The following is a 60,382-nucleotide window of genomic DNA, read 5'->3' on the forward strand; positions in this document are numbered from 1 at the left end:
AGAACTACTGGGCCAATTTCATTTTAACCAAACTTGGCATAGAGTAACCTTGGGATAGGATTCAAGTTTTTTTCCAGTTCCAAATGAATGGCCACAGCCTCTTCCAAGGGGAGATAATTCCAAATTAGAAAAATTAATGGCATCTTCTACTGTAAATCACTTTTTATTCGCGAGAACTTTATTTTCGCGTAATTACGCGAGACAGTGTGCTCGCGAATATTTAATTCTCGCGTAAAATAGTATTCCTTAAGATTATATTGAGCATTAACCACAATTCGCGAAAATTTTGTCTCGCTAATCAAGAGTCAATGGCTATCTCGCGAAAATAAAGTGTCGCGAAAATTAGGGATCTACAGTATTTAAAATCTTCTTCTTAAGAACCACTGGGCCAATTTTTGAAAAGTAGGTCAAACTTTAATGTTACGGGGTCAAAAGTCATAGCGTATTTAGAAATGTGTTTTCACATGTAATACACATGTGTAATATGAAAGCCCTTTCTCTTCTTCATTTAAAGATAAGACCAAGTTACAGTTTTTGAGACAGACCGACAGACATACAGAATGGCAGATGAATGAATTTAACGTCCCCTCGCTTTCGCGAAAGTTGCAAACACACGTGGGTTTCGTGTCCAGTGCAACTTTTCTACTCCATTATGAATGCACATACCAGAAGATCTACAATGTCAGCTTTTTTCTTTCTTTTTTCCTATAGTATGTCCTCGTAATCGAAGATTCTAGGGTACATAGTTTTCGCCCTGTCTGTCGCCTGTCTGTCTGTCTTTCTATTTGTCGGTTTGTCCGTAAAAACTTTTATCTTGTCCAAAACTTTTGAATGGGTAAAGCCATGGCTTTCATATTTCACAGGTGTATTTCTTGTGACAAGACCTTTCTTTTGGTACCACCAAAATTGACCTCTTGACCTTGATCTTTGAGATTGACCCAATTTTACCTAAAAATTCCGAACTTTAACCATAACCTTAACTTTTGAACAGTTGGTTATGGGGCATTATACTTCAAATGTTTATTCATGTGATAAGACTTTCCATTGGGTATGAAAATATTTGAGATTTTGACCTTGAACCTTAGAGTTTGGCCCACTTTTTAAAAACTTGAACCTTGGCCATAACTTTTGAACTGTGAGTATAAGGGCTTTCATTTTAAAGGTGTATCCCATGTAACAAGACAGTCCTTTGCATGTTCCAATTTTGACCTAGTGACTTTGACCTTAGAGTTTGACTCACTTACAAAAAAAAAAACTGAATGTACTTCATCCTATGATGTTTATTTCCTCGAAATAAATAAAAAAAATAAAATTTTACGGACCAGACACTGTTAGACATCTCAATTTTGTAAGCTTCTTGCAATATGTGAGATGCTTGGAGATTATTTTGAAAAAAAAGCATAGAATAGGAAGCGATTAGTTCCAAAGGCTTTGACCCAGTCAGTTTTGTAAGAAAAATTAATCCTAACTCTGTCCTAACTAATACTCATTTTATTTTGACGCTTGAAAATTCCCTGCATCACTACATATCTTGAAATAGAACGATTTGTAGGTGAGATTTCAAATATCGCGTTTTAAATCTGTCACAGAGTCGTGGAATAAATGTTTTAATTTCCGGAAGGTTATCTCCACTTCTAAGTTTGATGCCTCATGTTTTAAAGAGTTTAGAAAAATCCGGATATTTTTTTCTTTCAATTTTTCCCAATCAATGGGACTTCTCAAGTTCTAATGGCAATTTAAATGAATGTTTTTGTAAAATGAGAATAATTCAATAAGTAAACAATTTGCGTTTTGTATGATTGTGCGATTCACATGCTTTCCTCCGAGACCAGTGACAGCTCCAAAACTAATTGCAGCTATGCACAACATTGGAATTCCATTCCATTTATGGCAATGACGATTATTAAGTATTGACTCATGATTAGTAAGTACCTCAAACAAATTGTTCACAAAAGTGGGAATTGTCCACAAGGAAATCTTTGAAACAGCACAGTAAAAGTTTTTTTTTTTTGCCTTGAAAGAAGCTTCAAATGCCAAATCATTTACAAGCTAAGTTATGCAATGCGTATCTAATCATTTTTTTTTTATTTAGGGTCGAATTTTTTTAAACAAGTAATGTTTAGAAATCAAACAAAACCACGTTGCCATCATATAACTAAATCATTTATAACTACGGGGAACACCCCCAAGGAATAGGGGCATCCATCCAAACTTTCATGCCTCACTTTTTTCTAATTCATAAAGCTACAGGAAGTTATAACTGAATCGACTCACTAGTGATCGATGTCTGGACTCTGGGCAAATTAAAGCTCACCTGATGCATTTAGAACAATAGTGTTCTGGTGGGTCGTCAATACATCATCAACAGAGAAATTTACATAGCGTGGCGGCACTTGTCCCGACTGACGCCTTGGTACGTTACCTAAATCACGAGGGATTACGACTGAGAACTAGACATCCCGAATTGAATACAGGCAATCGGAGTTTTCCAAACATGTGGAATATCGCTGCTCTTTTGTTTTTCAATGGAGTTCTGGGATTGAGTACCAAGGCTAACGAAAGTACCAAAGTTGGTGAGTACAATTAAAAGTCAGGATTTTTGCTTGCACGAAAAAAAAATATTTGAAAAATTATATCAATATTCATTCTTTCTACTTTTCAACGGAGTCAAAATATTTTTCAAGTCGATGTTGATAAGACCCCGATTCATTCAATTTTTGTGTACAAATCTACGTCTAATTTCAACAGGTTGTCTTCAGATTTTAGAATATATTTATATCAATTTAGAGTGTAATCTTTTAGATTTATCTTAATACTTTGTGCAGTAAATGTGTAGACTTATCTTAAAACTGGCGTTGCTGCACACCACTTCAACAAATTACATCATAATACACGATTACGGTGTACTTCTGAAATTCTTAACAACATGAAAGAAACGCGCGATTACCCTTGATATCTGTATGGTGAGTAGGTTTCAGTAGGTCACGTTATAATCTCGGCGGGGATTCGGGGCGGGATTATGGGGATTGGATTTTGGAAAAGTGGGCAAAATAATGACTTCCTCATGGAAAGAAACTGCAAATATCTGGAGCTTATATCATTAATAACATATAATTAATTTGAGTATAGACTGCTGGGCAGGGAAAATTAGAAAAAGTGAATACCTTTGATGCTTTAATGAGGAGATGTACCTAATTTACCTGCTGATTATTTTATGTAAGACTTTTGAACTCTGTGGACAGAATGTTGCCTAAGACGTTGAATTCCAAGCAAACATATTCTGGATGAAAAATTTATGAATTGTAAATGTAAAAATAAGCATTAAGCATCGGGAAAGAATGCAAACTATAATAGATCGTTTATTGTGATTTAGAATTAATATTTACAAGCAATAAAAGTACTTATATAATATAAATAAAATATAAAGTCAGCATGTTTTATATTTCGATGGATAAAGCATTTTATAATTCCTCCACTCGTGTTCTATTCAAAGAGAGCATGTAAGTTGAAAGTCTAGAATCAGAAGAAATATGCATAATATAATAATAAGGAATGGCATATCGGTCTAGCATCTCGTGTGGTAGTTCCTTGATACACCGAACCATGGACTATAGACTCTTGATTCTTTACAGAATATTAATGTAATATAGAAGACACAAAAATTTACAGTATGATCCATTGTTTTACTCAGAAATCATGACAGACTACTATTAAAACCCCAGACGGAGATGGGGAAACAAAAGAAAATTATTAGAGGATATTAATTGATATTATTAATTTTTTTTTTTGACAGCATATTCTGTTTTCTCTATTTTGACATTGCATGTCCAAACTTTAGAGTGTGTTTTAATATGATAATAATCTAAATTTTAGCTATGTTCATTATTATTTTCATATTTCATAACCATGATTTCACAAAGAGAAGTTGAATGATCGCCATCACCTCTCCTGCAAAATCTATTTTATGTTTACGCGTCACTATTTATTCCCCGGGGTATCAGTTTGTTATTTTCATTTTTTTTTCGTTTTTTTTATGCTTCAGAACCACGTCATGATTGTTTGTACTTCATGGGACAATGCCTTTACAATAAAGTAAACAGTGTATGAAACACTCAATCTAGGCACCATTGTCACTGGATATTGTGTATTTTATTGAACTAGACCGTGGAATTTAAACTAAAGATGATAGTGAGAGGTTTGTCTACCACGAAATCGTCTTTTCCACTTACTATATAACTAATATGATTTTAAAAACAACACAAACAAATCAAACAAACAAACCAATACCAAAAACATCCCACCCCCATCCCAAGAAAAAAAACCCCAGACATTGGTCAACTAAAGAGAAGAGAAAATTATTTCTATTCAAAGATACATGTTCATCACAAATTCGATAGGGAAATAGAATCATGCGTGTTTTTCAGTAAACGATAAAACTTCTAAGTTATTAACAAAAATATTGGAGCAGATTCGTTTTTTTCCAGGAAGTTGTCTGAGATAAGACTCCTTACAAACAAACTTTAAATTTACATTTTTGAAAATTAAACGGTTACATACGAGTACTAGATGTTTTGTATGTGCGTCCTAAACGAAAAGTTACAAAAAAGAAAAAAAAAATATGTATATATTTCTGGGATGCTTGCTTCGTTTTGAAATTCGTGATAAAAGGATGCTCACTGCAGTTGCAATTGGTTCGAAGGTTTCGTCGACAGTGGATAGCGTAAGCACATGCTTTGTAATGCCATATCGCACAGCGAGATTAGCGTGTGGAGATACATACTAATTATTGATACTGCTAAATGTCTGCTTAATCTGAAATGACAATCTATAGAATACTTGATACCAGGATTTCCCTTGGTGTGTTAATCTGAATTCAAAGAGAATTTCTAATAAGTATATGTAGATTTACGTCCAATAACCACAATCTTGGAAATATGACACAGAATTTTTAGATTGGTATTATAAAAGATGGTGAAGAGTTTATATACATTACTCTCTTTCAACTTTTGTCTTTGACTTTAATTCTTAAGCAGCATTTAGCGATTTTTCATACATAAGAAATGGTATGATATTGTTATCAACTGAACAATTAAGCTGAATTTGTTTCTGTGTAATTTGTTGTTCAATTAAAAGTACAGATTTCCCAAAAATAAAGCTACGTTTTGTGTGCGCATATGTCCTCTTATTTAGTGAGAAAAAAAAGCCATGAAAAGCATCTGTTGTCGGATACATGGCCATGTTAGGATTTAAATGGATGTGTCAAGTTATATATCACGTTAAATGCATTCCCTGTAGCATCGTTCCACATGGTTATTATCCTCCTTGCGTCAGAAATACCAATCTTTTCCCAGTGGAGTAATTTTCATACCCACCGAAATGTGAAGAATCATTGCGAAATACAACCCCACTATTAAAACTCATGTAATCCAGCATTTTAGCCTATCAGACTAAAAATGAAAGAAGACTTAAATACAACGCAGCCCCAGGAACTTGAATTATTTAAAAGAAATTTGACAAACCTTCCAACATTATGATTTTTAGTATGTAATAAAAACTTGATATTGTAGCAATAAAATATAAAAGTATTCAATTCGGTGGAATATGAGATAGCAATACTAGTATTCCTTTGAATTGTATATTTAATGTTGTAAAATTTTTTACTTCAGTTTTATTGAGCTTTAGAATATCTTTTTCGAAAGAAAATTTGGAGAAACATACCGAAAAGTACATATTTATACTCTGGGAGAAAATCTATTATGGTATCAAGTTTCAGATTTTATTTTTTCAGATTGTATGAATTCCGTTTCCGTTCCAAAAAAAGAAAGACTTTCAAGCTTCCAAACGGTACTCAGTGGTTTTCCAATGTTACCGTTTCAAAAACTTTGTCTGCGAACAGCCATGTTTGTGGTTGTACTAATATATGACATTAAGGAAAAATACGTCTTCCTGGAATTCTACACACCTGTCGTGTTATATATTTATTTTATTTTCTAGATTTATAAATCACATTGACAGTTGATCAAATCATTGTTAAGAGATGTTCTTTGCAGGCCTATTTTCCAGTACGTACTTTCATATGAACCCACCGTCAATTGGTTGTCAGTTGGCGAAAGTTTTGAGATTCCAAAACTAAAGAGGTTACATGTATTCGGAACCACTGAAAAGAAACTGAATTTACACATTTGTAAATACTGAAAAGAAAACTGAATTTACAAATTTGTAGCCATCGAAAATAAATGAAGTTACCAAATAAGCTGTATTTTTTTTTTTTTTTTGATAAACGGATTCTTGCTTTACCCGGAGGAATTCATATACTGAAATGCTGGAAAATTGCTACCAAAACGTGTCGTTGCATATTGGAGGTTTAAAATATGTTTTACATCCCTTGTCTTTCAAACTTTTCCTTTCTACATAGCTTACCCATGATTTATTTATTTTGGAGAAAAGCTATCCATGCAGCTCTTTTTCTTTTTTACTAGCGGTTATACCAGAATTGTGGCAGTATCTACCAAAAGTTTTCTCAAGACTTCAGGAGAATTCCATACAGTTTACAAATCTAACAACGGATTCATCTGAAACACAGTACGACGCAATCGATAGAGGTAAAACACGCGGGTCCCATTATAGGGCGCTATTTGTTTAGCTCAATATTGTTGATAGACCCATATAGCAATAAATATGAAAAGTTAATTCAGAAAAGATTCCTTTTTAAAATATAAATGAGCTCTAATTACACTTTGTGTATGTTTGCAAACGAATATAACGTCCTTTTGTAGAAAAAAGTGATTTTTTTTAACCTTTTTAGTGCAAACTTACTTAAATGAAAGCCAGACGGACGTTATCATTGGGCCATGCAGCAAAACAGTCAAAATTGCAGCGGAGGAATTGGATATTCCATATTTGTGCACAACCTCTGATCCAGCACCGGAAGTTCGTACCTTCGAAATACTTCCGGTTCTTACTGATTTCATAGAGGCAATGCATAAACTTGTATACAGCCGATTACGGAAGGAAACTAATGAATTAAAAGCTATTATCTATGATGGAAACCAAGGTATGTCGGATCGACATGAAAAGGGAAGTCGAAAATTTAGCATTCTGAACATAAATTAAGACTGTAAACAGAAAAATCTTTAACAGAATTAAAATGTATTGTCAGTATTTTATTCCGAGAGAATTTAAATTTTTCATGTATATATAGAAGTATCAATTAATTAAGCAAGCAAAATTGATTTTTGTACGACCAACTTTGTAATTTTTATCAACTTTTGGATAAATGACTGATTACCTATGTTTAAAATGAAGTCGATCAACATAATTTTCATTTTTATTTTGCAACTATAGGTTATAAAATTAAACAAAAGCATTTTGCATTAAGTATGTAGCTAGAGACAAGAAATATTTTGGCTGGACCGGGAATTGAACCCATGACCCCTGCATCACAAAGACAGGAACTCTATCACCAATAAAACTATAACCGACATTATTGCCCAAAACTGTTGCAAATGTACAGGGGGTCCTTATAAAGGTTACCTTTTTCAGAAGGCCGAATGAATGGCAATAAATATACGCTACCTTCATTAACCATTCTTTACCCTCTCCCGGAAAGACTGAAAACGAATCCCATTAGAAATAAATAATTCATCATTGTCATTGGCCTATTCTTTATATTGCAGGTTTCCATTTTGATGACAATTTGCTAAACGACCGCTTGACCTCTAGAGTTTGGGTTATGGAAGACGGAAACATAGACAGAAAAAGAAAGGTCATGACACATTCCTTGATGCTCATGCGCAAACAACTTATCCGGGAAATCCTCGTTCTTTGTGATCCGGAAACTGTGAAACTACTGTTAGAAACGGTAACGGTCTTTCATTACCAGCCCATGGCAATTTGATAAATTTGTAACTGAGGATCAGTATCAAAGTATTCAAAATATATATTCATGCATATATTTTATCCTTTCAGGCTTGGGAACTAGCTATGATGAGTCTGCCATTTAAATGGTATTTTTACGATCCTGTAAGTTTTCACTAGTAAAGATATATCTAATATACACCCAAAGTTGATGTTATACCGAAATAAAAACTGAAGGGAAACTTCTGACCTTATTAGGACAATCTAAGGTTAAGTTATCCACGTTTTTATAATAAAGTATACAGTGTATAGACATTCCCCTTCCTTCAAGGAACCTGGGATCTGTTTTGAAAGGAAATACATTTAAAGGATTGCATGATTTAAGAGCCATCAAATATAATATACATGTATGTACCTTGTATATCAGTGTTGTTTATGCATTAGTACAAGTAGAGCTTTTTCAAAAAGCTTACCGTCTTTAGCAACAACCTTAAACAGTAAACTGATCTACACCTATAGCTATCAGGCCGTATAATTCTTTTGAATTTCTTGAGATTTTGTATTGCTCCATTAGCTTTTTACTGGCATTAGCCCAACCACGATTGTTGCTCGGTCATCTCCGTAAACTTTGACCGAGAGCTTTTGGCAAACCTCGGCTGATTCTGTTACCCAATCTCTCACCAGACGGCGTTTTACGCTCATCGCTCCAACACCTCTGTTATCGTCTAAATTACAAGAATCTTGTAAAACGAAAATAAATTATGGATTCCCACCAAGTTGGTAATTTTTTTAAATGAAATTAGAAATATCAATCTGTAGCACTTCTTTTGTTTTTTTTTCAAAATTTGGATATATATTAAAATAATTTCAATATATACGGAACTATTTTGTTTGGAATTTTTACACACATTTTCATTTTGAAACCAAAGAGACAGAGTTAGAAAATATTTACCACCAGAGAGCTTAAAACACGTAAAATCATTGGCAAAACATACAAAACAATCAATGTTTATACAATTTTTGTTGACATTTACTTATATTTGGCAATCCGAACTACTTTTTAGACGACAACAGAGGTGTAAGCGGAGCGCGCCCTCTGGTGAGAGATTGTCTGTTACCTTCTTCAAACAAGAAAGGGAAAAAGAATAATAAAATATTTTAAAGCCTGCAAGGAATAAAAATCTAATCTATTTACAATGAAATTAAAAAGACCTTTTAAGTTATTGCTATAAAAAATATCATGTTATTAAGAATTTAATTACCGCTGATTTTGTTGTTCGTTTTGTCAATTTTTTTTAAGATTGAAAATCTTGCAAAATTGTTAAGTCGTACGAAAATTAGATCATCAGAGTTATCTCCCTTGCCTTGAACAGCATTTCAACCAATGAAATAATTGAAAATTTTCTCATCATGCAATTTCCACCAATCACAAAAGAGAGGAAGTGCATAGTCCGAAGACTGTAAAAAACTTCAACTATATAATACCGTCTTCCAAGGAAGACGGTAATTAACCGAAATTTGAAATTTGAACTTAAGGATAAAATATTGCATGTAGGTCTTTCAAAAGCTAGGACTTCCATATCTGCTTTCAATTTGCTTGCTCCAAATATAAAACTTGGTCATAAGTACTGTAATGAGGTCAAGGAAAGTCGAACTCCATGTACCAGTTAGAGTTTAATCTCGTATACTGAGTCATCCTAATATATATGTAAATGTTTTAGTTTTTTGAAGTTTTGCATTCGGGTTAGATCTATATAGATTTCCAAAAAAAAAAATTTGTAATCTAAACACATTGATAGTTTCTTGTCTTTTCAGGCATTCCAGCTGCGTGAAATACTAGAAAATCTGCCTCGATCTGCAAATAGCTTTACAGTATTTACACTCATGCCAAGTTACGAACATGGACGAAATCTCGACCTTAACACTATTCTGACATATGACGCCATGTCTGTAATATCAAAGATCTCCAGTAATTCAACTTCCGGTGAAAAGAGACAGATGTTCCTCTCTGCTCTAGAAAAAGTAATCACAAAATATATGTTGTATAAAAATTAATACACGAATCTATTATTTTATGACTATGAAATTATGATATTTTTTTTTTCCTTTTTTGACGTTTGACTAGAAATCATTTCGAGGCTTGACCGGAAATATCCGTTTTGGCACAAATCATCGTCGAGTAAACTACAGCATCAATATCTTCCACTTTAACGGAACAAAACATTTCAAGGTAACATCTTTGTTTTTTGCCATATTTTTCATGCAACGTAATTTTTTAAAATATGACACGAATTTCTTAAAAGTATGTCATTTTACACGTCAGCTAGGTTCTTGGTGGGCTGGGGACTCGCCCGAATTGAGGGTCATTGAGTTGGAGAATACGTCAGAAGTGCAGCACTGGAGAAACAGAAACCAAACCTTTACATTTCCCTTGAGAGGAAGAACCATAAAAGTCGTCACCATTATTGTAAGTCCTACCTTTGCACAGTTTGGACCAAAAACATGTAAAATGCATAAAATGCAACAAGAGACTCACATGAATCACATATTGGTACTGGTATATTAAAAAAAAACAACCTTATTGTATAATAGTGTTTTTTCACATTAAATATCGGTATTTGTCTCTTGCAGGAAGAACCCTTTGTAATGTTCAAGAAAGGACACGAGAATAGGACTGGGAATGATAGATTTGAGGGTTACTGTGTGGACTTGTTATATTTTCAGAAATTTGGAACGAAATTTTAAAATGTTATTCTGATAACTTGTTTAACTGGTGATTCAGATATCCGGATGCTTCACATATCCGGACAAATTGACTGGGAACCAAAGCGTCCGGATAAATGAGGGTCCACTGAATCGGTATTTGTCTCTTGCAGGAAGAACCCTTTGTAATGTTCAAGAAAGGACACGAGAATAGGACTGGGAATGAAATATTACAAAGGGTTACTGTGTAAAGTTTTATATAAGCTTTTAGAAATTCTAAAAAGGATTTTAATTTTGAGCTTTTTTATAATCTGAAAGTCCATGATAACAATGTAAATTTCATCATATTTAACCTCACCGGGACTCAAAATCAGTTCGCTATATGTAAATGTTATGGGAGAGGTTATCGTAAAATTTGGCAAAGAATTGGTAAGAATTATCCATCTTATTTTTTTATTACTACTTGGTCAACAGTTACTATTTTAAGGAATCAACCGCTCTTAATGTTTATTTTGCTATTTGATTTATTGGTATTAATTTGAAGTACAATACATATACTGGATTCCAAAAAACTCCATAAAATCCTTACTAACACAGATACATGTACATAGCAGGATCCAGTTAATGTTCTACCAAGCCACTTTCTTTACTCCTCACTCAAATATTAACACTAGTGAAAAGGAGAAACTTCGGGATTTAAAGTATTGATTTAAATCAGACGTGGATACTTAAAAACCTGGAGGAACTTTAAGAATATTTTATAAATCACAAGATTTCACCAAAATCAACAGCTTTAAACATACGACTTTTCAACTTTATACACAATCATTCCCCACGATTAATTAGAGTCCAGGCTTTTTGATATCACTGACAGCTTTTTTCCAATAAAAAAGGAACTCGTAAATTTACTTACATGTACATATACCTTGTCATTGGTCATTTGCAAAATTATTTTGTTAAAAGACATTCTGATTGTACACACAAGTACTCTAAAGTTGACAACAAAAAGATGCTTGAGTTCTGATTGACAATATCTATGTGGTCTTTGGAGACCAGGTATTCCAACAATCTATTAAAATTCCCATGGGTACCAGTTGCACTCCGTTATTAGCAGACCTATTTTTGTATTCATATGAAGCAGAATTTGTGCAACATCTTATGCGTGAAAAGAAGAAAACACTTCATGTGGCCTTCAACTCGACGTTTAGATACATCGACGACGTATTGTCAATTAACAATGGCAATTTCCATTCTTGTGTCGATACGATATATCCTGGTGAGCTTGGGATAAAAGATACCACAGAGTCTGACACATCTGTTTCATATTTAAATATTTTACTTGAAAAAGACGTTAATGGTAATCTAACAATCAAGCTCTATGATAAACCTGATGACTTTAACTTTCTAACGTCAACTTCCCTTACTTATGCAGCAGTATACCTTCATCACCTGCATACGGAGTTTATATAAATTATCTCAGTTGATTCGATATACAAGAGCATGCTCTACGTATGAACAATTTCTAAAACGAGGTAAATTATTTACAAACAAGTTGATGAAACAAGAATATCAACAGTCTCGTTTAAAGTCATCATTTCGTAAGTTCTATGGTCGATACAATAGCCTTGTCAGCAAATACAATTTATCTCGGAATGATATGCTGACTGACGTTTTTTATGCGAATTGTTAGTCCATTATTTACACTGAATTGACGACGGATTTTCCCCGTTATTTTCCAATCACGACTGGTCAGCACTGGATGTTCGCTCCTCCATGGCACGTGCTCCCACCTCCGATTTTTTTTTTTGAGGTCGTGTTTGTTTTGCTCCTGTTTTGTATTGTTTTATGGGCTTTTGATCTTGAATACTGTTCGTTATCTTCATATGTGTCATATTAATTTTTTTACCAGAATAAAAGAAAAACTTTCAAACTTTTGACTTCTCGTCATTTTATACATTCCCCCCAAGAAATGAATTCCAGACTGGTCATTCATCAAAACTCTGTTCCAAAATCTATTGTTTAAAAAAAATATGATTGTACACAAAAGTACTCTCGAGTGGATTTTAGAAAGATACTTCATTTTTTTGATTGTCAATATTTAAGTAGTTTTTAGAGATCAAGTCTTCCGACAATGTATTGGAATAGGTACCAATTGCACTTTGTTATAAGCAGACCGATTTTTTTCATATGAAGCAATATATATTTAAAATCTTCTACATGAGAAGAGAAAAACACTTGCTGTGTCATTCAACTCAATAATTCGATATATCAACGACGTATTATTATTTGAATTAAGTATCATAGTTACTTCCATTCATATGTCGTTTCGATATACATCAGAATCTAACACATCTGTTTCATATTTGAATACACATGTATTTTACTAGAAAAACAACATAACAACAAAGCTTTCGTGATGACTTCAACTATTCCCTTAGTACTTGTATAGCAATATACGCGTATCACCTGCAGAAGGGGTTAATGTCTCTCAGCTGATTTGATACACAAGAGCATGCATTCCCAATTTCTAAAATGAGGCAAGCAACTGACAAACGAAGTGATGAAACAAATATATCAATAGTCTTGATTGAAGTCATCATTTCGCAAGTTTTGTGGTCGATACAATGACCTTGTCAACAAATATTACCTTTCATCAAGTCAAAGGCTGACTGAGTTTTTCACACTGTCAGGCCATTATTTACACACTGAATTGTCTACGGGTTTTCCATTTTGTCGATCATGACAAGGAGCACACGGCGGATGTGACTGGTCGGCAGGGGATGCTCACTCCTCCAAGACCCCTGATCCCACCTCTGATGTTTTTAGAGGTCCATGTTTACCTTGCTCCATGGCACCTGATCCCACCTCTGATGTCTTTAGAGGTCCATGTTTACCCTGCTCCCAATTTGAATTGTTTACTTTGACTTCAAGCTTTAATGAACTTCACCCATCTCCATATTTCATTACACAGAAAAATCCAAACAGTTTCTAGCTTTATGAAATTTGTTTATAAAACACATTAATTCACGACTTAAAATAGCACACACACCCTCCCCACACCCCTAAAAAAGGAAAAGGAACCAAAAGAAAGGAAGAAGGAGAAAATGAAAACGAGAAAACACACACACACCGAAATAAAAATTGTAATTATTCAGCCTACAATCGTGTTATTCGAATGACAATGACCTAAAGCTACGTTACTAATGTCAACGAAATAAAAAAAGTCTGCTGATAGAAATCTTGTAATGCTGTTCGAAATAGTGATTAATTGGTAATCGTCAAAAACATTATAAAATTACTTTTAAATTACTTAATATGTATATTAAGTTTGTATACCGAGTTTCTGACATTGCATTATTCATAAGTGCTGTGATCGTATTTTGATTTATAATACTCTGGTGTTAAATTCTCTTAATCAGATTACATCATTGTATTTATTTTATGTGTTATTAACTAAAATAAAAGTATGGGTTCAAAGAAAAGATTTTAGACGGGAACATTGTACTTCAAATTGCCTCTTAAACGCCCTATCTCTTAAACATGATATTGTAGTAAAATGTAAAATCAATTAGAGGCAGGTAAAATGACACACGCACGGTAGAGAAAATCTCATGGTTATATTCAATAAATTCAATAATTATATTAATAAAAATTATTCATTTCATGACAGTAATGAAATTTCGTTATTAATGCATCCCCACACTAATAAGTAACAAGAAATGATATGTAGGTCCCATGGTGTAATGGTTAGCACTCTGGACTTTGAATCCAGCGATCCGAGTTCAAATCTCGGTGGGACCTCATAATTTTTTATTTTTTATTTTGATAAAGGTACTGCGATCCTCAGTCAGGATTTACTAATTTTCCCTATTTTATATGATTAACTTTAAAGTTGAAGTTGGAGGAATTATCGTGGATAAAAACACATAACTCAGAGAATTCAGAGACATTTTTGTGAGCATTTTTATTTACTCAATGGTTAATTTTCCGAAAAATTTATCGGAGTACCTTAACATATGTTTATTTGGAAAAGAAGAATAGGCAAGAATCCAGTCATTTAAGTACTATATATAGGTCACTATTGAATAATCTACCTATTGACATTGAATCAATATATTATTTATTTTATCGATACTCTCTAAATATATAATAAAATCATTGTTATCAATTATCCTACCTACCACACCGTTAGATTTGTTTTACTTTGGCATTTTTACATTGTAATATTTTTTCCCTACATGTTCATGATTTTTTTTATATGAAATAAGTATTAAACTGTTTAATCAATGAATTTATAGTTTGTATGTTTATTGCAATTAAACTTCAAATTCGAATATCTAATGAAATTAAGGTGAGAATAATGCTCTTAAAAATACATATATATCTGAATCATATAAATAAACATAAGTTTTTCATGAAATTGGTGAGAGTAAAAGTGAAATATTCTTTTATAAAGTATTACAGAAGGTAGATTAATGTAGATTATAATACACTGCACGTGCAATATACATGTGCATGGTAACATCTCGCTATATTGGTTCACTAATTATCAAAAACAATTAATAGTACGTCTATACACTAGAGTGCACATTTTCTTGATAATGAAATGATAACGAGTGACAGGCAAGGTAGAGAGCGCCAGTAATAACACAAATATAAGATAATATAGTAATATAGGTTCCATGGTGTAATGGTTAGCACTCTGGACTTTGAATCCAGCGATCTGAGTTCAAATCTCGGTGGAACCTAGGATTACTTTTTTTTTTTGAATTAAATTAATGAAGCGTTATATTTCGTTAGTCAAATATTTGAGTCGAAGTTGTTTTTAAAAATCATGTGTATGTTATGTCTGAAAGCTCACTTCTTTGATACCGTTATAATATTTAAAACATGTAAATATTCTCTAAGATCTTTAAAAATGTAAAAAAAAAAATTATCCCTTTTGGTGGGTTCAAGTCCAACCTCGGGATGTGAGAGTGGCTTTTCTGTCGAAGCCGTATATAAGTATAAAGTAAACCAGTGTAAACTTCCAAGTATTTATTATATACATGTATATAAAGTTCTTTTTTCAGAAACATAAGCCGATCAATTTCAAATATAAAAAAATTAACTGAATTAATATATAAATAACATACAAAGTAACAATCATGTAAGAGAAGGAACTTTCAACTTATTTTGCTTTCCAAAATCTGCAAATTTTGAAGTTTTCACGTTTGAAAAATCAATTATTACTTCAAAAATACCATCACTACCTAGAAACTTGGCTGAAGGTTTATTTTTTATTTTCCAGAATGCTACAATGGTTGTGGCGTCATTGAGTGTGAACGCACGACGCGAGGCAGCCATAGATTTCACCAAACCTTTTATGACGAGGTACGTCACGGTGATTATGAAGATTCCAACGACACCGACAAAAATCTTTGAGTTTATATCTCCTTTATCGCAAACGATTTACCTGTGTACTCTGAGTGCGTGTATAGTTGTCGCTTGTAGTTTATATTTCTTTGAAAGAAACAGTATTTACGAAAAACGTGAAAAAGTCACTTTCAAAGAGTGTGTTTGGTATACTTTTGGAACTCTTCTTGAAGGAGGTACAGATGGTACACCGTCAACCACTTCCGGACGTATTCTTATTTATACTTGGTGTTTCTTTGTTTTGATACTTGTTGCGTCCTACACTGCAAACTGGGCGGCATTTTTGACTGTTAAGAAAATTAAAGCACCGGTTAAATCAATCTATGACCTCGCTTTACAAAAGCAGATACAATACGGAACAGTTAAGAGTAGTGCAATACTTTCCTTCTTCGAAACATCTAATGTGGAGACTTTTCGTAAAATTGGAACCGAGTTGGCTAATAACCCAGTAAACATCGTCAACACTTCGTCAGACGGGTACCAGAGAGTGCGTGCAGGAGGATATGGATTTTTCTGGGATTCCACTGTAAATTCATATAAAACTAACAAGGAGTGTCAGCTTACGACTATTGGACCCGAGTTTGCACCACGTGGCTATGGTGTAGGTGTCCCTCCGGGAGCCACTTATTTAGAGGAATTGTCTATTAACATTCTTCGATTAGGAGACAACGGTTTTCTCGACCAATTACAACAAAAGTAAGAATATGTTGCTTTTGTTGGATTTGCATGCAATATCAAAAAAATATTTTTGAAATCCAGAGCCAAAACAATTTTAGTGTTTAAAATATGACATAAATCAAGACCACGTAATGTTTGAATTTATCAATTTCTTTAAAAGTCAAAGGTTATTTAACTTTGAAATTTTAATCAAAGTTCATTTTGTGATCTTCAGACCATATTTGACCATCCACCAAAATAGACAACCTTTTTTCACTGGCAACAATAGAAATATTTTCTCATTTACAATAACAAGATAGATAAACGGACGTACAAACAAAAAGACAAACATGTACATGTATTACAAAAATTAATTCACTTCTTTCATATGACGTCATTACAGATGGTGGGGTGAGCGGAAGTGCCTCAGCGATGACGAAGAGGATGAGAATAACGCCAGGGGTCTACGATTAGAAAACGCTGCCGGACTCTTTTTCGTTCTGGGGGCCGGGGTTGTTTTGTCCGTCTTTGTGTTGTTTGCCCAGAACTTCATCAGGACTATACGACCACAAATCAAAACTGGCAAAAACGACAATGTTACGTAGCTTGTAATGTGATAAGAAAATCGACTTTCATTTCATAAGTACGTAATGGTGCTCGAAATAATTGAAGCTCTCCAAGAGAGTAGTGATGCCAGATAGAGTGATTATAAGATGGGTAAATGGATCAATATTAATTTTGACGGAAGTGCAGTAGATATCATGTAAAGCAGGCCACAGTGATGTCAAAAGTTGTATGGTACATGTATGTTGTCTAATACTGGTTTGTGGAGATGTGTGTATGTCTTTCATTTATTTGTCTGCTGCGAAATAACCATCACTTCTCATTATCCATCCATTATTTGACATTTTGTTGATGGGTCAGTATGACAATTTAATCAGTGCAGTGTTTACATTTGATAAGGATTATGTTATTAGTTTTGTGTACTAGTTATATCGTGTATAGGCAATCGTGACTTTAAATAAAATATAGTTAAAATATTTTATTCTTCATTATACCCCCCGCTTTTTTCATTTTATAAACTTGGATACCATGCTATAATTGTTGTTCAAGATACCATTTTTGCATAATTCTAGCTACATGTAAAAGAACTGTAGTGAGAAGTATTCTGACGGCAATAATAAGATATAGAAGCCCGTGAGATTCCATGATCGCCTGATGATTCAAGAAGATATTAGTAGTGGAGACTTTCCTAATCTAATTTTCATTTATCATATTCCTAGCAGTGAATACATGTAAACAGATTCTGCACTTTTCGATCCATATAACTGATGTCACGTAACTCGTATCAACGACCTGTTTGAAAACATGTATCACTTTAAGAGACAAGTGTGCAAAAATCCACATTAAACGGGGCAGTGTTTTATTTACTTATACGTGTAAAATATATCAAATGTAGTTTGAAAATATTTTAAATCCAATGTTTTGTTTACGAGATACAGTATAGTGCAAATAGTGATGTTGGTTGAATTCAAACATTTAGATAAATCGACGATGTATTATCAATAAAATGTAGTTTATTGTACTTCCAGTCGTATGTCGACTTGATACATGTATATTACACCTATGAAATTTAAATAAAATGGACTACAGAGTCTGACGCACATCTGTTGCAGATTTGGATAGTTTACTCAAAAATGACGTCAGTGGTAATATAAAAACAAAAGTTAACTAGGGCTAATTGTAACGGGAACCGTTACAGATGTTCCCCAAACGCTCCCCAACTCCCTTTTGGTGCCTTATTCCTTTAAGTTTCATTAAATAAGACAAACTCTATGCCTTTTAGACTATAACAATGTTTTCCCATAAGTATATTAAGTATATTCAAATTTATGCATTGCACGCGTGCGCATTTGAATGCATGTGTGTAATGACTATATCATCTTGTCTACACTATTTATATATTTTAATATACTAGAAATTACAGCATTTAATCCAAAAGTATTGACAAATACGTTAAATCTAGTGTATTTGTAATTTTACTCATTTCACGTGCACGCACGTGCATGCATGTGCATGATGACCATATAGGAGTCCCTTATATGTTCTAAATCCCATCCTGTTTGGTTGATAACCAAGGAACTTATAACCATTTAAAGTTTTAATTGCAATATATTTTGAAAATTATTATATCTCAAATTTAGGATATCCTAATGCATGACTATGTTTTAAATATCGAAGCATTTCGTTAAAAAGCAAAAAAAGATATTGAGATTTTTGTTTCAGCCAATCAGAGGGAAGCGCACGTGCATGCATGTGCATGATAACCATACCTTTTTGTAGGAGTCTTTTATGTCTATCTATGCTCTGAATTCCATCCTGTTTGGTTGATAACCAAGGAAGATATAGTCATTTAAAGTTTAAGCCAATCAGATTGCAGCGCACGTGCATGCGCGTGTTTTCGTGGAAAATGTTATATATCATACTGTAGTATAATGCATGACTATTTTTAAAATTTCAAAGACATCTGGCAAAAAAACAAAGAAGATATTGAGATTTTTGTTTCAGCCAATCAGAGCGCACATGCGCGTGAGTTCATGCTAATTTGAACATATCATATTATCTACACTATTAATATATCATTATATAATGAGTTTCAAAGTATTTCATCAAAAAATGTAAAAGTTATGGCTATATAAAGTATATCAGTCATTCCACTCATTTCACGCGCCCGCACGTGCATGCGTATGCGCGCAAAATGACCTTCGTTCTGCACACTACACTACACACCTATTAACCCTAAAAAGGTTTTAGCTCAGTTGGATTCGGAAAAGTACCGGAGAACAAAGAAGAAAAAAAAGAATAATAATAATAATAGTAAGAAACCGAGTAAAAACAATATGTTCCCAAACTCCGTTTGGGGAACATAATGATAAACTTGATGACTTACCATTTTCAACTGTAATTATAATTTGTAAACCTTTCTTACGTGTGTTGCAATATACCTAAATTCTATTGCATATGTGGTTTATATCTCTCAGTTGAGTTGTTACCCAAGAGGATGCCCTCAATGCGTACAAGATATTTTTAACAACACGACAAGCTCTTGAGCATCTTTATAAACAAGTATATCGGTAGTTATGTTCCCCAAACGAAGTTGGGGAACATATTGTTTTTACTCTGTTTCTTATTATGTTCCCCAAACGGAGTTTGGGAACATATTGTTTTTACTCGGTTTCTTATTATTAGTATTATTATTATTATTCTTTTTTTTCTTCTTTGTTCTCCGGTACTTTTTTTGTCCGCGAGTGTTCTCAGAAACTGTTCACCCAATAGAGCTAAAACCTTTTTAGGGTTAATAGGTGTGTAGTGTAGGTGTGCAAGACGAAGGTCACATGCACGTGCGGGCGCGTGAAATGAGTGAAATTACGGATATACTTTATATAGCCATAACTTTTACATTTTTTGATGAAATACTTTAAAACTCATTTAATAAGGATATATTTATAGTGTAGATAATGTGACACTGGAACTCACGCGCATGCACGTGCGTTTTGATTGGCTGAAACAAAAATCTATCTTTTCTGTTTTTTGTCAAAATGCTATGAAATTTAAAATATAGGCATATATGTACTACAATACGATATATAACAATTGTCATGTAAACACGCACATGCACGTGCGCTGCAATCTGATTCGCTTAAACTTTAAATGGCTATAACTCCCTTGTTTTTCAACTAAACAGTATGGAATTTAGAACATAGACAGACATAATGGACTCCCACAAGGAGGTATAGTCGTCATGCACGTGCGTGCACGTGTTCTTTGCTGTGATTGGCTGAAACAGAAATCTCAATTTCTTGTTTTAATTTTTGATGAAATGTTTAAACATTTCAAACTTAGTCATGCATTAGGATGTCCTACAATATGATATATAATAGTTGTCGTGAAAACATGTGCATACACGTGCGCTGCAATCTGATTGGCTTAAACTTTAAATGGCCATAATTTCATTGTTTTTAAAACTGGATATTAAGTTCCTACGAGAGGATATGGTACATGCACATGCATGCATGTGCGTGCACGTGAAATGGGTAAAATTACAAATACACTAGATTAAAACATATTTTTTAATACTTTTGGATAAAACGCTGTAATTTCTAGTATATAAATAGTGTAGACAAGATGATATGGTCATTACACACATGCATTCAACTGCGCATGCTTGTAATGCATAAATTTGAATATACTTAATATACTTCTGGGGAAACATTGTTATAGTCTAAAAGGCATAGCGTTCGCCTTATTTGATGAAGCTTACAGGGAATAAGGCACCAAAAGGGAGTTTGGGAGCGTTTGGGGAACATCTGTAACGGTTCCCGTTACAATTAGCCCTAGTTATTTTTCTTCTTCTTCTTCTTCTTCTTCCTGGGTACTTTTTTGTCCGGGAATGATCTTGTAAACTGTTCGTCCGATGTAGGTAAAACCTTTTTAAAAGTCATTTTGCGCGCACGTGCTTGCAAGAGCGCGCACTTGCAACACGTGAAATGACCAATATAATAGATATAACCGCAACTTTTCTATTTTTTGATGAAATGCTTTGAAACTCATAATGTGAGGATATATTAGTAGTATAGAGATGATGACATGGTCAAAATAGCAAGATCTCACGCGCATGCACGTGCGCTTCGCTCTGATTGGCTGAAACTAAAGTCTCAATATCTTTCTTGTTTTTTGACAAAATCCTTTGAAATTCTCTCAAACATTATAAAGATCTACAGCATGATATATAATAAGTATCATAAAAGCATGCGCATGCCCTTTAAATGCCTATAACTTCTTGGTTCTCAACAGAACGGGATGAAATTTAGAATATGGATAGGTATGATAGATTACTACATTATGCTATCAGAATTGAATGCAAGGACATAACACGTGCACGCGCACAAGCAAAATGACCAATTTATTTGAAAAACGGTAACATTTATATTTTTATGATTTTCTTTTTGATTCTTATGACATTAAGAAATGTTTATGGTTTAGACAACATGCCATGATCATCTTGCATTTGCATGCACTTGCGTGCGCGTGCAATGAGTTAACTAACATATAGTCAGTATCATTGTAGCTTAAATAATTTTTATATGAAATCCCTTGGTACTGATCATATTTTAAAAATGTCTTACAGGAAAATGGCACAAAAAAGGGATTTGGGGAGCGTTTGGGGAACATCTGTAACGGTCCCCGTTACAATTAAAACTAGTTTCTTTAGGAGTCATCGTTTTGCAAGTTCTATGTTCGATACAATGGTTTTATATCAGGGTAGCCATCACTCCCTCTATTTTTAATTAAGTTCAAGTAGTTATTTATAACAACCTTCATTTTCGTGTCTTTTGCATTGCCAAAGGGTTATTTATACCAACCCCAAAAATCATTAACCATAAATACGCTATTAACTTGATAAATATCATCTAGCAAGTATGAGGGAAATGAAAAAAAAAGGTTTTATATTTTACGCTAAAGTATTTGAAGCTGATATAAAATGTTGTCATGTTGGTGTTAAATGATGTCAGGTACGTTCTGCTCAACAAACGATCAAACGTTGTTAGAGTAACAATTTCAGCAATCTGAAGTTCTTATCCACCCAATTTTGCAAAAAAACTTAGCTTTATTTGTGGATATGTTTCTATATTTATCCCTCACATTTTTATTATTGTATAAATAGGTACTAGTTATAATTTCAGAGATAATAAAATTGAAGTTTAAAAAATCCTCCGGGTGGTTATTCTATTGCAACAAACATCAGGAATTATCGTAACAACATGAATTTCAGACCATTGACGACAAATTTCAGCCTTTCTCGTTAAGATCAGTGATGATGAACTTTATAACTTCGTCATCATACAAATGTTATCAGTGCAGAACGACGCCTTAGTCTAAAATTGGTTCATAAAATACTAAAACACGACACAATTCGAGATTCCTATTAATCACAGCGATATGTAGAGTTTAGCTTTCATAAGGGTGGCTTTACGGAAAAATCGTCTATTGTTAGTTGGTCCTCATTATTTGATTAAAAAGATTTGATATGGATAGAGTCCTGTTAGCTTATCATATGTCACCAGTTGACGGGTATGTGAATTCAGAACACGTAATTGAGCATGAAAATAACTGTTAAAATTTATATGATCTAGTTTACTTGCAGTGCTGTTATAATTGCAAATGAATAGGAAACAACGCTTTTCTGTCGAATATTTTTTTTTCTGTATGAAAAGCACATAAATTATCAGGTGATTAACTAACTTAACAAAAAATCTACTGCGGAATTAGGGGACAATCATCCTATGTCTTCAATAAATGTTTTTAAACTAAATTTCTGAAACAGATATACATAACGGGTTTCAGATAATGTTCTCCATTTCTTTAATTTATTTAAATAAGGAGGAACTCGGGAGTACAGTGCAACAACACATTCGAGAATTGGTATTTAAATCAGATGTAGATACCTCAAAACTAAATTTTTACGCACATGTATTATTTAGAAATTAGATTGTTTAAAATAAGAATGTTGACTTAAGTCTGACTTAAGTTGACTTAATTTATGGTCTTGAGGTCAGGTCCTCCAACAGGTCCCCTCACAGTCTTTTGGAATTTTCTTGGGTATTAATTGCGTCCAGTTATTTGCAGACTTATTGTTGTATTCATATGAAGATGAATTAATTCCAAATATTAAACATGATAAAAAGAAAACATTTACTGTGTCACTCGACAGTTAGCTACTATATAAGTATATCAACGACATATTATCACGTAATAATAATCATTTCCATTCTTGTGTCGACACGATATGCTATCAAGAAACAAAACTTATTTCCATTCTTGTGTCGACACAATATATCCCGGCGAGCTTGGAATTTTATACCACAGAAGATACCACAGAGTCTGACGTCTCTATTTCATACTTGGATATTTTACTAGAACAAGACTTAAATGGTGCAACACAACAAAGCTTTATAATAAACATTACTTTAATTTTTTTAATCATCAGCTTTTCTTACTTATGCATCAATATACCTTCTATACCTGCATAAGTAGTTGCATGTCTCTCGATTAATTGGATATGCTAAAAGCAAGCTTTACATATAAACAAATTCTAATACGAGATATACAGAGATAAAATAAAACTTAAAAGAAATTCAAGCAGAGCAATCACAGAGCTCCAAAGCATCAGAGGTGGGATTAGATGACATGGAGGAATGAACATCCCCTGCAAACCGATCACACCCGCCGTGTGCTCCTGATCATGATCATGATCATTTTGACAAATCAGTGTGTATATAATCGCCTAAGATTAGTATTAAAACGTCAGACAGCATTTTGTTATATTTATATTATATTTGCTGACAAGGTCATTGTATCAACCATAAAACTTACAAAATGATTACTTTAAACAAGACTGCTAATATTCTCGCTTCAGCAATTTGTTTGTCAATAATTACCCCCGATTTAGAAATTATTCATTTGTAGCATATGAATCAATTGAGATACTCGTATATACACTCGTTTGCGGCTTACGAAGGTAAAACTAAGGAAAGTTGTCGATTGAAAAGTTAGAGCTTGGTTGTTAGAATACCATTAACGTCTTTTTCAAGAAAAATGTCCAAATATGAAACAGATATGTCAGACTCTGTGGTATCTTTAATCTCAAGCTCACCAGGATATATCGTATCGACGTAAGAATGGAAATTACCATTGTTAATTGCCAATACATGTACGTGGTCGATATATCTAAATTTTTAGTTGAATGCCACAACAAATGTTGTTTTTTTCTTTTTACATAGTGTTAAAGATTTTGAACAAAATTTGCTTCGTATGAATACAAAAAAGGTCTACTAATAACGAGGTAAGTTACTAACAAAGAAGTTGATAAAACTAGAATATCAGCAATATGAATACAAAATTAGGTCTGCTTTAGTAACTAACAAAATGATGAAACGAAAATAGCAGTCTAGTTTAAAGTCAACATTTCCTATGATTAATGATTGATACGATAACCTTGTCAGGAAATACAATCTATCATTAAGTGAAATGCTAACTGACATTTTTAAAACTTATTGTTAGACTGTTATTTACACACTGAAGCGTTGAAGGATTTTTCCTGTTATTTCCCGATCGTGACAAGGAACACATGGTGTTTGTCACCGGTCGGCAGGGGATGCTCACTTCTCATATCACCTGATCCCATGCCTCTGATGTTTTAGAAGTTCGTGCATACTATACTCCTGATTTGAATCACTTAAATGAACTTTAAAGCTCGGGTAGAGGTTGTCTATAGGTTTCGTTCAATTCAGCCATCGGCAGCTTATTTATCTGAAATTTTCAAATTTTAGGACGTTTCTATTTATGGTCTTAAGGGCATATGATACAAACAAATAATTATATGGCTGGATTTAAATCCATATTGAACTTATTATGAAAATTATTTTCTAAATTAATATGAATGGTTTTGTCTTATGCAACCTATATATTGAGATATAAATAATATTATATACTAGTAGATAATCTGCCATAATATATTTTCTGTTACTGTATTTAATACTGGTCTGGTATGACTAAGTTTAAGGTTATGTTATCCCTATGTTTGCTTACAAAAAAAAATGAATAATTAATTTACATTAATCATAGCCGTTTCAGAATCTTGTTGTCTAATCCACGTGCACAGACTCCACATAACACGTAGTGAAAATGTCTTGCGGGAAAATACACAACTGTTTAAACAATATTCTTTCTCTGAACATTAATGTTAACTTTTCAATGGTCTCTAATTGCAGAAAGACAATGAAATAATCACAATGTTATGAATCCCAATAATGATTTATATCTTGCGAAAGTTTTGTCTATATATTACCTTGGTATTTACAGGATTTAGAATACCATTTTTGTAGTTATTTTTTTTAATTTTTATTATTTTTTGCTTTATAAAAGAGAAACGCATTTTGGCCAATTAAGATATTGATTATTTAGAGTTAATTATATAATGATTGAATGCCAGACAAGGCGATCAATTTAGAGAGATGTAAATACATTTATAATCTATTCATTGGCAATTGCATTGATAAGAGAATTGTAAGAATGAAATTAACCGAACTAATCAAAAGCAAATAATGAAGCATTTGTTAAACAAATAAATTGCAATATTTAGACATTTCTAGCTACTTTATCAAAAAATTATTTGTAATTGTAATTACAGCAATTGATAGGAGCAATTTCAATATTTGTGTAAATTTTACATTAACAATTAACTATTGACTCAGACATTTTAATGAAAGTCACATCACAATAGAAATGGATCCTAGCTTTTAACATTTTTTGAAAATCATTTGCTGCCATGGGCCATGTGAAATAAACAATACTCATACATCTTTAATACAATATTTAATATGAAAATGACAATATATTGGCTAATTTTTTTTGTTTTGTTCGTTGCTTATTATCTACACAACTACTGCTTTGAAATAAACATTGTACATGATAATTTAATGGGATTCTCTTTGTAATGTTGATCACAACAATTTTAAAAATTTGTTTCAGAGAAAACAAAGCGAGTCTTGATTAAAATATTTTACTGTTTTATTAATTAATATATTTTTTAAAAATAAATAAATAATATACATATAGACAGCTTTTAATACATTTTCCTTTGCGAGCTGGATCAGTACAGTCTAAAATCGCTGTAGTATCTTCTGAGTCTTTGATTTACAATCTATTTCACAAGAAACTCTCTCTTTCCTTAATTTCACTGTTTTTCCCATTCATATTTTTCTCCTGAAATTTTACAAATAAAAGAAATCAAATATTTATAACAGCCAGGTTTATGAATTAATGTAAGAAGTAAAATGGGAATCAGAAGTCAATGACTGATTCTTTTAATCGAAAAACAATGAATTAAAAGTATATGAATAAAATGAAAACGTTTAAAAATAATGAACATACTGTGCTAATATGAATTGCTGTGAAAGAAATTATGGAATACCATGAGTGTCTATGTGCGCATTAGAGAGACTGATGAAAAATGATTCACAGAAAATTCAATGCCTTTTCATATATATGGTACTTTAAATTTTGACATCTTTGGAAGACGTTTAATTTTTGGAGTTCTATATGCGGAACTTAATTGTCTTTTCTCGAGGGGGGGGGGGGGGGTGTTAGAGAAAAAGAGTTATTCTTAGCTGCCATGCATGAATGAGGATAACATGCAGTAAGTGACTGAAATTTAAAAATACATGTATGCAAAGGAAAAGACTTATGCAGCCAAAGAAAAGCAATTATATATCTACATGTACAATTACAATACACGTTTATAAGGGAGGTTATTTAAGAAATAAATAACAAGTTTATAAACTTCAATGGGAATTGAAGTGGGTCGGTCACGTGATCAAATCCTGTGAAGGCCGAAGGCCTTCTCAGAGATTTGACTTCAATTCTCATTGAAGTTTATAAACTTGTTATTTATTACTTATATATACATTTGAGACAGACAATTGAATATTTTCAAATTTAAATTATTGCACTAACCGTCCGCCGTAGATTTTGAAAAATGACGCAAGGTGTAAATTGGCTTGCATGGCAGTTACGCTTCGAATTCATTAGGGTAAGGAATCTATTTCGAAGGAAATATTTTGTGAAAGGCTACTTGTGATCAGTAATAGTGAACAGATTGTTGTCTGGGAATATTTCATTCGTGAAAATGATAATCGCTGCTGAAAAGACACAAGAAACACGAAGTTTGATGATAAAAAGTTGGAGGAATTTCGGTCGCTGGAAAGGGATGGATGGATCATAGTTAATTTGCAATTTGATCAAAAATATTCCACGGTTTCAGTAACTAAAGGCACACTTATCGTAAAACACTGATAAACACGGAGACACTGGCGACAGCTTTAATTGAACTACGAAAACGCCGAGGTGTTTGGCAGCTGTTCATGGCATGATTGCAAAGATATTTTCCAACAGATTTACACATTTATCGTGAGTAAAATTTAAAGATAAAATAAAAGTTTATCATGAAAATTTAACCAAAGGTCTATCCAAAAAATAAGGATGAACGTTAGAGACTGTGCAGCTGACACAAGTGAAGAAAAATGTAAACAAACGCTAGGCTCCTAGTTTTCTCTATGTACACAGGTTGAATCGATAGCCCAAAAACTGTATGAAATACTTGTTTACATTTAAAATAAAATAATTATCATTTTACTTGCTTATTTTATTCATTTTTATACACGAAAAGCAAGTAGGGCCTAGAGCAGGTCATTTTATAATTTATGTATCGGTAGATATTATTGCGCCGTGTGATTAGGTCACGTATTGACCTCTGACCTCTGACAACTTCATACAGAATTGAAGATATTTTCTCTCTGTATGTTTATATAATGGAGAGATACCACAAATGTATATATTATGGCATAACTTCTGAGATGAAGACTTTTGAACGTGTTATAAGCATTTCAAACTGGAAATTAATCAGCATTTTAATTTTCTTCCCCTCAGTATTATATATATGTAAACAAGTAATGCAATAAGGCAATTCTTATTACATGTAGATTGTTACTAATTGCACCCCGTTATTAGCAGACCTATGTTTGTATTCATATGAAGTAGAAAATCAAAAAAGACTTTAAAAGTAAATATCAACCAAGCTTTAAGAAACCATGATGACTAAGATTTTCATCGTCAACTTTCCTTACTTATATTATGCAGCAATATACCTTTATCACCCACATGCGGGATTTACATCTCTCAGTTGATTTGATACGCAAGAGAGTCTCTACGTATGAACAATTTCTAAAACGAGGTAAGTTATTGACAAACATGTTGATGAAACGAAAATATCCGAAGTCTCGTTTAAAGTCAATATTTCGTAAGTTCTATGGTTGATACGATGACCTTGTCAGCAAATACAACCTTTCATTGAGTCAAATGCTGATTAACGTTTTTCATACTAATTGTTAATCCATTATTTACACACTGAATTGTAATAGGATTTTTCCGTTATTTGCTGATCATGACAAGGAACACACGGCGGGTGTGACCGATCGGCAGAGGATGGTTACTCCTCCATGGCGCATGATCCCACCCCTGATGTTTAAGATGTCATTGTTTGCTCGGCTGTATAATTTGTATTATCTCCATATATTTCATAATAGAATATATTATTGCTAAAACTTTAAAACAAAAGACAAGATGTCATTTTGAAACACTTATCATGATGCATCATATACTAATGGTAGCTTTACGTTACCAAAAAATCTATAACTTGATAATATAATGGAATTTTTTGCGAACTAATCCAGTATAATATATTGTTACCAAATACTTTGTGACCCCTTTTGTATAAGGGGTAAAAAATAATACACCAAATCTATATGAATAATCCACTATATTACATTTTACTTTGCCAGGGAAAGATTTTTTTCTTGCTAAATTTTGCAGTTTCTTCAAAGCAAAATGAAACGTGCCAAAGTTAACAGTAAGATTCCTTGTATAATGCCGATAAGCTAGAGCAAAAACCGAAATATTTTTTGACAAACCGTAAATAATTGATAGAGAACATTTATCAAGTACACTTTGGTTTATTTTCCAATAAAGAGAAAGATGATATTTAAGCCGAAGAAGGAAAGAAGGACATGCTCTTCCATGCAGGAAACAATATTTTACCTTCTTTCTCCTGTATAAAGAAGGAAATGTTTAATTAAATCATGATTCCAGACCAAAGGAAAACAAATTGCAGGGTACAGTCACACAATGCATCATGATATCATGCAGCAGATACAAAACATAGCATGTGATCTGACGAATATTATTAAAAAGATAAGATGTGGACTTTGAGTTATTTGAGTTATTCGTTATTTCACAGCAAATACATATATATGAATTTATGAGAAAAATTAATATCAAATACAGCATTTTCAATGATTTCCCCAAAGAAATACCCAACCCTAAGTGTAGCCACGCTAGGCTTGAAGGCAAAATGTCAGGATTAATTAAATAAACAATCTATTTTTCAGGTGTCAATAAAATCCTAATTGAATAGCATTGCAAACCCACCTTGTCTTAGAATTAAACATCAGGTATAGATCGGTGTATTTTATTGTTTGTAAAACTAGCTTTATTGAAAGGAAATCTTCATCCCGTTGTCGCGAGAGAAAGTCTCTGGAGACGGAGTTTTATATTAACTATTCTGATTCATTTGACAAAGCCCGAATGCTGACGAAATCCCAGACAAACCAGAATTCCTAGCAGAGCACTAACTAATTGATTTCAAGTCACGTAGATGTATAATTTTGGAAGATTAAGTTATGGAAAAGTCCCAGCGCACAAGATAATAAAATCTCCATAAAAATAAATGTAAGTGAATAGCATATTTAGAATGTCGAAGCCAGTTTTTTTCTCATAAATATCGACATGAAAAAGTATATATATATTTATTCTTTTAAATTATATGATTTTTAGGTGTTTTTTTTTTAACGAAAAACTTAAGAGAGGGATTCAGAGTTGGGTATATAATAGTATTTCTTCCGTTTATATCGCTTAGTAAGAAACCTGCATAATTTGTAATAAGAAATACGTGAAGAAAAAAACTATGTTTATATATACTCTTTACTCTATAGTTGGTGTTTACATTTGCCAATGGCTCGACTATCAAGTGACAAAGAAGCACAAACAAGTCAGGGGGAAAATGCAGAAACATGTTACATGAATAAAATTAAATTAAACTTTTTTTCTCACAAAAGTTATGATAAACAATAGACAACGTGCTAACGTTCTAATGTGCTATGTTAAACTAGTGGTTTCTAAAGTTTCTATAGTAATTGTAAACAATTTTCTAAATCTACAGGCCGTGTTGTATTTACCACTTTATTCTGAAATTTAAAAAAATCGGTTTGTGGTTGAAATCTTATGAAAAAAATATCTGTGCATGTAAAAAAAGAAGAGAATTACATAACACCTCACTCTGCAATATATCACTCTACAAGATATTCTTAAAGTGCATGGTAAAACAAAATATAATCATGCAATGGAGTGTTTATTTAAAGAAAACACCTCTTTTTTAAAGAATAAGTTATGATACATGAAGATAAATGAATAATTTAGCTAATAGAAAAAATGATGATAGTCACTTACATGAAGAGTAGCAGATTACAGAAAGATAATCAACAAAAACATATCTACCGTTTTTGCCGCTTTCTTGACAACTTTTGCAAAGTGTTCAAATCCACAAACAATTCCCGCCAAAGCAATCCCGCCAAGGAGAATGAAGAAGACTCCCGCCACGCTGTCGATGCTGAGCTCTGACGTCTCGTCTGCTGACGGTTTGGACAGATCTGGACAGTTGCGACTCGGCGGCCACCATCTGTTGAGGAATATTTCTCATCAGTTTAATGTTTTAATGTATTCAGAATGATTTTATTGAAACTACAACATCAAAAACTGAAGCTCTTGACATAACTGCATTTGTTTGTTTGGTTTTACCGTGTATGAACTTTTTAAGAGGTGCACAATAACGTTTTTTAAGAAAAGCAGTGGGATTCTAAAAAAATTAAAATGAATTTCGATGCATACTTGTTTTCTAGTTGATGTAACATCCCTGTGTCACTCAGTCTTAAGATGGCCATGGACAAGTCCTCACGATAAATGGCTCCTGGGGGGACACCGATTCCAAAGCCCTTAGGGTCGAAATGTGGCCCTATCTCCATAAACTGGCAGTCTTCTATTGTCTTATATTTATTGACAGTTGTGTCCCAGAAAAAGGCATAATTGCCCTGTTTAACTTTTTTGAAACCTTCTTCGGTATCATCTACCATGGAAGATGGATCGACTTCGGACATCTGCGCCCACATTTTGGCAAAATGCTCAATATTTGTATTTTTAAAGAAAAACATAATTCCACTACTTTTGACTGTGCCATATTTGATTTTGGTTTGCGATGCTAAGTCAGTGACAGACTTTATGGGAGTGTTAATTTTTTTGACTGTTAAAAAAGCAGCTAAGTTAGCAGTATAAGATGAGATCAAAATGAGTGCAAAAAACCACCATGCACTTGTCAGAATCCGCCCTGGAAGGGTAGAAGGAGAGGCGTCTGTGTTTCCTTGAAGTAGGGACCCGAAAACAAACCAGAAACTCTCTCTAAATGAAATAGCAGGATATTCCTTGTTCTGGGGGATTCCAAATCTTTCCAGAAAGTACAGAATCACACTGACCATCACAAATGCACCAAACGTACAATACCAAACGTTTTGATGGAGAGGGTTAAGGAACTCAAAGTAAGATTGTTCAGACTGTGGGACTCGCATTAGTACACTGATGTAACGTGTCATGAATGGTTTGGTGAAATCAACTGCTTCCTCCCTCTGTGAATTGATGCTCAATGGAGCTACCAGCATTGTGGCATTCTACAATAACAATTTTATCAACATATTTAAAAACTGATATTGTGGTATACTTTGCTCTTAGAAAATGAGCGAAGAAGCCTCATTTTTATGTGTGTATTCCCTCTGTCATGTAAATAGTTATTAAAACTGTTAGATTGGTCAACCTACACCAGACAATAGCTCCCCAATCATTCCATTCCATTCTCCTGTCTCCATTTTTGTTCCAAATTTTCCATCATGTACCAGGTAAATTTCGAAGTTGAAATCAAGCATTTTAGCCACTTCCGTTATAAGGTCAACAGCAAAGCCCTCAAATCGGTCATTACCCAAGCGTTGTTTGTAATCCCTCTTCCGCATCGTAAAAGGTTTTTCCTACAAACATACAGATTCTGTAAGCATTTCTTGTCAAAATATAAAATGATTTGTTCAAGACTGGTATGATACATATTAATTTTGGTGATGCTGACTTGTAATTTCCTAACTTAAAGGTAAATATTACCGGGTATTTTTTTTTTATAAGTAAATAATTTTCCTGAGATGCTATCTAATATTTTTGTAATACTTACAAGTATCATGACCACAGACACTGTTCTTCCTTTTAACGGGAAGGAGTAATTCCTGTTTAACCTTTTCACTTCCTCAAACTGTATTTTTGAGGCTGAGTTGTTGAAATGAGATTTCCAAACTCCAACCTATGGTAAATCATAATGAAAGCCCTTTGGTAAAAATATTGCTTCAATCTTTTCTATCAATAAAGAACAGTTTACTATAACTCTGTCGAAATCTAAATTTTAATAATTCTCTCAACTTAAAAAAAATTATAATGATATTTGATAAAAATAAACAAAGCAAACACCAAACGATTGTATCAAAAATATTTTTATCCAAAGATAACTGCATGTTTGTAAATAAAGATCATCGAAGTTTCCATAGAAACATTTTTGTGCATAAAATATATTGTATATGATAAAAAAACGTGATCAATTTTTTAGAAGTTAGGATGGTTATAATTAACAATAATCAGGTTTTCAGAATTTAAAAATAAATTACCAAATTTCTTTCATTTATTTTTTCTGAAAGAACCTAGAAAACATTTTGATTAGTTTACATTTCACACATATAAATGCCATAGGCAAATTATATAACTAGGTCAAACTTTTGGGTATTAATGTAACTTGTTAAATCTGAATTTTATGATGTGTTTAATATCTTAAAAATCATATAATTTTAAATTTTGAATGATTTTGAAAGTCAACAAAACATCAATCGTAAGCTGTAGAGAAAAGCAATTCAAGAAGTCAGATTGTATGTAAATTCTTCCACGTGTTGTTTTTTCTCTTGTTGCATTTTTCTTGCATTTTGCTTCTTTTTTGTACTTGTTCTGTTTGTTCGAATATGTTGGGTACTTTTAGTTCCATTTGTTTCATTTAAATGACTCAATATTTAACTTTGGAGGTATATGTCAAGGAATTGGGTGATTTGTTGGTCTGACATAACTTGCCTACGTCATTTTAAAGCTTTTTGCTGCTAAGGAACACACAGTAAGCAGGGTGCTATAAAAGGAATCTAAATGTTAGTGAGAACCTGAAAGAAAACTCATGTTATTTGCAACGATTAGCAAAATTTCTTATTAAGAAATGATGACATAGTTCTTTGGTAAGGGAAATTGAACTTTATTTTCAAAAATATTCACATCTCCTTGAAAGTTATATTTTTTCAATTTTTTTTAGAAGACTGATGAAAAAAGAATTGTATTCTCTGGTGGTTGATCTGTAAACTTTATTTTTTCTGAAAGCTGAATAGTTTATTTGATCTATGTCACCATGTTCTTTGGAGGTTGTTTTGACAAGGAAAGCCACACCTTCTAGTAAGCTATCTGAGAAAGCTACGATACCCCGTCTAAAGACATACCGATGTACTGGAAAATTCGGTGCCCTGTGTTAAAAGATGCAAACAGCAATACATACTTAAATGATAAAGTCTATATTAATATATTTTCGCCATTAATCCAGAATTACAATGAAACCGGTCTACACCAAAACCTAACAATACCAATAGATCATATCCGCTTTGAAAATATTTTTAAAATATATTTTTTTCTATTTTTAAGAATTTCATTGAAAAGCGTGTAAAGCTTTTAAAAAGCACTATTACACTAAGGGATGAGAGGAAATTCTTTAAGCAAAGAAGATGGCTGTCAATATATTTGTTTAATTAGCTGTGTCATTAAAAATATTTTCTTAAATATGAACTAACAAAATATAATAATTTAGCACATAATTAATCAATTTCATTTTTTGAGATATCAAAGAATTCAAACACAAGCTTGAATGAATCAATCAGATTCATTCCTGTAGAGGTATACCAGCCTAAAACCTTAATTTTCATGCAATCTGCAACGTTTTGTATTTCTTTATCAGCTAGTGATGCATAAAGCTCAGTGCTGCAAGACTTAACGAGACATGACATTTAATACAGTATGAGGTTTAATTAAAGGCAAGCACATAAAGCGATGGTTATTTTACGTGAAGTCTCGTATCGCCCTCTACTTTGACTGCTTTTGTTTATACTGCTTACATGATACAATAAAATCCCGTTTGACCAATAGTCTTGACTTTTGCTGGAATACCTCTAGATGAAAATCATATATTTATTTGTTTTACTCAAATTGATTAGTTGCGATTGTGTCTTTATGTTTATGCAGAAGATCTTTTTATAATTAACATTTTTCCAAAGTTAACCAATATATCTCAATATTCCAATGAATAATTTGAAATAAAAAAGTACAGTGTTACCTGCAGCGAATCAAGTCCCTCTATCTCGGACAATTTGATTGTATAGTTATATCGCCTGCCATCGGGGCTAAATTCAATATCCCCTGTATAGCCGGGAATTCTTATCTATAAATAGAATATAAAGTACATTAAATTCTTCTTTTTTCAATGTATCATGAAGTAAGATTTGAACGTAATTTTTGAGCAGACTTGATGTTACAAAAGCTTTATTAGTTTATGATTGACCTTTCGGAGTTCATCTGCGATGGTCGTGGCAGTCACGTTTCGTGGAACACTGGAGACTTTCGGAATCGTTGTATTTACCAGCTTCAAAGAATCGGCCGCCAGACTGATGTTAAGGCGGCGGGAATCTTCGACTGTCGTAATCTCATTTCTACTATCAAACTCCATAAGTCCAAACACCGTGAAATTCACAAAAACGTCAGGGAAATTTTTAAAAACCGGAACCAGTTGGTCTCCCTGTATAGGTAAATCACAGAGACAATGTGGACATCAGACTGTGTTATTCATATTGAAAACAAGCTAATTCAGAGAATTTGTGTCCCCCGCTTAAGGGAAAAAGTAAACCATGGGCAGTTCGGGGGAGGGGGGGGGGGGTCGGATCCCCTTGACTGAATTTGTAGAATTATTAAATGTATACATGTACATGTATACTGAAGCAAAAAAAATATGCCAATATGGATATAACGATTTGATTGCTTTTTCTTTATTATGTGTATAGAAGATTCTTTTTATATGGAATATTAATCACACTGTAATGATGATTTTACGAGTTTGTATAAGCCAGGCCTGATACATTTTCCATTTTACACGCTGAATACTATCATTTAGTAAAAAAAAAAAGTATTTCGAAAAAAAAAAGGAAATGGATCATCCGGGATTCGATCCCGGGACCTCTCACGTATGAAGCGAGAGACATACCACTAGACCACGGCGCCGTTTCTAGTGAACGAACATTATATGCAAAGATGAAGTCACATACATGTATATATTCACGTTCGATATTGTCAAAATTATACACAATGCCTGGTGTCTAATTTAACCTTTATTAAACAGTTTTAATAGATGTAATTAGAATATAAAGTCCACCGAGAACCTGTTTTACACGTAATAACTCTCCTCATGCCCCTGTGCTAAAAATAGCGACATGTCATAAAATGAATACTAACAAGCTAATTCAGAGAATTCGTGTCCTCCGCTTAGGGAAAAAGTCGGCTCCCCCTGACTGAATTTGTAGAATTATTAAATGTATACATGTATACTGAAGGAAATAAAATACATGTATGTCAATATTCATACAAAGATTTGATTGCTTATTCTTTATTATGTGTATAGAAGATTTTTTTATATGGAATATTTATCACACTGTAATGATGATTTTATAACCTCATAAATTTTTCATTTCACATGCTCAATACTATCATTTAGTAAAGAAAAAAAAAAGGATTTACAAAAAAAAAAAAAAAAAAAAAAATGGAAGGTTCGACAGAGATTCGATCCCGGGACCTCTCACATTTGAAGCGAGAGACATAATCACTAGACCACGGAGTCGCTTTGTGCGAACAGAAGTATATGCAGAACTGAAGTCACATACACGTATATATTCATGTTTTCATGTTCGGTTTTCTCAAAATTTTACACAATCCATGGTGTTTGATTTATTTAGCCTTTATTAAACAGTTCTAATAGATGTAATAAGAACATAAAGTCCGCCGAGAACCTGTTTTATACGCAATAACTCTCCTCATGCCCCTGCGCTAAAAATAGCGCCATGTAATACTATAAATAATAATAAAACAAACGGGGCGGGACACTTTGAGAGGGGCGAGAGACGTCCTAGGGAGTTTTGGTATAAAATTACATTGCATAAGCTCAAAATCTTCTTGAAATATCGCCTGGAAATGATAGTATTACATACAGACAGAATGTATAAATTTACGACCTTGAACTTTGACCTTTTGACCTCAAAATCAATAGGGGTCTTCATTAGGCCACAGGGAGTTGTTATATAAAATTTCATTGCAATAGCTCAAATGGTTCTCGAGATATCGTGTGGAAACGAAAGTGTTTTAACAGACAGAATTTGCTTATTTATGACCTTGACCCTTGGCCTTTTGACCTCAAAATCAATAGGGGTCTTCTTTAGTCCATAGGGAGTTGCTATGCTAAATTTCATTGCAAAAGCTCAAAGGGTTCTCGAGATATCGTGTGGAAACGAAAGCGTTACAGACAGACAGAAAGACGGACGGACGGACGGACGGACGGAGAGACGGACGGACGGACGGACGGACAAACCCAAATTAATATCCCCCACTTTTCAAGCGGGGGACAAAAATCTTATGATACTTGGGTACTCAAACATGAAAATATATTATGAATTGATAGTACTAGATTTCTCTTTTCTCCTGATTCACGCGAATTTTGAAAACGCAATATAGATGCAATATTGGATAAGATTTTATATTTTTATTTAACACATAGTATAATAGAATTGAAAAATACAGGTATGACTTACGGGGTCATAGAAAAACCACTCAGAGGGCTGAGATAACATTGCCAAGCTCCTGGCCTACAAAGAAAAAATTAACATTTTTAGTACATGAATGTACCATGCTGCGAGAAGTCATCATTAAGAGAGAATAAAAAATTCTTCAATAATCGGAAAACCCTACATTTTTCATTAGCTGTAAACTATACGATTAAAACTTCATTTTTGGGATATCAGAATACAGATGTCATGATATTATATGCATTGTTCTAAGGGAGATAATATTTTAGCAAGCTCAAAATATATTGTAAAGATGAATACTCTATTTGCATAATCGATACTGAGTCACTGTTGACTATCTATAAATGAAACCATTTCTGGTACTTTGTGTACAATGTTAATTCCTACCTGATCCAGGATGATTTCCGTATGTTCTTTGGAGCAGAAAATGATGCTTTTCTGAACAAAAGCCTGCCTCATCCGGACAAGGTGGTCCCTGACTTGCTTCTCTATTACCTTTGGGTTGGGGTTAGCCTCGACGTGCCAAGACTTCACCATCAGGTCATGGTTGGTCAACAACTGTTCCATTATGTACACACCTTATGAAAGAGACAACCTTGATAAACTATTTATATTTTACTTGCCTGGACAATTTCGAGAATAAAAAAAATACGTGATATTATAATGTTGTCAATTTCCTATTATGGTACCTGATAAGATTGTTTTGCAATATTTTCAGTATCGCAATGTTTATAGGAAATACATGTATTCATGAATATTTCAATTTTGGGAAATTTTCTTGTCGTTGTCTTGTCGTTGATTAAGCATTCATGTCCTCTATCTTAAAGAAGAGACTAAGAGAGGCTCTTTTTATAGAAAATATGAGAGACAAATCTTGTTTTTCTAAGCAAAGTTGGCTTGCAATATCATTATAAGAAGACTAAAACTTCCAGAATTAGCATTTTAATATAGTCTTCAATGAAGAACAAACCTTTCTTTTAAATTTTTTTAAAAAAAAATTGAATTCGGTTTCTGGGTTTTGAAAAAAAATCATTGAAATTTGAAAATGTTTATGACGTCATAACATACTCCTTCACTTTGGGTTTTCCCTATCTATTTATCAATCAGCACGACCACCTGTCATGGCCGCTGTCAGACAACCTTGTACAAATGGTTTATCAACCTATCCCAGCATCCCATGTAAAATGTCTTATCAATCTATCCCAGGATCCTCTCTGTGTACGATGTCTACCTTCCCATCCAACAGCCAAAAGATAAATCATTAATAAACAAAAATACATATTCTGAGAATCGTTATGTAATTTTAAAAATACGAGTTTGTTATAAATTACGATACTTCAAAGAAGATAGCACATAATGTTGACTTTTCTTATGTACTGCTTTTACTCCAAATAGATATAAATCGACACATTCCCTTTCATCTTAGTACGATAAATTAATACTACATATGTTAATCTAGCAAATTCGTGTCATAAAATTGATGCTTATCTTGTTATTAAAAACATTATGAAGGGAAATAGTAAGAACATGTTTACTTAATATGATAATATTTTTTCTTCCCATCTGTTTTTACTGATGACGTTGATGAAGCTTTAGGTGATAAATTGTAATGAAGGTGGGCATTAAAGCATTTGGTTTGATTCCAATCAGTTTGTTTTTTATTTACTTTAAATTATCTCATTCTGTTGTTTGTTTTATTTATCTGGATACTGCTCATCAATCAAATTCCCAAAAATTAACCAGCTGTTTTTAGCTCTACTGGTCAGAGACCAGAAGAGCTTATGCGATAGTAATGCGTCCGGCGTCCGTCCGTCTGTCTGTAAACAATTTTTCAAAACGCTACTCCTCCTACAATTTTGTTGATTTCAATATTACTTGGCACACAAGTAGACTACACTAAAAAAAAGTGCATCGGTTTTTAATTTCGATGAACAGTGTTGCCATGGTTACTAAAAATAGAATTTTCTGTGAAATTCCTTGAAAACACTACTCCTTCTACAGTTTTGGTCTGATTTCAATATAACTTGGCACAAAAGTAGACTACACTAAGATACATAGAAGAGTGCATCGGTTTTTGATTTCAATGAACGGTGTTGCCATGGTTACTAAAAATAGAATTTTCTGTGAAATTCCTTTAAAACGCTACTTCTACAGTTTTGGTCTGATTTCAATATAACTTGGCACACAAGTAGACTGCACTAAGATAGTTACATAGAATACTGCATCGGTTTTTAATTTCGATGAACGGTGTTGCCATGGTTACTAAAAATAGAATTTTCTGTGAAATTCCTTTAAAATTTACTCCTTCTACAGTTTTGGTCTGATTTCAGTATAACTTTTTGAGATCATAGAATAGTGCATCGGTTTTTGATTTCAGTGAACGGTGTTGCCATGGTTACTAAAAATAGAATTTTCTGTGAAATTCCTTTAAAACGCTACTCCTTCTACAGTTTTGGTCTGATTTCAATATAACTTGGCACACAAGTAGACTACACTAAGATACATAGAATAGTGCATCGGTTTTTGATTTCAATGAACGGTGTTGCCATGGTTACTAAAAATAGAATTTTCTGTGAAATTCCTTTAAAACAATATTCCTTCTACAATTTTGGTCTGATTTCAATATAACTTGGCACACAAGTAGACTACACTAAGATACATAGAATAGTGCATCAGTTTTTAATTTCGATGAACGGTGTTGCCATGGTTACTAAAAATAGAATTTTCTGTGAAATTCCTTTAAAAAACATTGATTTCAGTATAACTTGGGAAAACTAAAATACATAGAATAATGCATCGGTTTTTGATTTCAATGAAAGGTGTTGCCCTGGTTTACTAAAAATGGAATTTTCTGTGAAATTCCTTTAAAACGCTACTCCCTCTACAGTTTTGGTCTGATTTCAATATAACTTTGGTACACAAGTAGACTACACTAAGATACATAGAATAGTGCATCGGTTTTTGATTTCGACAAACGGTGTTACCATGTACTAAAAATAGAATTTTCTGTGAAATTCCTTTAAAATTACTCCTTCTACAGTTTTAGTTTGATTTCAAATTAAGCTGATACACAAGTAGACTACACAAAGATACATAAAATTGCAATGAAAATACAAACCAGTAGAGCTACAGTTTTATTTTTTATGTTAAAGAACCAAATCAAATCAGTGAAACATCACTGAAAAATCTACCTTTCAAAATTTCTTTAAGGTGAGAGAATTCTAATAAAAGAAACTAAAAGAAAAAAAATTAAATTAGTGTTACCTCTTGTGTCATCGTAAAAGAGACTGACTTTGTCCCAGCCATAGCTTTTGGTCATGTCGAAGATAGCTTGACTGAAGTCCTCCAGAGGGGGGAGGATTTGGAATGTATACTTTAGGTTGCGTCTTGCAGCAGTTGTACAGATGTATGGAATCTTCAACTTGTCGGCCACAATTCCAGTGGCGTCATCATATGGACCAAGTATGACGTCAATTTGGTTATTGGTCAGGAAATCTTTCACTGTAAAGACCCACAATGTAGACAACTGAAGAAGGATATAACTTTATTTTTTTTTACCAAAGTATTTACCTGGTATACATAATTTAAAAATATGATTAATAAAAGAAATTATATTAAAAAAGTTCTCTTATATTGCACCTATCATAAGTTTCTTTCATCACGTATATGACTTACTTTTTCAAAAACTTCATTATTATGAAAAAATGATATAAAAATAGTTTTTTTGTGCTTCTAACTTTTTGGTCGTTATAATGGCATTATTAGCAATAATAACCCAATGATAACCTATACGTTGTCATATTTTGGCAGACTTGTGTCATACCAATTGTTTTCATTCTTTATTTGACTACAAAATATTCCATCTACTTAATGAATGCATAGAAATCACTGCGTGTGTGACAGGTTAACAGTATGTTTACCTCTCTAAGGCACCTAATCTCACCTGTGGAATTTCAAATTGTCTGTGTTCATGCCGTGTTAACTGATTTGTATTGTTGGAAGTTTAAATGATATTGATCACTACTCGTTATCTCTACCCCTTCTTCATCTTCATTTGGATAACATTCAAGATTTGATTTTATTATGAAATACCTTTGAGCATTTTGTCATACTGTGATTTTGGCTTTGGTATGGTAATATTGAACAGACTGCATGGCAATGAAAGTTCGTTTCTCTGAAGAAGTTCTGTGAAAATCTGCTTCCACGTGCTTACAACTCCTGCAAAATTTGATTTATAATAGCACGTGAATTCATATTGATTTGATGATAATATAACTAACATACACTACAGGCGGCGCTATTTAAAGATCTATTTTATCTTTTAAAACTTTGCTTCAGAATATTTAAAAATGTATAATTAAAAAATAGTATCAGCAACGAGCACAGCTCCTACAAAAAAAGTACTTTGTACATTATAATTAATAAGGCAATATTGATTAAACACCAACTGTTCATATTGAAATTTTCAGCAATGAATACTAGTATACACACACAACTGTTTTTCTGTAAATACAAACCAAACAAAGTTATGCTATAATTCAAATATTGTTTAATAATTGTAACAATATGCAGATTTATTTATAAAATGGACATTGTTTACATGTATATCATTACTGTGTCATGCATGTATATCCATCTTTGATTCCAATTTATTCATTTTAAACAAAATAGCATGGCTTATTAAGGATTTCGTGTATCATGTTTATCTTCTAATTCGATGAATTAAAAGTAATTTAATTTGAGAGACAGTGCTGCATGTATTTGATTTTTTTTTTAAATTTCAGAACCCAGAACGAATTTCATAATGTATTCCAATCTAAACAGAAATCATAGATTCAAATCAACTCCATATCCACCGTGATATTATGTAAGGAGCTTTCTCTCAGAGGGTAACAAGGATTTACTACAGCCAAAGGAAACACAAGATAATTAGCATAACCTGTTAATGAGAGTAGTTACATTACCCCTGCCATTCCTACTTCTTCATTTTAATTCAAATTTAAAATAATACAAGTCGAAATAATAAACAGTTATTAATTTACAATGTATATTATTATATTTGATGTCAGATAAATACATTTAATGGACATGCAAATGGATTCCAGTGTTCTTCTCTGTCATGCAACACATTTTTTTGAATAATACGAATGAAATGTTAAATACTAGTATACTACTTGTACTGTAGGTTTGCCAAAACTGGAGAATACTTACCAATCTTCAATAGGAACGGTTCCTCTGCGATGACGTCACAGAACGTGAAGGCAACGCCAATCATAAGCCAGAAGAAGCGGTGTTCCATTTCCGCTGTCCTCCTTCAGACGACACTTACAATCATACTTCATGTACCTCTACTCTCCCGGCCATCATAAGAACTTTGATCACACTTAACATTGCGATGAATTTCAGGAGAAAATTCTCTGAAAACTGAATGTGGAGAGAGTGTCGTTTGATAGGGAACTTAGATATGATCAACAAGCATCAGTGAATCGTCAAGCCACGGTAGAGTGTTCGCCACTGCTCGCTGAGATCGATAATTGTACAACCTATTGGAAAAGCGACGGGCGGCCCAGAAATCAATGTTGGGAGGTTTTCTGTCTAATGAAGTTTAGATCATTAACTACTCTTTCCAATTAACATGCTGTTAACTTGAACAGTAAAAGACAATGTAAAGATTTATTTTTGCTCCATTAGATCTGACAATTTGAACTTTCAATGTTGTATATTTGGACAAGATCCTTAACAATGAAAGAAAATGGGTATCTGATCATGCTACTACAGTAAGTAATCGGAACAATATGTTTTTCTATATACACCTCTACTGGTCAGAAGATACAGAATCTGGCACACTTAATAAACCCAACTATAAAACACATGGAGCCATATCTGACAAAAATTGGGGGATTGTCTTAGTTTTTTCCGATCATTAAGCCACAAATTAATTCTGATCGTCAGAAAGCAGATGGACTCTTATAATTATCTATAAATGATTAAATCAACATGGAATGTATGTGCTTTATTTTGTTCTCATTCCTCGCAGAATGATTTTTTTAAGGAAAACATGCCTAACCTTTGACAAAAGAATGAAGGCAGATTGCTCCTCCATTATTGAGATTAACCACGAGTTACGCATGTCGGACAAAACCAGTGATATATATGAAATGCACAACATCAGCAAGATCTAATTAAAAACAAGTCCATGATACTGAGTTTTGAAATAAAAATGTTAAATGTATGACATGAAGCAAATTTTCGACTACAGAAGCCTTTTCATTCTTAAATATGGACCTTGGTTTTGGAATTTAAATGTTATCGAAAATATCGAAACATTAAGCAGATGAAATAAAGAATTACACATTATATTCTGTAAAGATAGAAACACTTTGCGCTTCGTCCTCTAAAATCGGTTAAGAATTCCCCAACATTTTACGTTATCTCATGAATCAAATAGCTGTTATTAACTTACAAAGTAAGCCAGATATACTGTTTAGAAAAACTAAAACGATTTTGAAATGAGCCTGTTGGTTATGCACGTGAATAATTGATAAAGTCATGAATTATCAGAGGTTGTCTGACGTATATAATACATCCAATGATCAGTAGCTTTGGATATTGATTGTTGGATCTGGTGAGCCAATCCGCACTATCAAAATTGTCATATGAAATCTCTCAAAAAAGATTTTCTTCTAATATCAATTGAGACGCATTGATATTCTTCATTAATTCTTTTATGTTTAATTGATTTTAAACTTATCCTTTTGATTTTCAGAACACAGCTCTTCTTAATAAAACGTCATTGAGAACTTTCAAACAATTTCAAACTGTATCTAAGTTTAAACAAGGCAATGCTAATTAATTTCTTAATGCACTGTACCACTTCATGTAAACAGGGTTACTTCATTCACATCCCATTGAATGAAAGGTGAAAGCGATCATGATGTCAAAATACTTAGTATTACCTTGTTAACCATATGTTTCTACTTACCTTTTAATAATTACCAGCACCTCTTGTGTTCAGGTCAGATTCCAATGTCAGTTCAACCGAACCAAACACTTCCAATGTTTACGAGAAAGTACTATATACAAATTAACAATATCATAACACACTATAATTTTAATTCAGAGCTTCTTTACAAGTGTCCCGTAATGTAAATATTCACAGGTTTTTATAATTAAATGATGCTGGAATGAGTAGCAGAGTATTCTTTCATCATGGTATGGCATCAAAATCTTATCAACGGCAAAACGTTTTCTATGAAAAATGTTAAATGTACACTTTACATGTTTTGCAGCTAAGAACTTCGACAAAGCTCTGAAATTTTCTTAAACCTGTAGTATTTTAACATAGGATACTGAATATTACTTTTGATTATATCTTAAATTATATGTACACTGGAGCTTATGTGTATGATGGCATGGTTACACAAAGCTATCCTTATGGTAGAAATTACCACAATTAGATGTCGACTTATCAATTTTAAAGTTGAAAAAATATGAACTTTTAAAGTTGAAATTTCCAAAATTTAAAATTGGAAAAGCCAATTCTTATGAAAGAAATTTGGTCGATCAAAAAGTACAAACAAAATAAACATCCGTGAACAGGGTATAAACGCGGAATTGGATTAGGTGTCTAGGAGGATTAAGCATTCCCTGCTGACCGGTCCCACCTGTTGCAAGCCCTTTTGATAGATCAGGTAAACGGATACTCCGTAGTCAATTTAATTCAAAAACAAAAGTCTTACAAATTGATTTGAAATATGTTAATTAAAATACGACCCAATGATAGATAACACAAGCTTAAAAGGACATTAAACAAACAATAATTCACGAAATGCTGACTTTCTATGAAGAGGGGGTTGTTGAAATCCAATACTATTGGTAGCCGTTTGCATTTGACAGCTGAATACTAACACATAAAAAAGAAAACAAGGTGACATCTTCTCCTTTTTCATACAATTCACTTCCTTCAGCTCTTATTGTCTATATAGTCACACTGGGGTTACAAAAAATTCCAGCCTATAGATAATATACAGAAAAGCTATTGTATTTTAACAGAGGGGTTTATGGGGACACTGGATGGATTCCAAGTCAGTATAGACATTGGATAAGTGTAATCAGATATTGGAATAGAGTTTTATCCTTTGGCAATTGTCAAGAATTGTTTTTAATTTCAATAAGTGTAAAAATAATTGGTGCAATATATATACACCAACTAGGGTTGGATGACTATTTCGAGGCAAAGCTTATAAAAATAAAAAGTTAAAAATACACAATTATTGTTTAATATATAAAACTATGTTAATTTTAAAACAACGTTTGGTAGAGAAAATTATTTTTGATATGCCCAAATATTTACGTTCAATTTTAGCACAATTTAGAAGTGGCATTTTACTTTTACGAATAGAAACAGCGAGAATTTGTACACTTTGCATTAGAAACAATGTAGAAGACGAAATTCATTTTTTTGCACTGTCCTTTATACTCTGAATATCGATCAAAACTTTTTAAATTTTGATGTATATTTTATGTATAAATTCAGGTAGCAAAGTATTTGTATTTTTCATTTATGCGAAGACAGTCCTTTATGTATAGAAAATAAAAAAAATTATCATTTACCAATAAAATAAAAGCATTTAAAAATATTTAAACATATCACAATTATGTTTCACTTTTTTGTTATTTTGTGCTCTTTATTTTCTTTGTATATTGTATTTCTATTTTGTGTTTAAAGTGGCATATGCACGGGTGTTTATTGTTATTTTATACAGTCTGTTGACAAAAGAATGTAATTGTATAATAAATTACTTACTTACTTACTTACTTATAGTCAGTACTCTATACTCTATCCAAACATGAAACAGATGTAGCAGGCTCTGTGGTGTCTTTTCAATTAATTTCATTGGAATATATCGAGCCGACATAAAAATAAAAGTTATAACTGTTTAATTTATAAAAGTTAGAATAACCCAGTGTTGTTTTTTTTTTTTTAAAGGTTGGATTTTTGAAAATAAAAGCATTTAAAAAGTTCATTAAAGTTTCTGAGAATTCACGTGATTTGCACCACTTCTGGTTGTCAGAGCCTGAAGTTTTGCTTTGAAGTTAGAAAAAAAAAAATTAAGGTCATCATTCATGAAATTCTAAGAAAAAAAGTCTTTCTATCTAGTTTTTAATATTGAAACTTATATATTTAATATCTCAGATTTATGAGAATATCTAGCAAAATTAGCACTTTATTTCAATCTGATAATTCTTACACTGCATTTCATTCATTAAAAGAACCCCTAATAATACTAGGACAACTACAACGACGATGTAACAAGCACATATAATTTAAATAAAATTCAAATCTTAAATCAAAGTACATTTAGCTCCATTTGAAAATAGAAAATATGTTAACATGTTTAAAATAGCATTTTCCTGCTCTTTTTAGGAAAGAAAAGGACAACTTGAATAAAACCTTTGAGAATGAACTCTGATATTGAAGTAGAAAGAAAAACAACTCGTGTTTTACCAACCGACAGTTTCGCTAACCTATAATTTTTCCCAATGTAAGCAAGATTAAATTCAAGAAAATATCCCAGAATAAATACATTGTAAGAAAAAAATGAGATTGTTTTTCATGAGTAGAACATCTATTTACAAACATATCATATGTTTACAAAAAGTTATAAATTGTTGAAAATCTTGTTGTATTAAATAAAATAATGTTGGTAAAGGATTTATTTCAACACAAAACAAAATTAAGTCATACAAGTTAATAAGTTAATAATATTAATTTTAATTACTAGTATTAGCCTTATAATATTCAAAATTCTAAGGTATTCCAATGTAATTAAATATACACAAAAACAAAACTAAAAAGAACTAATTCTTTAATATCTACAAGAAGCTAAGTATTTGACAATTTTCTGTGGCATATCCTACATTTAAAAAAGTACGGACAATTTAAATCATACAGATTAAGGTAACGAAATAAACCAGTCTTTTTCTTTCTATTTTCGATAAATACATTTTAGTCTGTGCATTGGTAGGTTTCAGTATGACTAGAGGGATATTCACGATTTCTTCGCCATAGATTTGTCACAGCAGATTCGATCATCAGAACTCTGAATTCCTTTCTGTCATTTGGAGGGAAATTGTGGCATGGACTAAAAAAGGTCTTGATGAGAAAATCACTTACTTTTATTCCGGCCAATGACCCTTGAGAACAGAAATTGATTAGGTTCATTGGGAAAGTTATTCTGTTACCACGCGGTGTTACCGTTAAATACTCGGAAGTAAATCATATTCTGATTATCATGACAGAATGAAGAAGAAAACCTTAGGCTATTATTAGGATAATGACTTAAAGCTCCAATTTTACATTTTTATATTTTCTATGCATAAGAAATGTTTCAATAATTGTGTCAATATAATATATTCATATATTATTTAGAACAACAAAATACTGATAATGAAAAGATATCTGATTATAAAAAAATGCTCATTAGTATGAAATCACCCAAACCGATATAAAATTTATGGAAAAAATAAGCAGAATAGAATTAAGAGTATGATCTCATTGCAATATGAAGACGTGTATGCTGCTAATTCTATAATCTATTATGTTTTCTCCTTTTAAGAGGGCGTAGATAATCTACAGTATTTTTTTTACACAATAGAAATCTGTAAAGAAGCAATAAACACAGAGACCTGGAAATTTCAGAGGTGGGATCCAGTGCCTAGAGGGAGAAAGCGTCTCCTGTCGACCGCTATGACCCGTATATATTGATTTGGTAGATGGAATATTCCGTAGTCAAATTCAGTATTAAAACATTCCTAGCAATTGGTAGGAAACAAGCCTGCTTTTTAAAAAGCCTTATGATAGGTTACATTTGTTACCAAGGTCATTATAATGATCATAGAATTTATTAAATGCTACCTCAAAATTGATTGGGTTGTTGAGATTCCTGTAACATGAACTTATCTGATCGCACTCAATTCATGTTTTTGAGTATAGATTAATGAAAAATATGAAGGTAAGGAACAGTATTCAAGATCAAAAGTCCATTAAACAATACAAAATAGGAGCAGAGCAAACACGGACCTCCAAAACATCAGAGGTGGGAACAGGTGCCATGGAGCAAGCATCCCCTGCCGTCCGGTCACACACGCTCCTTGACATGATCGGCAAATAACGGAAAAATCCGTCGTCAATGCAGTGTATAGATAATGGACTAACAATTAGTATGAAAAATGTCAGTCAGCATTTGACTCAATGATAAATTGTTTTGCTGAAGGTCACTGTATCGCCACAGAACTTACAAAATGATGACTTTAAACGAGACTGAAGAAATTCTTGTTTCATCATCTTGTCAATAATTTACCTCGTTTTAGAAAGTTTTCATAGAAAGTAGAGCATGTTCTTGCATATCGAATCAACTGAGATATATAAACTCCGTATGCAGGTGTTGAAGGTGTATTGCTGCATAAGTAAGGGAAGTTGACGATAGTTAAGTTAAAGTCATCACGTTTATCATAGAGCTTGGTTGTTAGATTACCATTAATGTCTTTTTCAAGTAAAATATCCAAATATAAAACAGATGTTTCATACTCTGTAGTATCTTTTATCTCAAGCTCACCAGGCTATATCGTATCGACATAAGAATTGAAATTACCATTGTTAATTGACAGTACGTCGTCGATATATCTAAATGTCGAGTTGAAGGCCACAGCAGTGTTTTCTTCTTTTCGCGCATAAGATTTTGCACAAATTCTGCTTCATATGAATACAGAAATAGATCTGCTTATAACGGGACGCAATTGGTACCCATGAGAATTCAAATAAATTGTTGGAAGACCTGGTCTCCAAAAACAACATAGGTAAAATCATGTGATTTCAAATTGTCCAAAAGTTCCTTGGAATTTTTAAGCATCTACGTCTGATTTATATCACTTTTTGAATATATGTTGCACAGTACTCTTGAAGTTTCTCCTTCACTACTGTTTATATCTTAGTGAAGAGTAAAGAAAGATTTTGAAAAAAAAAGTTTAAAAAAAGAAATAAGTTGGGAGACGTATCATCATATGCAGATGATAATGGGGTGTTATCACATGCTGAAAATATTGAAAAGTTGAAAGTTTCGTTTGTTATAGGTTTTTGTAGTTAGTTGGCACTATTCATCAATAGTCAGTATCTTATGATATTAACTAGTTAGAGTTTAGGTAAAATATTTAATAATCTTTCATTCTTTTGCAATATCATTCTAGTTCTTATAAAGGAAAAACCCGATGATATTGAATATATAAAATTTTTTGCTCTACTTCAAATTCCATTCTGAAAATATCTTCCTCTGTTCTTTCCCACCTACCCCAGAGGCAATTATTTGAACAATATAAAATGCTTAACTGCATATCAATAAAACTAACCATGGCCTTGCTAGCTTGTGGCTTTTATTGACACTGATAGTTTTAGAGATTTTTTTTCGTAATCCATTGTAAAATGTTATCCATATTATGGAACAAACTACCTCTAGGGTCGACGATTTGAAGAAAAAAAACCTCAATTATCCAATTCAGTGCATATGCATTCCACCCACTTGTATATCTTCATTTACAGTTTTTATACGTTGCATCTTATTATTATATTCAGATTTTCCTTTAACTTGATTATGTGTCTGCAGCTAGCCTCACTCATTCTATTGTTCCAGCTCTGAAATTATTTTCCCTTTAAAATACAGACTAATATATAAACTCAATTAGTAGAATCTAAAAGAAGTACATGTACTCAAATTACAAGAAGATGCGATTGAAAATAAATATAAATAGAACAAAAATGGGTATCGTTAAGTAAATTCGATGTGTATTTTGAGGCTATAGACCAAAACTATAGCTATTGAAAACACTCTAAAAGAATTCCACGATCATTTTTAGGATCAAAGAGAGAATATAAATAATCAAAAACATTACACAAACATGACATAATCACCCTATATCATAGTAATGATAGTCTTGTGACAGCAATGTTTATTCCAAAAAATATAAGTACATGAATGTGACATTAGATAAGTGAAGATTCCGTCATTCCAGCAATGATGTAATCTCGAAACCTCACACGGGCTGCAGCTATTCTTATCAATTTTGTCAGGATCAAACATAGACCACAGACATCTCAGATAATATTTGTCATCCCACACACATACTGCTATCTAAAATATGTTAAAGGTATTTTGAAAAGTACATTTTCCTTTCGTTTTGAAATATATTCTGTATGAAATCCTTTTAAATCATCCAATGAAATACTCAAGTATACAAACGACTCAGATTTCCGGTGAAGATAGGGATTGCAGAAAAAAAATTTGACAGGGAGCATATGCTTCAATTTATTCATAGAATATTCTCTTTCTGATTTCTTCAAATTTAAAAGAATCATTCATAAGGATTAAGCTAAAATCTAAAGATTGAGCCAATTAAGATCACGTATAACTATTAACTGAATAAACCATTTCTGTGATATTGCACACTTGTATGCAGGGTATTTGTCAACAAAAGCATTAATTTCATCACAGCAATTGTTACTCGTACAGAGTGCTGTTTTGAAAAAGATTTCTTTAAAAAATATTGACAGATGATGACAGTCACGTGACTACAAAAAGATAATGCCAAAACTAATGTCATGCTAAGCCTAAACAAATTTTAATCATCAGATGAAGATGCGTGCGTGCAGGCAGTGACATTATTACGAAATCCTCAGGTTTTAAAGTCAATACAAATAAAACTTACAAGCATCTGTGTCCAAGTTTGTGTTTAACACAACTTTTATTTAGATAAGATATTACAATGTCCTATTGTACCTTTCTCTACATAAGAATAGTATAAATATTCTAGGATTTACAAAACAAGTGTTTAATTAATTATTTTTCTTTCGAATTTCAATTCCAAAAATAATTAATCAAACAAAAAAATACTTACAAAAAATAATATAAGACACTTTTCAAATTCATTTTTTTTTATTTGAAAGGGAAAAAATGACCCCCAAAAATAGTACTTTCTATTTGTTTAAGCAGACCAAACCTCTCGTGAATAGAATTTACACTCAGACGGTCTCCCTAAGTGGCCGTCTTGACGCATTGCAAGCGTAATGTTTAACGACTGGGTGTCACAAAAACAATACAAGCCTCAGGACTGTTCTATCCATAATTGAAAAATAACCAGTCATATAATAACTGGGGAGAATGAAACCACAACGACTGCTTGGCATTTAAGTGTTAAAAGGGTACTACCCAGAAATTAAAAAAAAGAATCATCACACACAGATCAAAGAACATTGTGTCAGTACCTTGCGTATTCTACTATTCTACGTGATGATTAAATACTGTCAAGAGACGTACAAAATTACTTTTTCAATCAAATTAAATATAGGCTTTCAGCAATCTGTGTCAATGATTTAATCTGAGACTTAAAGTACATGGAAGTATGTGAAGCATTTAGTGAAACAGCCCCATGAAGATAATAATATGTTGAAGTATTCTACAAAAATGTACCCCTTTTGCTAAAATTTTTCGATGAAGAAATGATGCAATCTCATATAGGACAGGATGTAATTTTTAGCCAGCTCATCTTTTCTTGTTATACTAGTATGGAAAAGAGTATTAGCATAAAAAAACATAGGAACTTGATGAAAACCACTTTCAATATTGATACATAAAATGCGATATAATATAACGTTAAATAAAAAAGTTAGGACAAAAGTCTACGAACTTTTTGAATGACCCTCGTACTGTGTCAATAAATAAACTAGTAATTTTGAATACGAAAATTGAACCTAATAAATCTGATACAATGAAACATATGGAGATAACGAACAGTATTCAAGATCGAAAATCCATAAAACAATGCAAAATAGTAGCAGAGCAAACACGGGCTTTAAAAACATTGGAGGTTGGATCAAATATAAATTATCTTTAAGGTCACCCTTTGTTTTTATATCAAGTACGTATACATTAGAAAAAATAAAGTGAACCTAAAATATTGCACTTTTAGCATTTTTTCACCTTTTTATCATCTTAATATGCTAAAGATTGTCGAAAACAAGGATTTCAGACAAATTTACCCACACAAAGCTTCTTACTTGACAGTGTCGTGTAAATATATCAGATAAATGGACAAAATCCGTTTTGCGCATGAAATTTTCTGATTTAGCAGTTTTACAGAAAGTTTTTGTCAAAATGACAGAGAAAAGGGATTTTTTCTCTTATAATAGCTTCTATGTTAGTCTTTTCGACAGGTAAGTACTTATAAGGATACTATTTATTAACAATGTCTATATTACTTTTTGTTTTGGTCCCCAAATATGTGTTAGAGGGATAAGTTTTTATTATGTTAAAACATACCAAACTTTACAATTATTTACTTTTAAAATGCAATAACACCAATGTGTCTTCTGGTGACTCAGATTACAATGGGATGCTTGTCAAAAGTATGAAAATTCCATGTTTGTCAACTGGACCCACGTGTCTCTTAAGTGATTAATAAATGGATTCCTGATATTAATTTTAGCCGGGATTGTATCATTTCAACAATACCTCCTCCCATAGGAAGAATGTATGTTTAATACCAATCCATAATTAATAAATCAAACATCAAAGAACGTGATTGTATTTCCAATATAACATTGAATTGATAGGAATATTATATGGCATTCTGATTTATGCCTTGTTTACCTTCAAATTTGAGGGAAAGGAGAAAATATGATTGATGGATTGTATATTGTTTAACGTCCCTCTCGAGATTTTTTCACTGCAAGGCCATTCCATGTTTTTTCTCTGTTTAGCGTCCACCCATCTTTCAAAAACCTACCTACCTATTCGCAAAAAACACACAAGCCAATACATAAAACACAGGCTTAAAAGTGATTAAAAATGACGCCCTTCAAATGATTTGATCTAACTAAACTGCTTTAATACAAGAAATATCTATTCTTAAGCAAAAACAAGGGATTGAATGCTTAAAATACACCCAATATAACTTAATGTATAGAATTATTTGAAGAAATTGACAAAATTAAAAAAATTCGATTAAATTAATCAATTTCAGGACTCCTGATGTTGTGTGTTTTTTCTTATATGGGGTGGCACACGCGGACGCTAAACATAGAAAAAACTTGGAATGGCCCAATGGAGAAGCGTGAAACATAACGTTAACACTCTATATGTCAAAATAAACTGTACTTACATTTGCTTTCCAGTAACTGAAGTGAAAAAGAGAATAAAAGTTTTAAGTAATACTGAACTTGACTCTATGCTTTTTTCTCCTCTTTAATGAAAAACAAATGGAAATTTATCTATCTCTACCACAAGCTGTAAATCACAACAATATTTGACTCATGCTTTTTTCAATTTTATGAAAGAGTTTATTTTTTGCCCGATATCAATAAATCTATGACAAAATAAATTCGATTCATTGTTTGTTTTTCTCCACGACTATATAAAAAAAGAGAATCGCATAGTGGACAACTGTATAATGGTGACATTTCAGTTGTTCACTGCAAAGAAAAGTAGAAATACAAACAAAATACTGCATGAAGCTAAATTCTTGATAACCAATTCCTTCTTTATTTAACGTAAATCAATCCTTAGCATCAATCCATCCTGGTTTTTAATGACATTGATGTAGATATTGCTTCCATTTGGGATTTCTCGTACATGTCAACAGGAATGTAATACGCAAATCATTTCTAGACGCTAATAGGCAATTTTACCTCTGTCCACTCTTTCCATTCATAAAGATCTAATATAACCGTCAACTGAGTTACTCAGATCTCAGTATTAGGCCTTTGGATTCTTTTTTGTGCAACTATTTGTCAAAATACATAATATTTTGTTGTTAAAAGACACACACTATATTATGTAATTAAATTGATGTTTCTATGTGTGCATTAACATAGATTTATAAATGGAAGGATGAATAAGTGTACGAAGCTAATTCAATGCTTAATGCAAAATAAAGTTAAAATATTAAATGCAGAATCGCTAGGCACAGTTGTAAGAGTCTTTGCTTTAGAGTCGACGAGAAAATAATTTATTCTTACGTCGCCGGACAAATCCCACTGCGGAAAGAGGATAAAAATGTATAACCCGAGTCCCATGTAGCAAAAGGTGCCGACGTGAAAAGAAATTCTTACTGCGCAGAGGTCATAAGTGTCTAGTGTAGTCTTCTACCGACAAGGTAGTGTTTCAAAATAACTGCTTTTTATTTTTTTTAAATACAACTTCAGTTAAGGAACGTCTCCTTACCACAGAAAACACATCATTCTTGTAAAGAAATCGACATTAATACTGAGTTCAAATCTGTTTTAAAATTGACCTCTGCCAAGAAGATAAAGATACCAATTTGACATTTAGAAAGACTAGTCTTCAACACAGTAAAGTTGATAAATGGATTCAAAAATTCATAGTAAACGAGTATAAAAAAGATCACAGTCAAATTGTTTGATTGAAATCTGTAAGAATACTTCTATTGATAGATGTTGCTAAAACAGAAAACATTTCATCAGTTGGATGGTGAAAGAAGAAACTTGGGTGCATTTTTATGACCGAAAAGGAAGAAATGTTTATATGAACTGTTTTATAACTAACTGTTTATATAACCTTTTTTCTTTGCTTTTTGACTTCTCCATACAGGCATATGGGTGAAATATCTTGAGAGGGACATTTAACAACAAACAAATAAAAAAACAAACAAACATCACTTATTTCACTACCCACTCATTTCTCTATTCTGTTCATTACTACTTTCTTCTCAAAAATATTTATGCGTCTTAATTTTAATTATAAATCTTTATCTATAACGACACCCAAGACATTTGATGATGTCAGATAATAAAAGGCATTGAGTGTTTATCATTGTTGTTCATCGTGTAAACAATTATAGTGGATTTGATGAATTATTTATCATTACAGAGAGAACAGAAGTAATTCGACAAATATTTAAATCCTTTGGGACGATTTCTCTTTACGGTACTCAGACACGAACTGCCCTTCCACAAATGTCTTCATGAGTCCGTGAAAAACGAAACAATCATCAATATTTTATGGAACTTTTGGGTAATGAAGTCCAGATTTCTGTCAAGCTGTCCGCCGTGAATTTTATTTGTCACGGTGTCTCATACACTTTCGAATATTCATTGTACATTAAGCATAGGTCTCCTTTAGTTGATTAAATGAGTTTGATTTGTGTATGACATTACTCTATTCACAGAAGTAACTAAATATGCATTTATAGTCTGGGTCCAGGATAACAGAAGCTCCCCCTTATGTTCACTGAAGTCCAGCTGGTTGTATTGCAATGAAATTGTACATATAAGCAAAATGCCAAAAAATAAAAATGTTTAAAATTTAGAAAATACACTGTATTGTCTAGGAAATGATAACTACAATGTGGACTTATCGTCTCCCAGTTATTTAAGCACACAATAGTGTCTTCTGCATATGTTTGCACAATTTCAAAAATGAGACAGGATATTGACAACAAATTTGATGATAAAGAGATATCAATAATCTCCAATGAAACTTATTATTTGACAAATTCCATTGTTAATACAATGGGCTAGATTGCACATACAATTTGTCGTTAAGTCTATTATTGTTTGTCCGTGGTGCAGTGGTTAGAGCGTCTGCTCTAGAGTCGCAAAGTAAGGAGTCAATTCTTACGTCGCGGGTTCGAATCCGACTGTGGGACGTGAAGACTGGTATTTCGGATGAGACCGTATAAACCGAGGTCCCGTGTCGCAGTAGGTGCTGGCACGAAAAAGATCCCTCCCTGCTGAATGGCCCTGAGTGCCGAGTATAGGACTAAATTTGCAGCTCTCCACCAGCAAGTGGTGGTGTCTCCATATGAGTGAAACTCAATCAATCAATCATTGTTGTTTGAAGTCTTTCATGCATATTGTAAGACCATAAGTCCACACGGAATAGTCTACGGATTTTCTGTTTATCTGATCATGACAAGGGGTACACGGTGGATATTACCAGTCCAGGGAGAAAGTTTCACCTCAATGGTATCTGATTGTATTTCTGATTTTTAAGATATATATAGCCTGACTCTGCTCTTAATTTGTTTGTTTAAATGGACTTCTGAATTTTTTTCTGTCATTGAGAGGAAATAGTTTTTGCGTGGATAGCTTGCAAATTTACACTTCTACAGGACACTCAAGGCCATAAAGCAGCGAAGAAATTTTTTCGTGCTAAACCCTACTGCGTAACAAGTTCTTGGGTTTAAACGGTCTCATCCGAAGGACTGGACTCCAGGTTCCACAGCGGGATTCGAGCCTGCGACGTGAAGATCAATACTGAACTCTGCGACTCAAGAGCGAACGTTCTAACCACTGCACCACGCTAGGCTGTCAAGTTAAGAAAATTATGGCAACAAATATGCCTCACTGTTTTTAGTTTTAGGAAATATAACTTAAATCAAAAATAATGAGGTCAAATATGTAGTTGAACCACTTATCAACGTGTATTTTTTACAAAAATTGAAGAAAATATCTTGAAGAAATCATTGGAAACATAAGTAAACAATGAGTGTGCCAGGAATACAAAATGATGCAGGGCGTGAGACGGACTTATAAGCTTGATAAACACTTACAGTCTTTATGCTACGTTGATATTCATAACAGGACGTGCACATTAGCCCCGTTCTTTCTTTTGATTTACAAGACTGAGACAGTTCACCTAAACACACTGTTTATCATACTTGATATGCTTCAAGATGTCGAAAGGTTGAAACTAACTCAGTAGGTTCTGTACAATTATGTTTATTGTACCACGATCAATGATTACAAGCCAGACATCAGATTGCTTGATATGATGTACAATCATGATGTAATTTCTTGAGTTACAAAGAAGTCAGGCGGGGGCTTTGAAATATGCCCCTTACTCCCAGAAGGAAGATTAACTGAAGACATTCCGTGTATGGTTACAAAACGATGACTTGACTTTCAAGCGACACAAAAAAATCAATTTTGATAGATGAGGAATTATCTTTCATGAACTCGTCATGTGAAGTTAAGTCAAGATAGGGAAGTGGTGGAGGGGACTTAGAAGATATAAAATCACCATTCCTGTATAGTGAGTCGATAAGAGACGATTTTATGTAGATGCTGACGAGGTTTATTTCATCATTTGAGGACGCTTAATGGACAGCACAGATATTATTATAAGAAGAGATAGACTGTATATCATTAGAATACAACTGTACAGTCTGTGGATTGTTAGCGTCAGGAGAATATAACTGGTCAGTTGCAAAATTTCTATATATAGCAACGGCAAAACCAGAGATAGCAGTATTTATTTAAGAGTTTTGGTTAATTGTAAACATCACAGATTCCGTAATGAAATATGACGATAACAGTAATCAAGCTCAGAAGTCCATTGCAATATTAAAACAGAGCCCAAATCGTCCTCTAAAAACATCAGAGGTGAGATCAGGTCCCATGGAGGAGTAAACATTCCCTGTCGAACGAATACAACCACCATGTTCTCCTCGTTATAATCAAAAACAGAAGAAAATCGGTAGACAATTGAAAAAAAAATCATAATCGTTTGTATGAAAAAATTCAGTGACCCGGTAAGAACTAGATTTAATGTTAGATTGTAATTGCTGACAGAACCATTGTATCGACGAAGAATTTGAGAAATGTTGACTTTAACGAATGTAGTTGCTTCATATTAGAAACCAAGAAACTCTTGCGAATCAAAATCAAGTGGAAGACATCTTCAGGTGGTTTGGTATATTGCTATTTTTATTAGGTTAAGTCCTCTTTTAAAAACATGTAAATATGCAACGGATGTAACACAATTTCTAGTATTTTTTATTTCGAGTTCATAGAAAGATACTAATCAAGGTAGGAATGGAAATAATTCTTTTATTATTCAGAAAACGTCGTCGATTTATTAAAATATTGAGCATAATGCAAAAGAAAGAGACTTTCTGTTTTCATATAGAAGTTTTTCAATACATTAAAGCTGCGTTTGAATACTAAAGTAGAATTAATTATAAGGATTGGAATCCGTGTCAGATTGTTGAAAGACTAAATAAATAAATTCGCAGATATTGTAAATTAAAAAAAAACTCGGGCATATTTAGATATCATCTTCGGGGGACTCAAAATAAAATAAAAAGTTTTTTTTAAATGATCAATGGCAGGAAAGCTAATTTCAGGAATTCCATTTTCATAAAAAACAGCTATGATACAAGTATCAAAAAAGCTTGCATTGTTTTAAAATATTGTGTGGTATGGTTGCATAAAGTTTTGAACAGTGTTGAACAATCGTGCATTTTATACGATGTAAAAAATCTGGTTTTATTTTAAATTATTTGGAAAATGGTTGTATAAAGTGTGTAACTGTGTTCAACAGTCCTCCTCTGATGTACACAACTTTTCGAATAATTTTTGTAACAGTATTCTGAAGTTCATCTTTCAAAGCTGCCAATATTTTAATTAGGGATCAAGAAAGATGTTGGGTAAAACATTTATTATAAGCTGATAAGTATGTTGTTTGTTACCATGTTGCCTTTTGAGTGCATTTGACCATGATTGCACACCTGGGTAGAATGAAAGGATTCTGTACTGTATCTATTGGAATGTTTAATAGACACATGTGTCTAATTTTCGTTCAAAATAAATATTTATGATTTTTTTGGTCATGATTACTGATATATATCGTTACAAAGTCAAGAAACAGATTCATTCATAAATCATCCCAACACCTACTTAATGAGGACCAGAAGCATTTATAACACAATCAGTCGGCATGTGGTAGACAAACAATCCTAATTCAACAGCCCCCATATGTGTTATCAAGGAGATAGAGGAAATTCAATTTTTCAGTTACATTGTATCTGCAAGGGATCCTATTTGTAACCTTTTTTTAAGTCATCGTCCGCAAAAATGTATCTGTTTGTATTTAAAGTGTACAACTGTAGATTTCATGTGGAAAATGCCAACAGCATGGTTAGACATTCTTCTCTGACAAGTTTCCTCCAAGAAAAAATAAAAGTATAATACATTGTTTATTCAACGTACATACAGTATTTCTTAGTTAATTGTCAGTAGAGGGCTTGCCGTTTCTTAAATGATCAAGTGATTTATGGTAAAATTAGCTTAACATAGCCCTTCCCTTCTATAAACCCGAAACCCTTACCGAATACCTTCAAATGATATACGTTTGATACACGTTTAATAAGGATTTAAGCACATTTTCTATATTAAGATTACGGAATATAATTATGATCAGTAGTTAAAATAAACAATACAAAAAAGCAGAACAATCACAGGCCCCATTAAAACTTCAGAGATGGGTTCAGGTGCAATGAAAAAGTAAGTCTCTCCAGGCGACCGGTGAAAAATCACTAATTTCGCCACTACCGTTACAATAATAAAAGATAAATTTATTTTATACCAATGAAAGTACTTTTGATAAGACAATTTTAAACTATGTTAAAAAAGTCAAAAAAAATTTTTGTTCGAAGCAAAAGTATTTCTTGAAACATTTTATATGACTTGAGAGGAACTTTGTCTTGATATTCTTCAAGCTTTCTATCAATGGCAAATGCGTTTAAGTTTATCTATAGCTTATTTATGTTTACCTAATTTTCTTACAAAAACAAACTATTTATTGGATTTTAGAGTGTATTATATCTAATGTAGTCATGTAAACCGAAAGCTTTTTTGTTGTTGGAAGTTTAAGGGCCGTTTAACGACATATTTTTATGATTGTTTTAACATAAAAGTAATATTTCTTTCGAAATAAGCATGATTTATAAGACCTTTCATTATTTTTTTTACATCATTCATATTGTCTTTTATTCCTTTTTACCCTTTCTTTTAGTATTACCTCTATGATATTTATAACCCACCCAGAAGGTGCAGTTCTCGTTAGGTAAGTGGAAAATTGTGAGATCGATACCGAGAGCCATTGTAATATTTTACAGATGCAAATCGACCAATTCTTACAGTTATATGACGGTCGATCAGAAAAATA

General features: G+C 32.6%; 2 protein-coding genes and 2 non-coding genes across 7 annotated transcripts; 3 read left to right on the plus strand and 1 right to left on the minus strand.

Moving 5' to 3' along the window:
- Positions 1-2,137: 2,137 nt before the first annotated feature.
- LOC134270325 (glutamate receptor ionotropic, kainate 3-like) lies at positions 2,138-17,670 on the plus strand. Its single transcript, XM_062752545.1, has 11 exons — positions 2,138-2,573; positions 6,480-6,602; positions 6,806-7,054; positions 7,677-7,861; positions 7,969-8,022; positions 9,673-9,879; positions 9,983-10,087; positions 10,181-10,324; positions 10,489-10,569; positions 15,851-16,671; positions 17,036-17,670. The coding sequence occupies exons 1-11, from the start codon at positions 2,495-2,497 to the stop codon at positions 17,235-17,237; spliced, it is 2,250 nt and encodes a 749-aa protein (XP_062608529.1). The 5' UTR covers positions 2,138-2,494; the 3' UTR covers positions 17,238-17,670.
- Positions 14,290-14,361, plus strand: Trnaq-uug (transfer RNA glutamine (anticodon UUG)). The gene has a single exon. It is a non-coding gene; the product is annotated as a tRNA-Gln (tRNA).
- Trnaq-uug (transfer RNA glutamine (anticodon UUG)) lies at positions 15,237-15,308 on the plus strand. Its single transcript has one exon. It is a non-coding gene; the product is annotated as a tRNA-Gln (tRNA).
- An 8,574-nt stretch (positions 17,671-26,244) lies between the features above and the next one.
- LOC134270348 (glutamate receptor 4-like) lies at positions 26,245-44,501 on the minus strand. Of its 4 annotated transcripts, none has more exons than XM_062752583.1 (14): positions 44,347-44,497; positions 42,576-42,959; positions 41,457-41,582; positions 40,629-40,865; positions 37,752-37,942; positions 37,371-37,424; positions 35,081-35,314; positions 34,856-34,960; positions 34,638-34,691; positions 32,627-32,752; positions 32,229-32,432; positions 31,252-32,081; positions 30,862-31,042; positions 26,245-26,457 (listed from the first exon to the last, which is right to left on the minus strand). In XM_062752583.1, the coding sequence occupies exons 2-14, from the start codon at positions 42,661-42,663 to the stop codon at positions 26,401-26,403; spliced, it is 2,487 nt and encodes an 828-aa protein (XP_062608567.1). In that variant the 5' UTR covers positions 42,664-42,959; positions 44,347-44,497; the 3' UTR covers positions 26,245-26,400. The 4 variants fall into 4 exon arrangements, with proteins under 4 accessions (XP_062608567.1, XP_062608568.1, XP_062608569.1 ...); XM_062752584.1 differs by lacking the exons at positions 26,245-26,457; positions 34,638-34,691 and adding exons at positions 30,407-30,551; positions 33,972-33,995 and having other exon boundaries at positions 44,347-44,501; XM_062752582.1 differs by lacking the exon at positions 26,245-26,457 and adding an exon at positions 30,408-30,551 and having other exon boundaries at positions 44,347-44,500.
- Between the last annotated feature and the right edge of the window lie 15,881 nt (positions 44,502-60,382).

Source organism: Saccostrea cucullata, unplaced genomic scaffold (genome assembly GCF_032062105.1).
Source record: "Saccostrea cucullata isolate Sc308-1 unplaced genomic scaffold, CSIRO_AGI_Scuc_v1 ctg203, whole genome shotgun sequence".
NCBI classification, from domain to species: Eukaryota; Metazoa; Mollusca; class Bivalvia; order Ostreida; family Ostreidae; genus Saccostrea; species Saccostrea cuccullata.

Bases quoted from the DNA above. Each gene is read 5' to 3' on its own strand.
- LOC134270325 (XM_062752545.1), top strand. From the start codon at position 2,495: ATGTGGAATATCGCTGCTCTTTTGTTTTTCAATGGAGTTCTGGGATTG. The intron at 8,023-9,672 runs GTAAGTTTTCAC...TTGTCTTTTCAG, and splicing joins AATGGTATTTTTACGATCCT to GCATTCCAGCTGCGTGAAAT. The intron at 10,088-10,180 runs GTAACATCTTTG...TTTACACGTCAG, and splicing joins ACGGAACAAAACATTTCAAG to CTAGGTTCTTGGTGGGCTGG.
- LOC134270348 (XM_062752582.1), bottom strand. From the start codon at position 42,663: ATGGAACACCGCTTCTTCTGGCTTATGATTGGCGTTGCCTTCACGTTC. The intron at 41,583-42,575 runs GTAAGTATTCTC...CAAATTTTGCAG, and splicing joins ACCGTTCCTATTGAAGATTG to GAGTTGTAAGCACGTGGAAG. The intron at 35,315-37,370 runs GTAAGTCATACC...TTACCTATACAG, and splicing joins AGTGGTTTTTCTATGACCCC to GGAGACCAACTGGTTCCGGT.